Here is a 72,089-nt window from a genome sequence, read left to right as displayed (position 1 = left end):
TATCTGCCAGTTGGAAAAACAGAAAGATACAGCTGGTTGCAAAATGCCTGCTTTAAGGGTGCAAACTCAAGAGAGCAAGCTGCAGAAAGACATGCTGGGAAAAAGTTCCTAAAGACAGACTTGGACTAGAAAATTAGTAGATGTGAAGAAATTGCTGGGGAAGGTGATCTTGAAAATGTGTTTTTTATTGTGGTGTAGATATCACTGTTCTGACACATTATATGTCTGTGATGTTTATATTCCCAGACAAAAGCCAGTGGAAAATGATATTAAGGGAAGGAGCAAAATAACTTCAGTAGGAAAAATTACAGGGCATTGTCAACTCCACAGTGATCTCTGTGTGGTTTGGTAATTAATAACTTCAGAAGCAGAGATAAACACTCTACTGTTCCTGTTTATTTGATGGTCTTGATTAATTAAAGTACAAGTTTCCTTTAAAAACTCAAGACTGCCTTTAATTATATTACTAAGTGTGGCACTTTGTTCTTCAGTAGCATCACACAGTGCATGCAGCCAGTTTTGCTGATTGAAGAGGTTTAAAAAATAAGGCAGGCTGTGTGGACATTTAGTAGCTGACTACAGCAAAATTGGTTAATGACTAGTATCATCTAAATGAGGCAGCAAGCTGAAAGACTCATAATCTCTCCCCATGCACAAATTTTAATTAAATAATTATAATGTCCTTGTTGTAATTATTTATCAGTAACTATGCTCCTGAGTATTGTCTCTTTTGCTTTCATCTGTTCTGTCAGCTCAGCTGTACAATGAAAAAATCAGTTTCAAAGATCTGGTATGATTAATTCTTATTACCGAGGGCCCTATTCTGCTGCCATTATTCAATCTGATTAGTACTTTACTGCACAATTAGTCACATTGAATTCAGCGGTTCTGTGTGTGCATTAAGGTGCTGCTCAAAGGAGTGGCAGAATTGGACCCCAACTAACAACAGATTTGGGACTGATGGTCTAAAAGGATGGCTAAGATACAAATTCACATTTTCATCTTCTTGGTGAGAAGCCAGTCAAGAAAAGAGCTAGCCCCATGAAGGATCTGGGTGCTAGTACAAATGCTTGGTGTCCATCCTTTCACCTGGGGACATGGAAAGACAGCTCAGCTACCACAGTCTTTCACTCCCTGCTGAAGTGTGGGCCCCATACACTTTCCTTCTAGCAGCTGAGCCAGACTCACTCTTCTGTTTAAAATTATCGGTCTTTGCTTTAAGCAACAGCCTGGTTGATGGAGCACTGGTTGAGGCTGTGGAAGACCTGAATTCAGTACTCTCCTCACCCTTAGGGGGAGCATAAAGCATTTTTCCATGTTACAGAGCACTTCTGAATTATGAGAATAGTTCTTGAAGTGGCCTACTGTGCTATATATCGGCAGTGGAAACTGCCTGAAGTCACACAGGTATGAGCTCAGGTCAAGTCCCTTTGCAGGTCACTGTGGCTTCAGTCTAGCCTCTAGTTTCTTGGCATCTCAGTAGCTATCAGTAAGACTGCAGTTTTTAAATAAAACTTAAATGAGTTCATTAAGATGTTTTCTTTCAACAGGTCAACTGCCTTCACACGTAAGAGTGCATGAATACTCAAATTCCAAACACAGAGATGTCTCCTGTTGTGACACAATAGAGACCAAATAACCTGAATAAGATTAAAATGATCTTGAGTATCTCAAAAATTTATTCTTGAAACTGCCAACAACCTTGAAACACAGTTAAAACGTCAGCATAAGAAAGTTACATGTATAAATAAAAAAAAAAAAAACCACATCAAGAACTGCAGGGCAAAACGTGGTATCGTAACCAATAGTGTTTCTGCCAGCTCTCAATCAGATGGTTTGGCTATCATCAATACAGCCCTGCTAAATGCAGCTAGACAGCATCAGTAACTGCACTGCCTCAGCCAAGTTGGTTTGTTTATGCTTGCACGGCATTTTGTTACTAGCCTGCAAATCCAAAATGAGCAATGAAAGAGACAGAGTCAAAGAAAACGTAGGGACTACTTAGAGAAATCTGCTCTTATGTTGAGGATGAAATTTCCAGGCTGAAGAAGGGAAAGAGCAGGAGGACTGCCTCTTGGTTTCCATACCCAGCTGAGCTGGGACATAGACTTGATATAGAAGCACCCACTCCCAGGCAAAACCCCAATCAGCATATAGAGTCATACTTCTTATATGCCAATAAATATTTATATGGTTAGTATAAAGCAGTAGAACACCTAAAAGCCAGACCAAGAGAACAATAGGTATTACAAACAACAGTTTACTAAACATTAAGGAATAGAGCTACAGTGTGATTAATGTGAGGTCAAAGACAGATATACAGAGAATAACTCAGTAATATAAAAGACTAGCAGCTAGGACAGATCAAAGTCAGAATATAATACAGTTTTCTCTGCAGTAGATGTGATGCATTTTCTTCAAGACTGAGTTTTCTGCTTTAAAGCAAATTTCTAAATATGAAAATTCTGTTTAGTTTCTGGATATTTAATTCTTTAGGATAAATCAGAAATGTACAAATTTGGATTCCTGGGAAAAGTAAATTTGAATATTAAAAATACATGGAGGAAGAATGTATGAAAAATTTAAAGAAAAAAATAGAATATTGTTATATGCAACTATTTTAAAATAACAAAAGCCCTTGAAGAATATGTAGGGATGACATTTTCTTGAATGGGTAGAGCAGGTATCAGTACCAACATTTCTTCTATTTTGTGTGTGTTATGTGTCTGTGTTTAGAGACATGACAAATAGTGGAATACCTGAAACTATATAATTATATCGCTCAGTTAAGAGGTATTATAAACTATTATGAAACCTTATTCAATGGTGTGCGATTGTCACAAAGTAGGAATGGCTTGGGAAAGTGGATTTCTCAGAAATGCTGGGTAAGATTCAATTTCATACAGAAAATAAAAAAGACATCTTTATTCAGGATACCCTGTGATAGTTAGATGTAGATGAAAGGTTTTTTGTTCCCCTTATGCGACCTCTATTAAAAATGCAGAATTTCTCTCTAAAAACCTATTAGACATGAAGACATGACTGGGTCTGTACAGGTACCTCTCAGACTATCTCTTCTGGTAAAGGATTTAAAAGTTACCAGGGAATATACAATGACCAAATGTTGATTCCTAAACTGTACAAAAAAAAAAAGAATCAAGAAGGGGAAGACAGGAAGGTTAACCAAATAGAGGCATGCCTTGTGCACTTGGACAAAGTCAACTTTTACAGAATACCCTACAGATGGTACCTGGATCCAGCTGGGATCCAGCATGTGTTTCCTAATGTTGATGCATCTTGCTGGATGGTGTGGACAGAAAGAATCCCTTTCCTCTAAGTGGTGTTTGTGTTTGCAGTTCCCAAAATTCTTGCATGTAGTGACCTGACTAATAGACGTCATGTTGGGCAACATCCCTTAGTATCTGCTGGCTTGCCTGCTTAACACTTCTCTTAAGAAAGTTATACAAAAGTAAAACCAGATATCAATCTTGTTATAAGCAGTTAGACTTCTCATGAGGAAAAAATCTTTTTTGTATAGACTGAATTATAATTTTCAATGAAAAATTTTTTAAAAAGGCTAATAGTCAAAACGCATTAAAACCAACAGTAAGAAATTCTTTATCTGTATCAGGAAGAACACACTAAATAAGTGTCTAGGTCAACTGGACCACTAAAGTTGTAATTAAAAAGGATGAAGAGATTGTGGAGAAATTACATGAATTCTTTGTAATCAGTCTTCACTAATGAGGATGAGGCAGACATTCCTAACTCAAGGTTAATTTTTACAGATGAGGCATTGTCAGAGAGAGTGGCCTCTGAAGATGAGGCATTAGAGCAACTAGATAAAGTTAATGGTAGAAAATCCCTGGGGCTGGATAGTATTCATTTGAGAGTTTTAAAAGGGAAAAACAAAAAGTAGCTGAACTACTAACTAAAATATGTAATATACCTCTAATAGCAGAAGCCATTCTCAAGGATTGATTTTTATCTAAAGAAAGAAAGAACAAAGGATGACCTTGGGAATTATAGAAAAGGGAACAGTGCTTTAGTACCACTGAAATTGTCCAAAACTATTTCCATAACCAGCCATTAAAGGACCTTTTTAAAACTACCTAGGTATTATTGCTATAAATATATGATACATTTTTTAAATCGATCTTCACAGCTTCTCTGGGTGTAATTTTTATTTTTCCAACCTCACAGAAATCCAGGAAGGAAGCCACAGAGGTTTAGCTAGGAATACAAGTAAGTATAATTTACCTTGACTTCCAGAAAGGTTCTGATGTCCCTTGCTAAAGACTGTTGCCAAATACTAATGACAGCAGACTGAGAACAAAAAATTCTGTCATGTATCAAAAACCGGTTGGTGGATGGAATATGGTTTGTGAGTACTCAGTAGACAGCCTGAGTCACTCAAGATTTAACATACTGTGAATTCACAAATGGTCTGCAGGAAGGATGGTCAATTTTTCCAGGCAAATTCTTACTTTACAGAGGCCAGGAGAGCTGTATCACTTAAAAAAACAACCCCACCAGCAATACATGCAGCAGTCTTTGGGAGAGCCCACCACTTCCCAGGGGGACCCTTGAGCTGTGGGGCATGTGCATGGCTGGAGAACACAAGATGAATACTCACTCCTCAGCATGTCCAGTGGGACGTGCTGCACAGAAGAGCAGCACACCTGCTGCAGAGCTGCGGGCTCAGCTTTTAAAAATAAACTGTAACCTGCAGGAACAAAACTACTGAAGGAGGGCATAGGCTACCTTTTGGTGTGTAGAAATAGGTTTGCCCCCCAAAAGAAGGCAAAACTACCAAGGAAGCTCTTCAAGCCACATATCCAGGTTGTTCTTATGTTTTACCTCGCTACTGCAGTTAGCTAAAGGCCTTTCTTTCATGAAAGAAATAACTATTTTTTGAAGATATTTACTTTGCTAGCGACATTAAATTGCTGGAGAATGTAGCAGAAAGACTGTGAAAATCACAATGAATAATGGAGATAGGCTTATTCTGTGGCACATTAAATCATTAGGGATGATATGCAAAGCTTTATGAATTACTAGATGGAGAATATTTCACAAATAATTTTGCATCCCAAGCTCTCTCATACCCTATGACCACCTGTGAAAGAAATCAGTTGATGGCGAAAAGTGGTCTGCAGCTAAATCCAGCACTTTGTGTGAAATTTTTCATTAGCAGAACTACAAGTTTCGGCAGGTGCTAACTTGCTTACTGTGATCACAGTTAAGGTCTTGAACAGTGTTTAGCAAAACAGTAACTATAGCTCCCACTGATTATCAACAACAGTGGAGGCAGAGCAATATAGTTTTTGATATCGTAACAACCTCAATGCTGGCTTAAAGTTAACCTTTGTAGATTTTGCTAACCTTTAAAAAGAAGAATTGTAGCTTTGTTACATTTATGTACTATTCTTTTTGTTGCTGAGCTAGCAAAGTATAGATAACTCTGCTTTAAAGTTTTGCTGTAGTTATATAACTAATGAGATGTTGCTACTTTCCGAGAGGGGAGACAATAGTAAATTAAACTATTTCTTAATGTAACCACACCATATTAGGGCTTTTGGCAGTTTAGCTGTATTTGTTAAAGGTATGATTTCTTCATAATTGTAACCAAATAGACTGGTGAAAGCTTCTAGGGCATTGTAGACCAGGCCAGAGTGACTTTTTCATTTACATGTTAATGGAGTCTGCTCCAAGTAAAGTTAATTGAAGAACATGCATAAAGATTTGTTTGCTCTGTGGACAGATGCAATGGAAAAATCTGTTTAAAACCCTACACTAGGGTATGAATATTGATGTGAATGGGAAAGTAAATTATTATGGGAAAGTCATTTTTATCACATACGCAATATAGTTTGAATTCCATGGAGGGAAAAACATATATGCAGTTTCATACATTTCTTAATTTCAAATAAGAGACAGCAGTGATTAAGAAACTAATATACTCTTTGTTTCCCTATTGTGCTTCCTGCAGTGTTTCTATAGTTCTAGTTCTAAATTGCTGATTCTCAGCTGTCAAGGTGAACAACCTCAGGGGAGTGTGCAGCATATCCTTGAAGCCTCTATGAATATGTCAGCTGGCCTATGTCTTTCCTTTTCCCTTGCATTTTCTCCATGTCTTCTTTCGAAGCCATGTGAAAACAGAACGCTTCCTCTGAGGGACCACAAGAAAGCAAGGTTGGGGACAGATTTGCTGGAGCTTGAGGTGCAAGGGTGTTTTTCTGCCAACGCCCTAGCAACAGCCCACCAAGAGACAGACATGCCTTCGGCAGCATACACCTGCAAAGGGAGATGAGGGACTGCAGGCTGGGGCTGCAGGAATTTGAAACAGACAGGAAAAGTGTGGGCGTTCACCCATTTGTAGGCATGGAGCTAGGAGGATAAGTTGCCCAAATTATTTAATGGAAGAAAAGAGGTCCAGACAAAAAAAACCAAAAGAACCCAAAAAACAAACAAACAAAAAAACCAAACCAAACCAAACCAAAACAAAAACCAAACCACCCCACTCGTGAAAAGTGTTTAGGCTGATATATTTTGGGACAATTCCTTTCAGAGAGTCTACTTGTGACTCTGAACAGCTCAGGACTCAATTCACTTGTCTAAACATAAGATCTAGTGCCATGTCAGAGATCCTTTGACTCCAGCTGTCATTGCAAGAGGGCACAGATCTCTTTCATATGTCCTATGTTATATTTGGCACCCCCATGTAGATATCTGAGATGCTCTGGAACCTCTAAAATGGCACTAGACACCTATGTTTATGAAATAAACTGAGCTTTCAGGAAGGGGTTCAGCTTGAGATTAAGACACCTGGATGTAGACAGCTATATGCTACATGTAGCTGTTGACACATGACCTGAGTACCTAATAGACCATGGGATTCAAATCAGTTGCCAAAACACAGTGCAATTTGAGATACCCTTGGGGTTATCTGAGACATCCACATGGGGCTGGCAGATGTCACACAGTCCTGAGACTTTTAGGAGTGGAAGCTGGAGGCCAGATGAGACTCCTTATGCACTGGAAATGCCAACACCCAACTTTGTTTAGACAATTGAATAGTGACTGCTATTCAGTATTCAGTGAATAATGAAATAATGCAGTTTTCCTAATACATCATTTCAGCATTTTCACGGAGTCAAATGTGAATTTTCAAAGTCAAATTTTCACGGTCAGCAAATGACACTTTATATTGTTTTGATGTTTGATGTTCTCTCACTTCTTATAAATATAGTGTTGCTACTCACAGTATTGCCAAAGATATGTTCAGAAAGAAACCCAGATGTATTTGGCATGGTTACAGAAATTGAGGCAGAAGTGCAATGCCATAGGTTCTTGGGGCAAATTTCAGGCTCACTGATTCCATGAACCCCCAGACAACCAGAAAGTGATCAAAACGTGATTATGTTCCTTGTTCTTTAACTATTCCATCTGCAAGGGCAACAAGAAAGAGTGTAACCTAGAAGTGCCAAGGCAAACCACATGTCACGTGGGAATCACCATGGGCAGAATAGAGCCAGAGGAAAAAGTTTTGTGTCACTGTTGAGCCTATACAGTAGCAGGCTATGTCCCCTTCCTCCCTGATCCCAGCCATATCCTTCTGACACTTCCTGGGACTGTCTCTGGGATTCCATGGAAACCAGATTTAGGGAGCTAAATCAGCAGAAAACATTTGCAAAGAGATGACTAATGACAGCTAAGTAACCAAACATTTTTCTGTCAGTTTAGTGAGCTGAACAAGTTCACTCTGGAAGTGGGCAAGTGCCAAAGCCAGCACAAAGGGAGAAGACTGGAAGAATGGTAAAAATGAGACACTTTTTGCAGCAGTTTGCTTTTAGGTTGACTACAGTGTAATTTAAAACTCTATTCTCAGGAGGATGGATCGGCTGGTTTTAAAACAATTTTGGACCATTGCAACATCAACAATAAGCTTACAATACAGTTAAAGTTGTCTTTTCCGGTGGAAACATACTTTGAGTAATACAAAAATGATTAATGGCATTTGCTTTCCCCTTACAGTTTTCTAATGTATGGTGCTTTATGAAAGCTGTCGAAAATCCTGAGTCATAGGAGTACCAGAGCACGTAAGTGATTGAGAGATGAGATGGGGACTCTCAGAGCATGCCAAGCCCTAAGCCCAAGCTCTGCAGTGCACCCTTTGTAATGGAGCTCCCTCATTTAGCAAGAGCTGCCTTAGAGGTATGTGGAGTGTGATCGTCACAAGCTTGCTTTTATTCTGAACAGCTGAAAAGACAACAGAAAACTCTGTACAGAAGTAAGCAGTTAGGTCTTCACATGCATAACGAAGCTGTGTGCATGTGGAGAGGGTGACCAATTTATCACATTGCTTCTTCACGCTAATGTGTAGTTGAGCTTCACATTTGTTATATTTTGCCTTTGCACTACTGGCAAGTTTTTACCTTCTAAATTGCTATGGATTCTCTTTCGAATGTTTATTTCATTAGCACACAGATCTAGTAAGACTGAGTCAACAGGCTCAGAGCTGTTAATCTAGCCCTGTCAGATATGACGTTCTACAAACAGGGTGTCTAGTTTCTTTGGACAGGGGCTGGATTTGTTGGATACCAACAGTTTGGTTGCTTTATGCAATCTCCTAACAGCTGAAAGAAATTGGAAACCTTCTATTTAGGACAAAGATTGAAGTGGCAGAAAGGAAGAAAGAAACAACAGGATTGAAGCTCTTATTATATTTAAGATTTTGAATAGTAGCATTCTGATGTAAATTTAGGTCTGTAATACAAGTATACTGACTCTGGTTTTGCTATCCCCACAAACACTATGTCTGCACTGGGATTTTTTGGGGTATCCCCACTAATTCTGCTAATTTAGGCACATTGAATAGCTGTCTGTGAAGAGACACTACAGGGAACTCAGCTCCTAACTTAAGTCCTCTGCATCACACCTTGGTTAGATGCCTCAGATAGTCTTAAGCAGATGGTGTAAAAACCCTCTTTTGTATCTAAGTCAGTCAGTGGACCATTTTAAAACACACATACTAACAGACCGTACGAAAGTGAAATGGAGAAGTAGGGGTCATTGCAAACCATGCTGTCTCCAGCATTTGCATCTAAACAACAGGCACTCTGATGACATAGAGTTAGAAGAAATATCCTTCTTTCACTGGACTAGACAAAATTGATAGAAAGAAATTAGCAGTAAAGAGTTTCCAAATCAGGGTTTGGCCTCTTGGGGGTAACAAAGTAGACTCTGAAAGATACACAACAGCATTTCAGCAATTGGGTACCATGCTTTGCGAGGTTACTTAAGACATTACAAATAATGTATTGTTTAGTTGTACCCATATACACCATTAAAGCTATTCCAGTGTGGCATAGAGGGAGCAAGTTGAGGTCATAATATGCCAGCTGGAGAATATTAGGGAAAAATGTTCCTTCAATTTCTGCTTAATGTTCTGATGAAAATAAAGAAGCCACTCACTTGTACTGCGGATATGTTTACTTACACTACTTTATAACTACCCTTCTCTGACTTATACTGGCTCCTGTGGTATATCTTGCCATTTCCCATTCTTGAATTTCTCACAGACTTTTCAGGAAGGAGTGCTTTATTTCCATCATGTTTCTTTTGCAGGGGGAAAAAAAAAAAAAAGATGTAATTAACTGTAGCAAGATGCTACTGTAGTTGTTTGGGGGTTTTATTTTTATAATGAAACTATGTTAGAAAGAAAAATTATATAAATACATAAGTCGCATTTGGCAATGGTCTACATAAAAGTTTTATGGAGACAGAACCCTATAGGGTTCTTTTAGAGATAATTATTCCAATATGCAAATTAAAATTGTGCATTATTCATTTTTTTGTCAAATAATTTTCATTTGCTTTACTGCTTTTATAATAAAAATCTGCCAACAGGGTTTCCTCTTAACTCATCTAAGGAAGCCTGTGAAGAACACTCCATATTTAACTCTCTTTTAGATCACTGTGGCTTGAGAATACTTTTAATCTCTTTTCCATTTATAACTGTACTGCTTGACCTTTTTGCAGCAAGGTGTCTTGTATATAAAATGTCAAAGAGAGGATTATAGACATGGGACAAAGATATAGTTTAATTAAAAAAAGTCCTGTGAGACTGAAAAAGGTTACTGGCCCAGATCACAAATATTTAATGCCAGATTACTATTTATGATGTTAAAATAACAAAAAAGGGTTTATGGGTAACTTGTAATTGACCAACCTTTACAGGTGCATATGATAATATTAAGCTTCAAGTAATAACTTTCATATTAGCTTGGAAATTAGTTTTAAAAATTTAAGAAATAGCTCCTTAACGTTTTCTGTGTGTTATAGAACTATCTTTACAAAATGAAATAGGTTAATGGTTTAAAGTCTGTTTCTAATTCGAAATGGTGCTGTAGGAGACCATAAAAAAAAGTGTGCGGTTTTTCAATTTATTCACGTGTTCGTTAGTTTCTGTCTCTGACATTTAGGCATGGATAGGAGCATGGTTTTAATACTGAATGAATGGTTAAGAAAGACCAACCTAGATTTGTCACCGATTTCCCCCCCAGAAACAGTGAATACATTCCAAAACTGAATAGTCCTACCAGGCTTCTCCATTTTCATTCACATTGTGGGATAATGTGATGGGACAGTCATTTTTGCAGTTCAGAGACAAAGGGAAGGCCATGCACAAGTATACCCTGAAAAAAAACAATTTACCAGTTAATTCATGAATCAAAATGAGTTTATGATGGCACTGACTGGATTTTGACTCAAGACTGGGTGTTAACACAACAATGATTCAGCAGTGGAGAAACAAGGAGATTTGAAGCCCAATTTTAAGAGAAGTAGAGCACACACAGATCTCTCTGGCTTTCACTGACAAACTCACAGCAACATCAGAGGAAAACTGGCACACCGTTTACGCAACTATTTCAGTTAAGGTGTAGTAAATGCATTGTGCAGTGCTAGTTTGTACCTGTGATAGTTTGATATTTATTTGTTAATATAATACTAATTTTGTGTCTTTTGGTTAAAGTCATTATGTAAAAGTTTGTAAAGAAACAAAGAGAGATAAAGTATAATATAGAATTTTATCGAGTCTAAAAATTTTTAAAGGAAAGTGAGGAAAAGCGTGAGATGAAAAAAACCCTTCTCCTGCATAGCAATGGGAATCAGACTCTGCTATAGATATCCATAGCTGAGTTTTAATATGGGTAGATATATTTAGAATATTATAGAGAAAAATACTACCAGAATTCCCATGAGAAGCCCCATGTCACTATGGGGTGCTCTGGAATTCCCAGGTACTGAATGGAGAAAAAATCCTGCTACTAGAGGCAGCGCTTAGTTCTGTCCTACTATATCAGGCAGCACATTTCAATAAAGACAACAGTGTAGAAAGTGGGGGTAAAGACAAGACTGGTAATAAGGATGTGGATTTGGAGAGCAGATTGCCTAAAACATGATGAAAGTATTTACTCAAATAGTTAATACTCTTTTGATGAAGGAATCAAAAAATTTCTATCTTATAGTTCTAAAAAGCTGATAAATGAAACAGCAGGTATTCTAAATAAACCTACATGGCTACTGCGTAGTTGGAGAGCAGTGCATACAGTATTTCAGAAAAAAATTAAAAATTAAACTGAATACCTGAAAAAATTGTAGCCTGGTCTTAAGGTTACACAAGACTGCTAGAATAAATGGACAGATGTTAATAATTAAAGACATGTGAGTAAACAGAAAATGTAATATGATGCAATATGGATTTTTCAGGATCATCAACATAGAAAAGCCTGGTATCTTACTTTGATCAGATAATAGATTTTATAAACAAAGGAAACATGATGGATCTTCTCTAAGAAGAGGTCATAAATTAAGCACTGTGTCATGTAGAAGTTGTTAGATAAGATTTAGAAGGTGGGCATTAGCACCAAAGCAGTAAAGCAGACAGGGAAATGGCTGGGATGTTCCTGGGTGGTTGTTAACATGGAGTCACGAACGGTGAGTTTGGAAACCTTGTGTTTGAGTTCCTCCAGGTTATACTGGCTAGTTGTGATTAATCTTCAATATAGAAAATGGGACTAACATAAATAAAAAAATGAAATGACCCAATGTTTTCAAAGTAAATAATATAAGATATGAAGTCATTTGCTTGAGGGTCAGTGACAGAAGACCCTCCTTCATCCCACCTGGAGCAGACTGCAGGCTGCACTTCTGCTTCTCAGGGCTCCCAGGCTGTTGCATGTCCTGGAACAGAGACCTTCAACGTCTACCAGTATTAAAAGTGTACATGTAAAATAGCTGTTAATTAGCACGCAGACTTCAGCCGAGTTCCCAGATACTGTATTACCAAGTTACTGTCATTTCCTATGGGTCAATGAATATTGATTAAAAACAGCATTTGCTGCTGTGCAGTTTACACAGCTCCTGCCCTGCTTGTTGGCAGTGGGTTATTCCATTTTTACTGGCTTACCTCTCCCATGTGCCATATGAACCTGGAGCCTAATCGATCACTGCAATGCAGGGCACATACGGGCTGGGCATTGCAAGACTTGGTGCTGTGGTCCCTTTGTTCTTTTGAGGATCTAACCCCCAACACCTTTACATCGTATAAAGAAATAGACAAATCAGAGGTTTATTTTATTACTACATGTATCCAGATTTTCAATCAGTGTAGGCTGTTAGTGTTCAGTCAAAGGTTTTTCAGGTTAGGTGTGGACCTGAAAACAAATGCCATGTTGTTTTTACATTCAGAAATATTTGGTATGTTTGCAGTTTTTAATAAATATTTTGTGTAAGTAGAACTCACTAGTAAAACTATGAAGTTTGAGCTGTATTAAAACATGCAAAAACCTTCATTTTTAACAAGCATACTACAGTCATATAGCTTCGCCCTTCCCTCAACCCTCTGTACTCTTTCTTTCTCTTCTGAAAGAAAATGAAGTTTTCAAACGTGTTATGAAAAGAAAATACATTTAGCATCACCAATTACAGTGATCCCGTGGATTGTGTCAAATTCAGCCTATGCCACCAGATTTACACTTCAGATTTCTCACCTGTGGCATTGTCACGATGTTACCATTTCCCATCCTGTGAGACATATGGGCTGATCCTGTAAATCTGTCAGGGACAGACCTCACGTTGACTTCACTGTTTGCAGGTTCCAGCCTTTACTTTTTCTACTGATCTGAAAGGGAATAACAGAAAGGACCATTGTGATCTGACATCATTATCCTTCGGCACAGTGTGTGTTCAGATTTTGCCAATTTTTTTGAACTCCAATAGGACATACAGCAAGGGTTTCCCACAGTATATCTATAGCAAAAAAATATTCCCAAATATATATTTTTTCCTCTACAGTGGGGTTTCTCAGACACAGGGCCATGACTCCTGTCTAGGTGTGCAGAGAATGACAATGATCTTCTCCTTCTGTACCCTCCTTTCCGAGTCCTTTTCAGTTGGGTGTGCTGAATATGACTTTGAAAACATGGCTCTATAAATCACCTATAAACAAAATTTGGTGCGGTGATGCCCATTTGAATCAGTAGAGGGCCTGAAAAACTAATCTTATGAGATGTACGTTATTCATTCACTTCAAGAGGTGCCTTGAGCACTGTCCTCACATAGCAACAATGCTTAGTCAGGGTATATATACCCAGGGTACAGTTTCACATTACAGCTAAACTAAACTAAGGGCTTGCTTCCAGTAAAAGCAGGAGGTCTCAGTCCCTCTCTCGCCTACTCTGTTCCTTCCTCCCCTTGCCTCTGCTCCCAGCTGCTTGATCTTTTCCTCCTTTGCGTCACTCTGATACTCATCTGATCACACGGTAAGCTGCGTCAATCTACTAACCTTGCAAAAAGAAATAATTTGTTTGTTTGTTTTGCTAGATTTGTTTTCTGCAGTTTTAATTAATTAAATTGGCCCATCATGCCATCCACTGAGTGTTGGCTTGGGCTGGTGGGAGCCCACAGCTGGGCTCCAGCCCACAGTGTGTGTGGGGAGAGCAGGGCTGCAGCGGAGGGCAGAAGGACAGCCACCGAGGCAGCCAGGAGCCAGTACCTCTGTCACCACCACCCCCTAGGATGTAGCTGAAGGCAGAACTTTTGCAGCATTTGACATCGCTCTCAGCTTGGCTTTTGTTCTCCTCTCCCCTTGAGTTCCCCTTGAACTTGCTTGCTGATCTCTCCAGCTTTTCATTTCATGAGAGAGTTGATTGGATGACAACTGGATATGCAGCATGTACATTTGAAAAGATGCACGAGGGAGGGTCATAAACACTCTGCCCTTTGTATTTTTCTAAGGTAGTCGTAACTGTATCCTAGACCTCAGAAGACGTACCATGTAACACACTTGGAGACGCAGATGCCTTTAACTCCAGAGCGGGCAAGCACTCTGTGCAGTGCAAATTTTTGATCTGTGAATTTAAGAACTGAAACATTTTCAGGCAGGTTCACATTTCCTGAGCAAAACTCATTTAAATTCTCAGGGCTGATCTTAAACTGCAAGCAGACTCACTTAATTTGTTATGTGCCCACTAGCTATTGACAAAGATATTACTCACTGTTCTTGTCTTTCTTTTTTTCCAGAGAAATCTTCCTTATCTTCCTGTGTCTTTCACAAGTACTATTTTCCATAATCCATCAGATTTCATATTATCAGATTGTTTGAAGATGTATGTTCAGATTTCTTTGCTTGCTTAGCAGTGTGTAAACACTGGAGACCTCAGTTAGATTTATATGACAAAGGAAGTGACAGGATCTCTTTGACGAAGCTAAGCAAGAAGTCTGAAGTATTAGACTTCTGGAGGATGCAGGCTGAAATTAGTGGTTAGGACCTGTCCTTCACCAGTGGCACAGGGTGATTTATCCCTATACCCAATGTGTAAACTCAGGGGGGATCCTGAGGGCCTAAGTAACAGCCCTGTCCAAAATCTAAAGTTGATGTCTATCAAGAATTTTGCCCCAGATCTGAGAGTTGCCCTGACTCTTCTGCAGGATTATGTCACCTCATAGAAGATGTGATTCAAAATGGTGACTCACTAGGTCCTTCTCCTTAGTCCTGAGCGGAATTCACTATAAATTCTAGCTGATTATATGTACATATATAATATATATAAAAAAATACAGATAGGAAGTTATTAATAAATACAGAGAGGATTGTGGAGTTAATTGCAAGTTTAATTGTCTACTTGAAATTTGTAGGTATTTAAACAAAAGATTTGGGAGTAGAGATAGTTATGTTCTTCTTGCTGAAGACGGAAATACAAATTGCCACATCTCAGAGTAACTGGATTTACAGTTCTGGCAGTGGCATATCTTCTCTTACTTAGTGCTGTGGTTTAACCCCAGCCAGCAACTAAACACCACGCAGCCGCTCGCTCACTCCTCCCCCCCCACCGCAGTGGGATGGGGAGGAGAATTGAAAACAAGTAAAACTCCTGGGTTGAGATAAGAAAAGTTTAATAATTGAAATAAAAAAAAAAAAATTGTAATGAAAAGGAAGATAACAAAGAGAGAGTGAAATATAACACAAGAAAGATAAGTGATGCACAATGCAAGTGCTCACCACTCACTGACCAATGCCCAGTTAGTTCCCGAGCAGCGATCCACACCCCCTGCCCCGGCCAACTGCCCCTGGTCTATACACTGGACATGACATCATATGGTATGGAATATTCCTTTGGCCAGTTTGGGTCAGCTGTCCTGGCTGTGTCCACTCCCAACTTCTTGTGCTCCTTCAGCCTTCTTGCTGGCTGGGCATAAGAAGATGAAAAGTCCTTGTCTTAGTCTAAACACTGTTTAGCAACAACTGAAAACGTCAGTGTGTTATCAACATACTTCTCATACTAAATCCAAAACACAGCATTATACCAGCTACTAGAAAGAAAATTAACTCTATCCCAGCTGAAACCAGAACACTTAGGTGGGAGTTTTCTCTCGAGGCACTTTGTTACCGACCATGTGAGAAAAACTGCATCATCTGTACATCACTAGACTCGGTGCTCCTGGGTACTGTAGGTTTACTGACAGCACTACTGCAGGTAAGCAGTAAAATGTCCACCGTGTGGTATTATAGCATATTGCTATTGCCATACATATCTTTATTGCCATACAGCTGCTACTGCTCCTTCAGATGAAGCTATCCAACTGTTTGCCTGGCATCCTCTGCTACTGGGGTTGAAGTTTTCTAATACCATACAATTGCTTGCTAAAGAAACTGAAAACAGACCTTGAAATGTACTATTTTTCAAGTTAGGTTTTGAAACCCATATGATCAGCTGCTCTTCAGGGCCACTGCACACTCTTTTATGATGTAGCAATATGTTTTATAATATGAGGAAATATATTTTTAAATGTGAACAATTTATAGCATCACAAAACAAATTTATCATAACATTACTTGCTCTCAGAAGGTTTAATTTTCTTTGAAATAAGCTTGAAAAAAACCATTAGGAATCCTAGATGCTAGGTTGTGAAATTCCAGGAGCCATGGAAAATGTAGGAAAGGGTAAAAGAATGACTCTCCCTTTCTGGTATGGTCTGAGCCCACCAGATTGGTCTGCCTGTACAAAGGAGCTTAGAAAGGGTCAGATTTGGCCAGCTGGGAATCCCTGCTATACTGTCCATATGTTTTAACAGGTGGAAGGGTTGCTCAGTTCTTTGCTCTTCTGCTTGGAAGTGGGTGATATTTGGAGGAGCCCGGGGGTGCCCACTGGGCTGGACCAGTTCCAGCACTCTGAAGCTGCAACAGATAGGGTAAGACAGGCATTCACAAAGTCAATCTTTAACTCCTTTGCAGTGGGGAGAAATAGTTTCCTTCAGGGGGCATGGAGATCAGTTAAACTAGGCCCCTGCTCTCTATCTCTTTCCAGTAACTCTGCTGGGAACTCAGGGAAATAGCTTAATTGGCCCTCTCTGCTACACCGATATAAATAATAATAAAATTCATGTTCATTTGCTATACAGTTTGAGATGAAATTTCTACTAAAATGCATAAAAATCATATTCATCATTGTAGTTCTGTTTTCATGATTCATGCCCAATTCACTGAATAAAAGACATATGGGGGAAAGGGAGACAGAGGAGTGGAAATCAAGTTAATACTGAGGAAATGTGTCAAGTAAAGTCCTTGAAAACTCTCAAGGTCAACAACATGAAAAAGCACTCAGGAAACCTAACAAGGAAGCAAGTAAAAATGACCTAATATTTATGAGAAGCCAGATAGGAGAATATGGCTTTGCATTTGACCTACTGCTGTTTACATTTCCTGTAGTTTTAGTTTGCTGTACTTACTAATATGAAATTCTTGGAGCAAAGAAGCAACATAAATTTGCACCTCCATCTATGACAGGCAATAACTGCCATGCAAAACTGAAGGGAGAGTTCACACCCTAAGCATCTGAGGACAGTATTGCCAGGGGAACCTCTCAGGACTCATCACCATTCCTCAGACTGAGAGGAAATTACAAGCAAATATTCACTGGCAGGTGAATAGCAACAAAAAACTTAATAAATGTGAACTTCCTTAGCCCAGGTATGTTTAGGACTTCATGGTTATGTAAAGGACCTTTGCAAGAAATCATAACACACATTTAATATTTATAATATACCTATTGTATAACCAAGGAACTTTAAGCTGTAGAACAATGCTGTTACAGTTTCATTAGGGTTATGAAGTCAATAAGATCCATTTGTAACTCATTAAAAATGGAACACATTACCTTTCTTAGCACATTTTTCATCAGCTTCAAAAGAAATTAAAAAATCTGACAGAATTCTGAATTCCTAGTGATGCAAATTTGTACATCTGTTTTGAAGGAAATTTCAAAATTTTGAAAGCTTTCATGCAAAACCTGATCTATCACAACTCTATCAAAAAAAAAGAAGAAAATAATAAACCATGTGTCTTTAGTGACATTGATTTCCCCCCCCCCCTTGAAGAAAATATGGCAGCTGGCTGCCACAACTGTTACAGATCTGTCAGGATATGTAAACTGGGAACAACCAGAGAAAGAAAACAGCGACAAAAGGGATGCCTACAATTTCTGAGCATTTGAGCTGCTTCCGCATCTTCCTGGGCTTTGGGGCTCTTGCTGCACACTAAGGACTTGAGAAGCTCTGGGCTTCAGTTGTAAAGACAGTAAATGAGGCTCCTTGGATATGGAGGAATATCATTGCTGTCTATGCAGCCCTTGCAATCCTTGGTCTCCTTAGGCAAGAGGCTCACTAGCTTTTTCTAGTCCTCAGCAACCTCCAAAACAAACTTTTAGGAAACAAGGCAGATTTTAGATGGAAAAGCTGCCTGTATTTCAGAAGAGGTTTACACAAATATACAAGCTCCTATCTAACCATCTTTGTTTAAAAGCAATTTTCCAGGAAGAAGAAAATCCTGAAAGTACTAACCAGCTCTCTTCAGACTTATGACACTGCAGTTAGTTGGACTCCACTGAAACAGTGACTGAGCAGTCAGAGATAAAAATAAAATCCTGGTTCATACTTCATTCATGCTCACAGAGCAAGATTCAAGATATGCTGAGTAAGCAGTGTTTGAACGCTTAAAGTGGCTCTTTTATGTTATTTTTTATGAACTACTCCACTGATAATTAATATGACTATTAAATGAATGTCAGAAGCTGCAGTTGTTTAGGTCTTTGCCTTCATATCACAAAGGTGGACATTTGCAACAGTCTGTTCTCCAGATGAATTCTAGAGACCACTTAAAAACCCAGCTCATCTAAAGCAGTTCTTGCTTTTTATGTGGGAACGGCTGGGATGAACATGCAGTCTCTGCGCTATGCATCTTTGTTTCTACATAGCATTTGAAATCTAATATCTTATTGACCACTTCTGTCGGCTCTTTTCTTTTGGGGAAGAAATAACTGATCATTTCTCATGGAAAGTCCTTGCTATGGGAACTGTCACCTCCTCTGTAGCTCAGATTTGTAGCTTAGATAAAAGTCACATTTACTTACTCTAGGTTTTCCTTAGCCTGGGCAAACAGCCAAAGAAGAAAGAAAGATAGCACTAGGATGGTTTGGTTTGTGCCAGTTTTTGATAGTGGTTATTCTAGAGTCTCGATAACTGCAGAAGTCATCAACAGCACAATGGTCAGTGTGATAATAAAAAAACAAAATTGAAAGCCTATTTTTAGAGACTGCTTGGAGTTCACTTCGGGACAAAAAAGAGCTGGAAATCACTCTACAGCAACACATGTTATGTGATTGCACCAGTTGCGTAAAGGCTTTTAAGTGTAAATCTCTTTAAAGACTTTCCATATGGGGAAAATGTCAGTTGGGAGGACCTGGGTAAGTGTCATGGACCCTGTGGAATGTAGTCACGGACTTCATTTGGTGAGCTGGACAGCTTCCCAGCTATCAGCAATTCCACTGTGGCAGGAGTCAAGAAATGAAAGACAGAAGTTGCTATATTTGGTATAAGCCAAATGTAATCCGAGCCATTAGAGCAACAAGGGGGTCTTTACAGGGGTGATTTCTGTAGCTCCCAGACAAATAAGGGGCTTGAGATTCACCCAGAAGTTCTACCTCCGAGGTTCTCACCCTCCAGGTCAGGCAAGGTTTTTTAAATTGATCTAACAGATAGGCTTGAATATCGTCTCTTCCAACAGCAGATGGGCAGTCAAAGGCTGTTGGGCAACGAGTTTTCTGGCAGCAAAGAAGGATATACAAATTCTGGCTCAGAAATTCTTAGATAAAGTACAGGCTTCGGTAATTATCACTGAAGAGGTTGGAGGAACTAAAAGCAAGGACCATAATTCAGGCCAGCTTTAAAGAGATATCCAATCTCCAAAGAATTAATGATGTGTTTCATTTTTATTCCTTTTCACTGAAGTCATCTGCATAGTTTCATCCATTACACTGTGCCTGTACACTCTTTTACTAGCATTTTGATATAGTAAGCAGGTACAATTCTATCTGACCCTCAAATCTTCTTACCAACAGTCTCTAAGGACCTACATAGAATGAGGTATTAGGATATAATATATGGGACACTTTTCATATTAAACACAGAAATTCTCCACTTCCAAGATGGAAATATAACACAGCTTAGAAAACAATTTTATATGCAGAACATATTAAGTTTTGGCTATTACAGATCAACATATACCAGTGAAAGCAATGGAGCTACTCCAGTTAGCAGTAGTTAAGGAAAGTATTGCTTTTAAATTGAATATTTCTTTTTTAAGCATTACATGCATTTTACACCATGGTCCAGCAACCTGTGTATCTTCTGCCACTAACATGGCCCCATGTGCCATCTAGTGGAAAAGGTCAACCTTAAAAGATACTGTCAACCTGAGCTAGAAGGGTTTACAGTGGAAAATAAAAAGAACAAAAAAATACTAAGGAAATAGGGAATCTTTTTATCTGAAGAGCAGCACATTGCCAAGTGCAGATATATGATAAGTCAGTGGAGAAGGATCATATTTGACAACTTGGAATTAATAGGAAAATTATTTCCAGTATAAATAAACACCTTTGAATCTTTAACTGCATAGAGAGCAATACTGACTGAGGGACAGAAGAACTTGTTATTCTAAATCTAGTGGTTAGTCTTGATTCCAGAAAGGTCATATGGAGAAGGACGAGGATGCAAAGATAAAAGATAAAGGTAGGAAAAAAAAATATGAGTGGAACCCAGAATATGAATGATCTTGAAGGAAGTAGTAAAAGCAATTCTTAGAAACAATGTCAATTTTCCTATTGTCTGAAATGCAAATGTAGAAGAAAGCAGTGAAATATCAATGTAGCAAATTACAATAGCAATTATTTCATGCTTAAAAAATTTGGGTTCCATGTTTTTCTTTTTTCTTTCACTTTGTTGTCTCTCTCCAACTACTCTGCTCCAGAGATCTATTTTCTTTCTTTTTTCTCATTGTTGTAGAATACATCTCTTAAATCTTCCTTCTTTTCTTCAGAGTCTTTCCTCTCTTCTGGAGTTGCTTACAGCTGTTCTTCCTGATCCACTCTCCCTATCTTAGTCTCACTTTCTTCTAGTTTAGAATAAGACTGTGACTGTAGACCTAGTTTAACTGTTTTTTTCTCTGGACACTTAAGTCGTACCAGCAGTTCATACCATACTAGAAACACATGGGATGTTAGCAAGTACAGGCAAGTCAAGCAAGTCCTCTCAATGGAGCCAGGACATGGCAGCAGTGCCCTTAGCATCATATGCCGGGAGGAAAGTTTTACCTCCAGCTAAATCTTTTGTTCTGAGACCAGGCAGGCAAAAATTCATTGCTGCTTAAAGCAGAGAGAACTAAGATCCCCCGCAAATGACATTTTGGGCAAGATACCAGCGTGTCAAAGTTCAGCACATTCTCTATGACCTTGCATGCTTGAGTTTTAGATATAAGCTATTGGCACGGAGGAATATATTTGTGGAGGTAGTGGAATTAGCCCCATTAATAAAAACCATTTTTCCCATCCCATTTAACAATCTCAAGCCATTTGAATAACTTGGAGAAAAAAAAAGAGAAAAAAGGGTCAAAAAACCAAATGTGGGCCCTGACTCTCTTCCCACTTTGAACAGCCATGTGGATTCACTATAGGTGTTGCTGTTACAAATTCAGTAGCAAGGTCTCTCTCATTACTTTTAACATGCTACAAAAGTTGACCTGGAAAATGTAGGCAAAGGCAGGAAAAAGTGATTATTAGCAACATCTATCGCAGCAAACATATAGAGTATTTTGTGAGGTAAAGAATGTGTACTCCCCAGTCTAACAACATATCCCTGTCAAGTAAGTCTCAGCATTGCTGATAGCCTCAGAGGTGTGGGAACTTCTCAAAGAAAATATTCTCCAAAATCTTTCTCAGTGGAAAGTGTCAGTCAGCTGAAAGACGGGACTTGCTGACTCCCCTCGTCTTCTTTCTCTCCTAATGGATCTCTTCTCTGGCTAGATGAAGACATATCTATATGTCTTCATACACTAGCACCAAACAGACATTTGCAGAAAAATCTAGCATTATATTTCTTATCCTTCTGATCCAAGACAAGGCTTTAATCAACAAAGAATATCACAACATGAATGAATTTTTCTGGAAGAAAAAACGCTACTGGAAAGTGTAGAATTTAAGTTATTCTAACTGCATTGCTAAAGCATTTTTATATATTTTCTGGCCCTGCCACTCACTGCTTTAAAGGCCTAGTCCTCTTACGAGTGTACTTCAAATCTGTGAAGTGTGCATAGATACTGCAAACATAATCCTGAGCTGTGGAGGTTCAGTGAGTATCTGTGTGGTGGTATCCACTGGAAGAGCTGAGTGATGAGGAAGGGGGACTATGCAGTTAACTTCTCCAAGTGCATGTAGCACATTGGCTGGAGCTAATCAGGGAGCTAGACCTTCCTTCTTGCTCTCAACTAATTGTTCGTGAGTATGTTTTCTACTTGTGTATATATATATATATATATATCTCATACTTGTAGAGCTTTTCCAGGTTATTCCAAAAGTGTGTTCCCAAGAAAACATGCCCATAAAATATGGTGTATTCCTTTCCCCTTATAAAACATTGGTACATCATGCTAATTTCTAGTCCTAAAATCAGGGAAAACATAATACTACAACTGCCCGTGCTCATGAGAATGGGAAAGATGTTAGCCCACTCTGGGACCAAGAAAAAGCGTGAAATAAATCAGAAATATAACTAGATTAATTTAGGGCAGAGTAATTAAAAGATAAAATGCATGAATATTAGGTTATAAAATTATTGGCATGAATTTATTAAAACACACTTCAGCAGTCAGAGCAGAATAAAAGCTTATTTGCAACTGGTTGTAATGGGCTTGGAATCAGCTTTAGTATTAGAAGAAAGTTCAAATACAGTAGGAAGGAAATGTAATACAATAAAGCATTGACTCAGGGGGCTGATTGGGATAATGAAATGCATTTCAATGAATTCTGATGGGCAAAGTATTATTACAGCAGAGCTTATAAACAAGAGAGGAATAGATGAAATTTGCAACAATGGTACTATATTGTCACAGTGACTTTTATTACTAGAGAAATTATTTCAAAGTGTGAAAGGTACTGTACTTAGTGTTCTAATAACTAATCTAAAGTGACTATTTTACTGAGCTTTGTTGTTTATCAGCATCCAAAGTACAGACTCTGTGTCTACTCCTTGACAGAACTGCTAATGCTCTATTCATCTTGTCAGCTGTGAGTCTCCTCTGCATGCTAAGACCACAGAGCAGATATTCAGCACATCTATTAATATGAAATCCAGGGAGGCTGTGGAAGTTTGCTTTTTTGCCTGCTCTGTGGGGGCCTCCTGTGGCCTGAATTAGATGGCTCCTTCTCTTACGGCAAGGCAAAAATAACTCTTGACTTATGATTTCTGAAAACACCATGGCTAATGCAAAGATCACAGAACAGTGGTTTGCTACGTGTGTGTTTTGAAACATTACAAGTCACATTTTATGAACTTTTTATTTGTATATTATTCCCTTTATGCAAATAGATGCTTTTTTTTGTTGAAAAGTTCATCATTTTATAAACCCCAAAGTTGACTTGCCTCAAAATATTAATTAAAACCCCCAGATTTTAAAATTGTACAACTTTTTGACAGATTTCTTCTCCACTCAAACATGTAATCAAAACTTATTAGGAACTGAGGAACATGGAGCAACTGCATAATTTCTTTATTTTTCCAACTCTGCATTGATAATGTTACAACATTCCCTTAATCTTAGATACTTTTAGTTTGAAAGGAAAACTGTGAACTTTTTTAGGTTTGGAATATTGGTTAAGAATTTCTGTGACTGGTGCTGAAGAAAAGAGGGTAAGAGGGTAGGTGAGAAGATGATATGTAATATGTTCTTTGAATATATTTAAGGTAGCATTAAAATCATTTTGCATCTAATAAGGCTTAAGATGCCATCGATGGCTTGATTAATTGCAAACACTATCTCTTTTCCCACCATCATTTTTTTTTTCCTTAAACTGTATGTTCTGGATAGGATTATGCATATCTCTTTCAGGGTTATGCTTTGTTAGCACACAATATGTTTCAGGCATTACCACAGTATGTTTCCATACTACTATTTTGGTTGCAGCACATCTGATTTAAGATGTGTCTTTGCCAATTTCCCACTCACTGACAATTATTTCTGGTTCTTCTCCAAGAGGTTATCACACACACCCCTTACTTGTGCCAATTACACTGCTTGTGTGATCTGGGAATTTATATGTTTTTCAAAAAATACAGCCTTTATTATTTTTTGAGAAAGATGCATGCATAGATCTGATGGATGGTGCAGTCACACCGTTGAAGGGGCACAACCAAGGATCAGCGATCTCTTGCAGGAGATGAGGAATGAGCACCTCAAAGGTGAGGGGGAAACTCTTAAATCACGTCTGTTGCTGAAAGTGGACTCTCATTCATTAGTCCTAGTCTGTTTGCAGTTCATGAATGTGTGTCTTTCATAAGTTATTAAAAATCTTGCCCCACAACATGATTAGTAACACCTAATGACAGCTCATATTTTACCTGGGCAGACTGTGAAACATGCTGAGTTCATGCTCTCTGCAAGACATTTGCATCATATGTCTCATTCTTCTTTCTCACATCTGTTGAGGGCATATAACAGAAAGGGAACAGGAGCACTGGAGAAAGAGCACATGAGCTTCACAGCAGGGACCATTCCAACTGCCAACAAAATAAATCATATTACAGGAGGTAAACGCGAAGCCAATGAAAGTACCACTTGGGATGCTACTATGAGTAAAGAATTGTTTGCATGCATCCTGTTCACAGGCATTTCCATGTCTGGCAGCCACATCAAGGGAAAAACAAGCAGTATAATAACAGGTGTGACAGACCACAAAATGCTACATGCTATATCAAACTAGCCCAGAGTCTATAACTGAGGTTAGTCAATAATAGGCCATGCCTTCCCCATGTGGAGTGAAGAAGAGGAAGAAAAGGCCCATCTTGTTCCTGCCCAAGAAATATTATTCGTATTGTGTGTGAGAGCAAGGGTCATCCATTTCTCAGCTACAATCAGCCTTTGGAAAGTAGGAGACTCACACAGCAGGTAGCAGGTTTCAGCGATCACCATGCATCATGTGGGACTGGCTGTCAGTGGAACACAGGAAAGCAGAAGAAACAAGCATACAGGAAGGTCAGTTTGCTTCCTCACTCTCTTTAGTTTCTCCTTCCCACCCCCAAAGCCTTCCCTCCTGCCTGTTCAAGCCCTACATAGTGAATGTGCCAGAGCAAACCAGTGCAGTTCAAATGCATTCAATCAAACACAACTGGCCTAACAAATGGGGGACGTTCAGCAATCTAATACTCCTCTAAGGCAAAGCTTCACAACCAAAATAGGCTTTTGTCTTGTACAGCTACTTGATATATGCTCTAAGCAAGCAGAAGCTTTCTGTGTATTGGGAGGCAGTGTCTCCAGTGCTCACAAAAGTAGAATTGTCTGCATTCAGTCTTTCATCTGTGATAAACAGGCCTACATTATGTACTGTGCTCTGGGTTAATATATTTCTCTACACTAACTGGAGAGGAGCGATAGTTGTGAATGCAGGCTATCAATAACTCAGATAAAGCGGTTCTGCAGATGTACAGATGGAGAAGTCACAGCAAGAAGCTCCACTGACATTACCTTAGTGCCTACAGGCTCCAACCATGGGCCAAGGACCTGCTCTGCCAGAAGTCATCCCAGCTAGCGTCGGGTAATACCGTTGCCTAATACTGCTGTGGAATTGTCTCGATACACTCTCTAGTAATATCCTGCCTTTAGACAGGGGCCAAAGGTATTTCAAGGGGGCTGATGTGGGGATCTCTCCCCTTATTACCTCCTCCACAATGTAGGATGTCAGGACCTCTTCCTAGCAATCTCCCCATGGGGGATCTGCCCCTTCACACCTCCCTGCCTCGTTCTTCTCCCTGTGGGACTCCATGATGCCCCTTTACCTCACATCTGATCCAGCATTTACTAAAGAAAAATCTCAGCAGAAAGGGAACCTAATCTTTCTTCCCCACTGCTCTTTTCCTGTTATTGGATTTACCCTCCAGATATCACCACCACTTCACTCTGAGATGAGGAATAGGGAGCAGAAGATGCAGGAGCATGAGAGGGTTAGGTGAAGGGGGCCAGAGCAGCCCACAGAGCGCTGCGGCTATGGTAGTGCTATCGGCACCTTTAATTTCAGTATTGTCGGTATCACTGTCATTTAGAGCTGCAGCAATACCATCATAACAGTATATTGCCTGTCATCAATACGGACGGGGCAAAAAACAGCTTTGCAATACAAAACCTAAGTTTAGGTTATGAGTAACGCTCCACAGCCATAAGCATGCGGTCTGTTCCTCATAAATTAAGTTGTACTTTGTGTAAGATTCATGCTTGATTCTTCCTGAGAAAGCCCAGAGCTAGAGCCTTTCCAGGAACAAGGCAACACATTCTGTCAACAGAGGGAGATGTAAAAGTAGGGGGGGGGGGGGAATTGTAAATAGTCCAATGGCTAGAAGCATTAAGCACCACGTATTCCGCGGACGCTCGGGGAAACGCTTCTAAAACTTCGCCACTTGCCCCGCCACCGCTGAAACCCGGCACGCTTAGGCCGCAGCCGAACACCCGTCACCCTGAAAGAGCGTGGAGGCAGCACGGCTCGCCAGCCCCCCTGTCAGAGGAAGCCCGCCTTTTTCTCCTGCGCCTCCGCGCCGGGCCCTGCAGAGGGCGCCGGAAGACAGGCGCAGGGCCGGGCGCAGAGGCGGGCGCAGGGCCGGGCGCAGAGCAGGCCGGGCGCAGAGCTTCCCTCCGCCGCCGCCGCCGGCGGGATCCCCCCCCTCCGCCGGCGGTTTTCCCCCCTCCGCCGGCGGTTTTTTCCCCCCTCACCGGCTCCGCGTCCCCGCTGCCCGGCAGCTCCCCGCCGCCGTTCGGGGCTGGGGGTGCTCGCACCTGCCGCCGACATGGGTGGTGCGAGGGACCGACCAGCGATGATGCAACCTGTGGGGCGTGAGGCAGCAAGCGGCCGCCAGCGCCTCGGGCGAAATGCCGGCGAGGGCTGAGGTGCGGCCGCCCCGGTTGCTTTCTCCGCTTCAAAAAAAGCGTAAGAATGTGTTAAAGGGGTGGCGGAAGGCATCCTGCGCGCAGCTGGGCCGCCCTCTAGCTAAAAGGGCGGACGTAGAACTGTGGTGTCAGTCACTGCGGGTGCTTTTCTTGGAGGTTGGAAGCCTCGTGTTAAAGGAAACAAAGGAGTGATGCACTTGCAAAATGGTGTTATAGAACATCATGTCATTTTTTTTAATTTTTATTTTTTTACTTTAAGCTCCTGAAAACCTTCAAGACTAATTATTTTCTGCAAAGGCACAGGCAGAACAGTAACTCTATGCACTCAGCAAGGACCCCTTCATATACTTCCATGTCAAAACTATTAACAAAAAAACCCCAACACCAAAGAAAAAGGCTACCGTGGCAAGCACATCCCTCTCAAACCCTATGCTTTTCTTTCCTTTTTTTTTTTTTAACTGACACAGACTGTTCTTCTTTCCCAGCTGCTGGTCAAAGAAACCAGGCAGAAGGGGTTTCAATTTAACATCTCTGCCAACAGCTGGCACCCAACCAGCAGTCTGATTCAGCAAAGTGTTAAAGCGAAAGTTTCAGTGCTTTCCAGAAACAGGAGGGGCTTAGGCAAATGCTTGAAGTTAAATATGTCCGTAAGGGCTTTGCTGCATTTGAGACCACGGATGCACAGAAATGTCAGCCCTGGGCTTGCACCTCCATCTCAACAAGAGGGTTTTGGACCTGAGAGGACTATTACTGACGGAGCTTGGTACTTTACAGACCAGATCTGATAGGAACACTGCACGCTTGCATAAATGCACATCCTATAGGTTTCTTATCAGGGCTATGATAGTAATACCACAAGTGAAAGAAAAATTTTCTTCCTGTTTATTCAAAATGTTAATGGGACAGTTTTTAATATGAGAAAGAGAAACACCAGGAGAACCTGAGATTCCCTACTTCACCTCAGAGAGTCAAAATGTGTCTTTAATATGTTTTGGTGTTGTTCTTGAACATTATGGGGTTATGTAGGTTGGTTGTTATAGAGGCAGGGTGAAAAACTGGCAGCTTTCTGAAACTAATTTTCTATGAAAAATTGTTCTTAGATTCTGACAGGCTTTCAGCATTACCTCATTTTTCTGAAAGAAGAAGAAGAATCCTCTGTTTTAAAAGATGTGCCTCAGAATCAGGGGAGGAAAACTAGAGAATGAACCAGACGTTGATCTGATGAAGGTCAACAGATATGAACTACAGAGATACAAACATTCAGTGGAGTTGCACAAGCTAAGGATGGAGCTTGGCATCTTCAGGAAAGATTGGCAAGTACTGTTAGGTGTACCACAGTCACCACCCTAGCCCATCATTCTTCCTCTAAAATTGAAATAACCAAATGCTTTGTGTATGCCAGAGGGATTTGCTGGGGGAGGAAACATTTCTTTCTCTCTAGTAGCAAATGACACCCTTGAAAAACTGGGTAATTAATCAAGCCTGTATAGCTCTGATACTGTATCATAATAAGATTGATCGATCGCAGGGCGTACTCTGATGGAGACTGGTAGAAGAAATTAATTACTGACCTAGACTTATTAGGAAGTTCTGGTGTACTGTGTTTGGCAGTATATTGGGGAAGCCTGTCGCACATCACCTAGTGAAAAATGAAAAAAAATAGCCCCATAGGACAAAAAAAATATATATATAGACAAATAAATTGAATTATAGAGAGGATCAAGATCTAAAGTAAGACTTTTTTTTCCTGGCTCTAGAGAATGATGTAGGATATAGCAATTTGTTTAAATAAGGCACGACACTTTTTCAGACCTAGCTCTTAATAACTGAGAAGCTTAAATCATCAATATTTCCTAATCTTCCAGTAATTAATGGCATTCTAGAAAGCAGACCTTGAAGAACCATTTCCTGGAAAGATGTAGTGATTTTTTTAATTAAAAATTTGGTGGGATGAGAAGAGAGATTTAAAAACTGCTATGAAGAATGAAAGTGAGTAGCAACAAGGTGAAAAAAGGTTTTAGCACCATAATTGTCCTAAAATTAAGAGAGGTAAGATATAAAGAAAAAGAGAGACAATACTGCAGACATAAGATGAATTACAAGAGAGTCACCATGAAGAAAAAGGAGCTTTTCAGGTAACAAGCATCAAAAACATACACACGTTTAGCAATCAGCATCAACAGTGTGAATTTGTACTGTGGGAATATATCGTAAAAATAACACTAGCATAAGGTATTCTCCTACTGCCAGATCTGCTAAGCAACTAGGAACTTCATTCTGCACCAGCTGCAGCTTCCAAGTGGTCTACAAATGTGACATATGGTCTACAATACATAGATTGGTGCTTTAATACTATGGCTGCCCCCCACTGTACCTAAGTATGTAGGACATATGTTAGATTACATTACTTAATTGTGCATTACCTTGCATCTGTAGGCATTAATTTACAAACTTCTGATGCTTTTTTTTAATATAAAGGATAAAATTTTCTGAATTTTCTGTGAATCAAATCTTAGTTGCAGGCCTTATGTTGTTTTTAATGCATTGATCATGCGAATCCATATGCAGGTTTCTTTGCTTTGGCTGTTGCGTTATACTGGGATCTGTTCTGGGATGGGGTGGAAATGTTTCACTGGAATTAACAGAGGATTTCTAGGGGACTATACGTACACAAAATAAACTAAGGTCTAGACAAGAAAGAAAGAAACAACAGAACAGTGAAGAAGTCATGTCAAAACACACCGTCAATAGGCAATATTAAGTTTAGGGTGGCTCGTACATTAGGCTAATCTTTAGTAGGATACATTGATAGTTGCATAATAATTAAAGATTTGGTGAAAAGTTCTTAAAATCAGCAAAATTAGAAAGAAAGAATTGTTTTCTGACTAAAGAATTCCACAATTCTGTATGTTCCTCATAGTTTTGCTGTTTGGTGAACTCTTCATACTGAGATTTTTTAGGGTAGTAAGATAATTGCAGTCATGCCTGTATTTATTGATTGTATCTTTTAAATGTTAACAGATTATTCATCATTATGTAATTGTCCCTTCTTCTAAAACAAGTACCATAAAAACGTTTGACTGTGTTTTCACTGTACTTTTGTCCCAAAGATTTAAAATTTCATGGGACATTTACTGGACATTAATTTGTTCCACATACTGAAATGTTTGATTATTTAATTTTTGTAAAGGAATCCTTACTTTACGCCACAGAGTTAAAGTCTTCAAGTCTACATACTCCTTATTTTTTTGTGTCTCAGTGACTTCATAGTTTCCACTCTGATCATGTAGTCTCCTGGTAGGCAAAGGATTGGACTCAGCAGATGAAAATCTCTTGAAAAATAGCTTATCTTTTAAATTCCTTTATTATAGCCAAGTAATGGCTATATTAGTGTTCTTTAACATGTCTTTAAATGTGAGATTATCAGTATATTAATGTAAAAGTCCTCAGAATAGCTCCATCTAGGTTGGCTATTACTGCTGCAGAAAATCCAGTCTATGTTGGATGTGCCCTGGAAGAAAAGTCCATCTCTCCTCTCTCTCATCCATTTTTCTCTTCCATTTTTATGCTGAAACTCATCTGTTATTTGAAAAGAAAAAGGGGAATAGCAAATCTCAAAGCACTGAAACAAGAAAGTATATTTCCATTTACTCTGGTTATGTGATGTTTAGATTGCTATGAGGTATTTGGAGAGCCAGGTTATCTGTTCTAAAAAAAAATCCAGTCATTGTCCTTAAAATTTTAATTGCCATATGATTAGGTTTTGACAAAGTTTTATGTCCATTTTGCATTGTAACATGCTATCGTGCAACATGACAACATTGGAATAATCTAGCACATAAGAGCTAAAAGTGGTCAACAGTGTGTATGAATTTGGATCTAAACCTGCTACTGCTTGACATATTGATCTTAATTAATGGAGCCTGATAGGGTATTTTTATTTTCACAGCTAATTGCCTCTTGAATTGATAGGAAGAGATACCTTAACCCATAGATTTGCAGGAGTCTAGATGTACTCTGAAGGAAATTTCACTGCCTTCTTTTTTATAATCTATCCTAAACTGAAGTGGTTGTTTGGGAATGCGCATGGGGAGGGAGGGGGAACTGCTGTCAGAGACAGAGCACCAGCCTGTGCTTTAATCTGATCCAGTAAACATGTGCTTATAAAGCTATGAAATTATACTGGGTCATCTAGTAGCATGACATGAACAAAAGTAAAGAAAAGGAGGATTTTCATTTTTGACACACAAATTATTTTCGCCTACAATAAAGTAATTTGTCTGAGGCCATCTAGACAATCAGGGGCAGAAGGTAGGAGTTCTAGTTTGTTCTTCCATTATTAGACTTCTTTTTAGCCTTGTATAATTTCCCAAGATTCAACAGGACTCTTATTTTCTAGTTGGCCATTAAAGAAAATGGGGAGCAGCTAAGCAGTAATTTAGCAACATTTTATAATGCATGGAGCCATATGGAGACAACATGGTTCATACTTAAGAAAGCATGTACTTTCTGGTCATCAATATGAGAACTTCAGTTATGATTACTTGTGGGTCATGAGGTAGGACAGTAGGACAGTACACTGTCAAAACCCATTTTTATCTTTAATCTCTTAGTGTGATTTTTGTCTCTTTCTTAATGAAAGCTTTTGTATCAGTGCATTTATCTGCCTGTCTGTCTCAGGCCACAGTTGAGTAAGTTGAAATACAGCTCTTGGACTGGTGTTTCCAGTTGGAAGTTTTACAGGAACAATGACAGAAAGCTTAGTTCTTGTTAGGAAGTACAGTGGCTCAGCAGCACAGGTCATTTGAGGATGCTGATGCAGAAACATGGGATTAAATCAAATTGATATTTCCCCTTAATATCCTATCAGAATAATCTTCTTATCCCATATCATTAAACCACATAAGAACTTAAGATGACAGCTAAACACAATTAGAATTTCCTAGAGGATACAGCAGGGCATTGGAGTATGGCTCTAATTACATGTACAGGAATCATGTTCCTGTTCAAAAGGATTCTTTTCTCCAAGCGTCCTGCAGGGATTAAGCAATTCATACTAGAAAGCCATTGGTCTAACTCTCCCCTGTGCAACCGTGAGTCTTACTACACTTACGACAACGCAAAGTCACTACAGCTGAGGCCATGACATTGAAATATTATGGACATGACATAAAAAAATTAAAATTGGGAAAGAGGCATAATTTTCTAACACAATTAAAACTGACTTACTTTATATAAAATGAGTGACTACGGGAAGGGAGAGTAACTGCTTGGCTTTTCCAGCCTCCTCCTTTTTTAAGAAGTATGCACTACTCTTTACTGTATTTGCATTAGCCATTTTTGGAAAGAAAGGGACTGAAACTTTCTCCTATCCATTAAAATAAACATTATTATTATCCTGGATAGGGTACAAAGTTATGTTAAAAAGGAGATCCTTGAGGACATTGATAGGCTTAACAAGGTAATTTCCATGTTTAATTGTAAAGGTTGTTCAATCAGCAGTCAGAATATGCCTAGGCCACCACCAGCAATGTAGCAGGTATTTTAGTGTTTTGTTTCTTGTTTTTCAAACTGTGACTGTGTTTCTTTACATTAATGGGTTTAGACCAGACACAATAGTGTTGCATTGCTTTCTCGATTTGCCAGATAGTGCCAAATGTTGTATATGAACATCAGTCTAACTAAATGAAAATACATATTTCCTGTATGCATGTTGGTGATGATACCTATTTCACATCTTAGAAATTAGGAAAGTATTGATTCTTGTTATTATAATTTAGTTTTAATTCTGCTGATGACTACCTCAGTAAAAATGCTATTAATATTTTAAACTTTCCAAGCAATCTTCAAGAATGGTAAATGATTTCCAGAGAAAAGTGAAGGACACATAATTGAAGTAAAAAGCAGAAATTCCTCTATTGATTTTTTACTAGTTTAGGTTTATCACAATCTTAATCCCTTTGGTGTTCTGCTAACTTATTTCTAATCTCTCCTGCCACTTCACTCTTCTTCTCTCTCAGGGTCAGATCCAGTAGAAAACCCAGCATCTCTAAAGAGGGATTTAGATAGGATGAAGGTATCTGAGACCAAAACTTCAATCTAAAATCCCCCTTTACTCAGGTGCCACCTAATGATGGAGGCGCACCATCTCACTCAAGGTCTCACTGGAAAACTTTCCAGGAAAACTTTATTTTATGGAGTATTTGTGCGACTTACACATTTCAGAACCCACCAGCTAGTGAGGATTTATTCAGTTGCCTCAATCCAACTTCACCCAGAAGAGTACCAAAGCATCAGGCAGTATCTTAATTTGAGTGGTGGCAGAGGAGCAGAAAAGAGAGCAAGGAGGAATGTGACTTGGCATCGCAGAGCTCTGAGCTTTCTGCAGGGATCCTGGGTTCTGTTCAGGGATGACAGCTGCATTTTATGCAATGCCTGTTTAAAAGAATTTCTCAGTAAATCGTCTGCTGATTTGAATTTATTCTACTTTCATTTTTTTCCACATCCTGGGGAAGCGGGGGCTTAGCATTGGCTAAGCAGAAATTATGGCAGCCTTGGAACTCACGAAAGCAGTATTTATGGGCCAAAGTTTTCACAATAATTTCCAAAAAGAAAGGAAAAGGAAGTGTGCTTATTTAGATTTCATTGCTTCCAAGGCCTGATCTGCAGACCTGCTTGATCTGTAGCGGTGGGTATTTACTACTGTGGGTAATCCATACATGTGAAGACAGAAGATTTAGCTAGCCAGCAAAATAGGAGCTGTGTGGGTACCAGAGGGAAGCTGTGGGACACGTGAAATTGTGGGGAGCTGGTTGAATAGTCTAGCCACAGAAACGTCCCCATTGCTGAGATTTGGCAGGGACTCGGGGTCCCAATGGAGCTCTGCAGCCACTGATCCTGGGCCACCCCAGGGTCCACACCTAGTGTCTCTTACGACGAGAGAGCCTGCGTTTGAAGCCTGTTTTTACGGTGGAAAGCTCTGTCCGTAGTACGCAGAGCCTGTGCCATTAGGAGATTACTCATTTCCTCAAAGGCAGGAGCCACGTTTCCCTCCCAGTCTCCCTCAGCCCTGAGTGAGGGCAGCGAGGATGAGGTTTATTTATAATGAACCTCTCTCCCAGTGCAGCTCTGATGCTCATCCGTCAAACACTCGTGACAACTCGTTAGTGCTCTGTCCACCCAGAAGGTAAATTCATCCTCATCAGCAAGCGCTAAATGCCTGCCCGGGCCTAGTGGGTGTTGCCCAGACACGGTATCTGTTTCTGCTGCCTTTTCCTCTGGTTTATCAAGAGATGGCAGCAAAAAGCTATTTAACCTTTGATCTCAGTCCTCGGGGCCTCTATCGGTCAGGGAATCATGGCAGCCTCTACCCACCCACCCAACTCACCCTGCCAGGGCCACCTGCTATGCCGGGCAAACAGCCCGGTGCCTCGCCTGCCGCGTCCCTTCGGAGGGCGGTGGGAACGACAGCCAGGACCGGGCACCGTCGGGCACGTCCCACGCGCAGCGCTAACCGGCCTTTGGCTTTGGGGTCGTGGTGGTGGGAATTCCTGTTTTAGAAAGGGCCACAAAATATTCAGACTGTGCGTTGCTATCGTGATGCTACATCCAAGGTGAGGGACACAGGGAGGAACTTTCTGATTCACTGTGACAAGCTGACAATTCATTTGCTACAGTGACATTTGTGAGAGGGAAAGAATTGGTAACATAACATGTCAATAAAGACAGCTAGAAAAAATATTTTTAAATTAGACATGATTAGAAATATAGCACCTAGCTCTATTTCAAATATTCTTTAGTTTTCTTGCTAAAGAAAGGACTAATCGTAAAAATAATTGGACTTAAACTGTATTTTTAAAAAATTTGCGGTTGTCATTAGTGAATAGCAAAAGACCTCATTATTAAGTGTCGCAGGATGCTTTCAGAAACTGGTTTCAGATCAAGAAGCTAGAATCAGCTGCATTTAAAGTCAAGGCAAGCTCGGGGGGTTTCAGCGTCACTACTTACTCTTAAATGTCACTGAGGAGCTGTCAACAGGTATGAAAAAGCACCCAGCTGCTCAAGCCTCTTTCAGTTGGAGACAGAGAAAGAATGAAAGATATATGGAGGGAAACTTGGGGTTCTAGAGGATGCAAATAGCAATGTACCACATGAGATGGATCCACCTTCCTTTAATCTTCTTGTTCTGTTGCACTGTAATTGCATTTTAACCAAAAATGGGCCAAATTCCATTTTTATGTTCAGGAATGTGAATGGGGATTGTTTTTGCTGGCAAAATGGAGTCCCTCCATAGTGGTTAGTTTCAGTTTACCTGAGATTAGGATTTGGTCTCAGTAGAAATAGCAAGCAACAGCAAAATGAGATCTTTTGTTACTATGAAGTCTTAGGTGGAAGCCTTATGCTGTGATTAATAGTTCTATCAAATGTTCATGTTGGTCATTTTCTGTTGTGCTATAAAGAATTATTCTGGATCAATAAAACTTGATATAATATAATCAAAGTATTGTTTCTAAATGAGTGGATTTGTCATTTGTCAAAAGTAACAAATCATGAAATGTGATGCAGTTTCCTTGATTGCTTTTAATTTCTTATATTTGCTCTCACTTTTTAATTTCTTAAATCAGCTCTAATATCAATCAACAAGGTTAGATTGAGAAGATCTAATGAAAAATCAAATCAGATTAGTAACTGGAGAGCTGAATAAACATACAAAAAAAATTAAAGACTCCATAAGAGGATTGTTTCCTGAGGTATGTCTGACATTTAGTGAAAATTACATTATCCTTTTTATTTAATAAATGACGGAACTTTCTCTCTTCCTGCCTGGCTGCTAGCAATCTGACAGATGTCTGTAGAAGATGTATGTGTGAGGTTTGCTGCTTTGAGTCAATCTCTGTGTTTATCTCAGAGCATCCACCAATGACACATTTAACTAGTTGCAGCAGTCTTAAATGCTTTATGTCATGACATCACTAATGAAATCACCTCTGGAGGAAACATAAGCTTGGCATCCTAGAAAATTATCTTCAGATCTCAAATGACTGACCTCATAGCGATTTGGCCATCAAAAGGTTTCTCAGGCTTACAGTGACAACAAATATAAGCATTAAAATAAATCATTTTGTGAAAAAGACATCACAGGAAAATTAGCTTTCCTTCCCACCCTTTGTCAGTCTGGGTTTATTACAACACTCACCATGGAATGGCAACCAGCTGAACGATGCTAAATCACTGCATTAAAATTCTAGCCACCGTGCCACAATCCTACTATCTATGCGTGAAGACTATATAAAATCTCTCTATCATCATCCAGATGCCCCTCAGTTGAAATGTAGTGGACAACTATTTATAGGTCAACAACTTCACCTAGTAAAATTATGCATGTCGTTGAAGGATATTGGTACATAGCATTTGGCAGCTCATATATAATTTCATAACTTGCCAGGAAATTTTAAAAAAATTAGTAATTTGAGTTATATTGCAGGTATAATATTACAGAATGACAGAAAATAAATGTGTAAGATGATTCCTAGGTTGCAACCCTGGCAGTGCAGAGCCTCCCTGTCTTTGTCCGCTGGAGTTCCAGTGAGTTTTCCCAAAAGTCAGTTTTCTTTACTCCACACAGGACTTTCCCCACACTTAAATGTTATAGAATAAGAAACCTGTGTGTGAAATTTGGGTCAACTTAGTCATTGCAAGGTAGCATGATAACTTTTAAGATGACTTTTTTTTGTGTTATATTTTTCAGAATAACAGTTTGAAAGATCATAGCTACAGTTTAGGCTGCCATGGGTCAAATACTGAAAACCTGTATTGAAGTGAGTCTGCTGAGGACATTGCTATGAGTAGAGCACTTCATTCTTCTCTCAAACAGCTATCATCTTTCTCTACTGCTGTTGAGCTCTAACTGTAAAGTAGATTTAGTGACTGCACTTATATGTGCAAAGCTGCCATATCAAGCATCATTTGGAATTCAAAGCATTCAGCAACTGCCATTATGCTTGCAAATAGATCTGTCTTAAAAAAAATGTGATGTAATGGTGATTCATAGGAAAGTTAGGTGTTAGTTCTTGTGATAAAAAGTCAGGTACAGAAAATGTTTGGGTTTAGTAGGATGGGAAGGCCTAAAGTTTAATGAAAATACTGTTAATTTCATTTGTATATTTTTAGGTTTCTTTGTGTTCTATGTGACTTCAGAAATTGTGAAATATATTACGTGGGTGGAAGAACGTGCGAGAAAATTTCCACGTGCACATAATCATATATTTCATACTATACTATCAATAGTAAATCAAGAGCAAATACTTGAATAGCTAATCATATGGGAACATATACTATGTTTGCCTATGTGGTAAATACAGAATGTCACCAGTACAGACATGATTTTAAGATAAAAAGTCAATATATTCTTGCAAATTTTCAAAATAATCTCAAATTTCTCTGAATTCATCCAATGAATTTACTTACCTTACTTTATTTATCTAACAAACTATTTTTCTAGACTAGTAACTTCAAGTCACAGTGCTGTGTGGTACCATCATATGATTGCAGTGCTCCTGAGGTACTACTGCCTTGTGATTCTGTGGACAGTACTGCAGCTCCCAGTATCTTCCTCATCTGCCACCAATACAAACCAGGACTGATAAGAGGCTTTGACTTAGTTTCCATAAGCATAGAGCAATGCAGTGCCAGGCTTGCACCTGTCTCTGAAGTGAGGGCTTTTTCTGTGTCCCTGTGGATGTGTTGTGCAGTTCCTACTGGAGCTTTACCAAATTGGGAATTACAGCAGCAGCAGATTTTTTTATCGCACAGCTGGACTCAGAGGAGTCCTTTCTTTTCTGCAAATAGCAGCAGCTCCCATCAGATATGTCTTGTGCAGTTTCCTCCCTTGCTGAAGAGATTTGACTCCCAGTGCTCTGAAGCGTGCATCAGCTGCCAGCTTTTTGTGTGTTTTGTTGAGGGAGAAGATAATTTCCACTCTTCCAGCTGAGATCCTTCTGTCAGGCAGAAAAGTATTCAGGATTTATTAGGTCAGAAAAGGAAAATAAAAAAAATTCTCTTGCCTGGTGACTTAGGACATTTGAAACTCTTACATTCCATGTTCTAAGGACTGGACAAAATACTTAATGCTTGAAGATTGGGACCTTGGTTTGTTTTCATGCCCTGTGAACCAATGTTGAGAGGTAGAGCTGACAGCACTTTCCTGTGCCCTTAGATGCCTCTATAAACAGGTGGGTAAGAGTCATTCCTTGGAGATATGGATCTGAAAGCCCTCAAGCAGAGAAAGAAAATGAAAATAACATTTTCTGACAGAAGAACCTCAAAAGTGACAACAGATGGTAGGACGCTGCCTGTTCCCTGTGACATAATCTCTCATGTAACTATTTCTTATTTGTTGGTAGTCTTCCAGAAGTTGTCTATGGAGGCTGTAGTTGATCTCTATGGTAATATCTAAAGCCCAGTGTGCTCAGTGGCCCACCTTCTCAGTGTCATCTGCGGGATGCACGTGGCCATGGGAACCCACACAAAGGTCATCCAGTCCAGTTTGCTTGCATTACAGCTGCTTTTGTGACAGGCAATGTTTAGGCCCTTTTAGTAGGAGCCCTAATGCCACAAAGTCAAATTGGCTTAGCTTTGGCCCCAAAATGTTGCTTCTGGGATGATGAGTGTCTGGTTTGGAGAGTGAATGGTTGTGGTGGGTTAGCCTTGGCCAGCTGCCAGACATCCACCCAGCTGCTCTCTCACTCCTCCTCAGTAAGACAGGGGAGAAAATAAGATGAAAAACTTGTGGGTCAAGAAAAGGACAAGGAGATCACTCACCAATTACTGTCATGGGCAAAAAAGGCTCAACCTGTGGAAGATTAATTTAATTTATTGCCAATTAATAACAGAATAGGATAGTGAAAAAGAAAAAAAAAACCAACCTAAAAATACCTTCCCCCTATCCCCTTCTTCCCAGGCTCAACTTCACTCCCAACTTCTCCTTCTCCTCCCCACCCGAGCAGAGCAGAGAGAATGGGGAATGGGAATTGTGGTCAGTTCATAACACTTCATCTCTGCTGCTCCTTCTTCTTCACACTGTTCTCCTGCTCCAGTGTGGGGTCCCTCCCATGGGATACAGTCCTTCACAAACCGCTCCAGCATGGGTCCTTTCCACAGGCTACAGTTCTTCAAGAACTGCTCCAGCGTAGGTCCTCTCCACAGGGTGCTTCAGGAACAGACTGCTCCAGTGTGGGTCACCCATGGACTGCAGCTCCTGCCAGGCCCATGTTCTGGCATGGACTCTTCTCCACAGGCTGCAGCTTCCTTCAGGGCATGTCCACCTGCTCCAGCACGCAGTCCTCCATGGCCTGCAGTGTGGAGATCTGCTCCCCCGTGGACCTCCCTGGGCTGCAGGGGGACAGCCTGCCTCACCAGGGTCTTCCCCACGGGCTGCAGGGGAATCTCTGCTCCGGCGCCTGGAGCATCTCCTCCCCTCCTTCTGCACCGACCTGGGGGTCTGCGGGGCTGGTTCTCTCACATTTTTCTCATTCCTCTCTCCCAGCTACTGCACAGCATTTTTACCCTTTCTTAAATATGTTATCACAGAAGTCCTACCAACGTCGCCAATTGGCTCAGCTTTGGCCAGCAGCGGGTTGGTCTTGGAACTGACTGAAACTGTCTGTGTCTGACGTGGGGGAAGCTCCTGATCTCTTCTTGGAGAAGCCACTTCTGCAACTCCCCTGCTGCCAAAGCTTCGCCATGTGAACCCAATACATTGGCCCAAACACACTACAAGGCATGACTGGGTCCTTGCTTAGGAACAGCAAAGGATCAAGCTTGCTCTCACAACACGCCACTCTTCTTGCCTGAGCCCTCTCCTGAGAGCTGTGTCTTTTACAAAAGTCCAGGATCTTCTTCATGTGTATATACAGGCTCTCCTGTGTCTTTCTGCCTTTCTCTTTCCTGTACCATCGGTTTGCTTCTTTTTTCAGAAAGTCCCCAAGCCACAGATTGTTCAGTCTGAGGAAATATTCTGGAAAAGCATCACCATCATGTGGCTGCTGTCTTCCAATGCATTTCTCTAAGCATCTCAGTTGCTGTAGGGGGTTTTGGAATAGACGTACTTTGAAACCACCCAGCTTTCTATTGTTCCTCAGTTAGAAAGGGCCTTTTGCTACAAAAAAATCTGTAGGTCTGTTTTATCTGATCTATTTTTCCCTTTATGACTTCAGCTCACAGAGATACACACATGATGTAATTTTAGGCTAGTTCGGATGCCACTAGCAGTATAGATGTAATATTAGTGTCTCTCAAAGAACTGGGTGAATTTGCGAGTGGCTGACCCACGGTGAGCTGTTTTCCACTGTGCTTACACTGTTAGCTCTCTTGTTATCTGTCATCAGTTTGCACATGTCTGTGTGAGCTGCTAAGTTAACTAACTTTACTATGTTTTTCAGATCCTGAATTTTCTGAAACATCTGTTCTCTTCAACCTTCAGCTCCTTGCAGGGTGAATATAGGCTTTATCTTGGAGGTAAGATGCTCACCCTACAGTCAGATCTTTTCAGCTGTTAATAGTTTTTAATATCAGCCTGTGATAGCACTGCCTTGCCTTCTCAGTGCAAGATGAATGAGGCAGAAAACAGGAAAAGAGTTATATGACTTAAGGGAACAGCACTTGAGCTCAAACTGGCACTCACAAACCACATAGTGACAGATTCTGAATTATCATAACATCTCTTTAAAATTAAACATAATCTGATTTCTCTCTTATTGGAAGGTATATATTTAGGAACAATATTTCAAGAGAACAACTCAGATTATTCCAGCTTTATATTGAAGAAGCTATCCTAGCAGAAGTCATTGGAAAAAATAGGCTGTGCTAAAGATTGTATTTATTTAATGATCTATGCAAAATTTATTAGAAAATACATATTTTAAACCTTGAAGCTGCCACCAATTTTTTTTTTTTATTTTTCCCATCCATGTGTATATTGTGAAAAACTTACTTTAAGAACGCAAAGAAAAGTACACATTAATTGAAAACAGAAAATTACTTCTTTACAAGTGTAAGTGCTGCAGGTCCTTCAAAATAAAAGGTTCTATGTGAGATTTTGGGAACGAAACTTTTGTTTCTTTAAACTGATCAATGTTAAAACTACACTAGAGGCAAAAGGTGTTTTTCAATATTGGTTTTTCTTAGTGAATAAAGAATGAATTAGGTACCACAGAGACCTTATAAAATACTTCATGCTCATCCTTTATGTCATCAAAAACTTGTCAGTCTGGAAAAGAAAGCTGAGATTGTATCGGAAGTGAAACACAAACACCCCTACTGTGTATGAAAAAAAGTGAAATAATGAGATAAAATTGACAAAATACATAATAGCTCTTAGTTTCTGTTTCTATTTACATCTATGTATCACTGAAGCCCCATTTTGAGGATTTAAATGAGAATTTGAATGATGAATATTCTTGAAGAAGTTATGGAATAAGTATAACCCTGAGTGAAATATTTTAAGGAAGATTAACTTTTTGTTGATCTGGCAGAGTTGACTTAGTTCTCAGAGGGAGTCATTTATAAAATTGCTGTTGTACTGCACGGTTGAGTGAAAGAATGATGGAATATGAAAGATGACCTTCTCCTTTTTCTTTACCCCTTTTCTTTTATTCTGCACCACTTTTTGCTCAAGATGCTTTCTCATTTCTCTGAGAGAGTGTCTAGGTGACCCTGGCAGGGGCTGGCTGCCCCAGGTCACTCCTGAAAGGGCTTGTGAGCACTGCAAGGGAGGCAAAACCTCCTTCAACTGGGCAAAACAAAAAACCCAACCACTTTGGATAGAAGCAGCTCTCCTTGTGTTGAAGTAGGACAAAGCTGTCAGGTCACTTGACCGAGTGATTTTTCTTCCTGGCCTACTTCAGAATATGCTGAAACCAGTCATTTGCAGGGAATCAGATTCATTACCTGGGCCCTGGGATGCAAACTTCACAACCTGTGTGCAAAACAAGGAGGATCCTCACCGGCTCTGACTTTTTAAAGACAGCGGTCTCTTATTCCTCCCCTTCCTCACCCCCAGCAAATTTTGCCTTTGAGTCAACAGGGTGTGAATATAGAATGAGAAACAAAGTCCGCTAGCCTGCTAGGAACACTAACTAGTCAAAATGTAGGGGGAAAAGGGTAGGGATAACTTGGGAAAAGTAGGATAATTTAACAGTGGAGGGATTCAGTTGTCTGTGTTGCAAGGCCTAGGTTGGTGCAGCAGAGCTCTGTAACCTTGGCTTGGTTTTACTGAGAAAATTGTCTTGAAGGTATGAGCTAAAACTGTGCAAGATAAGAAAAGAAACACATAGAAGTAAAATTTTTGATACTTCAGTAGTTAGCAGGAGATGATTCAATGGGAAAAACACTGCCTTAAAGTCTATAAAATCCCAGGAATAAAGCAGAAAATTAGGCCAAAACTCAGCATCCCTGATGATCAGCCCATTCGAAGGAGCAATGGAGACCAGCCCTATCTGACATGACTGATGACTGCCAGGCCAGCGAAGATGCATTGAATATCTCATTAAGGTTGGTGAGAATATTAATACCTAGTTCAGTAACTCATTAATCCTAGATATATATCATGTGTATTAGCCAATAAATAATTGCACTGTGCTCTTAAATCGGTTGTATTCTGCTTGAAAAGTCTCCTTGCACAAAGTGAAAAGTGGAAGCACCCAGGGAGGGAGGGTTATGCCATTTTTCCCTGAGTTTGGTGCTGCTCCCCCAGCCGAAGCCCATCCCTGCTCCTGGCACCCCCAGTTGCAGCCTACTCCCATCTCCAGAGAAGACTCCCTGCCACCCACGCACCACGGCCATCCAGAAGGAGGCAGTGGGGCCGCAGAGGACTCCACTTTCATCCCTGTGCTACCATACTAGGCTAATTCATTCTTGGGTCCCTGGCTTAACACGCTGCGCAAAAATGATCTTCTGCATAAGCATCTACTTTCATTAGCTAATTGTATGAGCTTATGTTTATTTGTAAACAAATGGCTCCTCCACAGCTTGTGGGGCTTCAGCTCAACATTACCTTCTAGTTTGCTGTGTCTCATGTACTGTTAATCCTCTAAACTACAGCAAGATCAATTACAGGGTAATTTACGTGACCCAAGTGGGGTGGGTTTGATCAGTTCCCTGAAGATGGAGGTCGTGCGTCACTACCGAGGTATAATAGGGATTGTGAAACTCCCTTTCCTTACATGGCTGAGAGATGCTCTGCCTCTTGCTGCATTTGTCTCTCCTGTCATTGCCTGCAGAGTTTTTTTCACTTAGTATTTCTCCAAAGACTTGCTCCAGGTGGGGAAATGCTGTTCTCCATTGAAATCTTCAGGCTCTGCAGATAAAAGATGCTTAAAAAGTTGTGAGAAAGGGACATGTCTGAAAGTCATGGTTGGTAGGAAAAGAGCTGGATCTGAATGGAAGAAGCGTGAAGAGGGTTCTAACCTCTAAAACAAAAAGTTACATTCATTTCTAAATATGTTTACTTGGTGCAGCTAGGCACAAACTGCACACAGTAACCATCTGTGGCCAACTAATTGTCCCTCTGCAATAACTATCCAGCAGTACTTATTTTTAAATATAGAGTATTTTTCTAAATATTTATGCTTTAAGTTTCACTAATTTCTATTAATTAAATGGAGCATTGTAAGAATTAATATCTGTCTTTCCATGCATCCAAGAAATTATAGTGTATGGTAGATTTTTGATATATAAAGGCATCTCTGTCACTGATCTTATAGATAAGTCCAAGGAATAAGCCATAATATGGGAGAAAATCTAGCTCAAGAAAAGAAAACAATGAAATGGGCAAAGCTGTAATAGTTAATTCCTCACATTTCAGTTCAGTCTGCAGACAACTGATTTTAGTGCTTTTCTGCAGATGCTTCAGAAAAAAAGGTGAAGCTTTCTTAGATGTGATGACCCATGTTTTGCTCTTAATTACACCACGGCTAAACTTCAGTACCTCCATCAGTTTCAATTACATGTTGTTTACTCTAGGTCTTAAGAACAAAAGGAGCAATTTATCACAATTCACATTTTCTCAAACTTCTGCTTGCCCCTCACTACTCTCCAAAAACTAGACAAATTGTTGTATGAAAGAGGGTAAACATTTTTAAAAATGGAAAACCAGTCAGGTTTTTGAGAGTGTACAAATTAGTTTCATAGATAACAAGGCTTTTTCCTTAAAGTGTATATATTCTCCTTCTGTAAAGTAACTTCAAGTCCAAGTGAGGGAACCCAGTTTCCCACAAAACACAAGGAGCAAGTTAGGTGCCTGACAAGGAGTTTCGTAAAGCAATGCTGAGCATAGAGCCTGTTCCAGCAGCTGACAGGGAGAGTCAGGTAAATGATAGAGGAATAAAGTACCTAATCAATTCCTTCAGGGAAAACCAAAACCCAGTGGCCTATGTGCATAGCCAGCTGGACCAGAAGAAAATTGTTTTGAGGAGCACAGTTGGATTTGGAGCAACATCTTGAGTGCATGTTTCCTACATGCTTGTTTTTGCAGTAATGTGCGTAATAGTTGCTGTCACGGGCAGCAGATTCTAAGGCTTTGTCCTTCCACTGTATTCACATTTTGAATACTTGGAAAACAACTCATGTAGTGAGCCTGTGGGTAAGTCTGGTGGGAAATATGTTGCCTGTGAATCCCACCAGAGCATGTGTGAGCTAGAGCTCTGAACAACTCAACAGCATCAGGATTTTTTGCATTCTTCACAGGAAATAATTATCTCTGCAGCCCTTTAGATGCTGGAGCTCCATGTGCCCAGGTCTTCTGTTAGAGCCAACTCATATTAAGCTGTTGTTCTGTAGGAAGAAGCACTCAACACTGTTTCTCTCTCAAAGAAAAATTAGCTTGGAGAGTAAACATCTTAATTTTACTTGGAAATAAATTGCATGGAATTGTTACCTTAATTACCTCTGTCATTATTTCCAAAATTAAGAACTAAATAAAATGTTTTCTCTGTAATAGAATTACATTTCCTTGGGGATTAATCTTTTCCATTTTCAAAGAAAACCCTCTTGATATAAGTACTTTATATAAAAAGTACAGTATGTAAATGCTTTTCTCAATGATTTTGTTTTTCTCCAGAAGAGTTGCCAGAAGGATTGTGAACCCTTAGGCATAGTGAAATCCTCTGTTCTTCTCCCTCATAGAAAATGACTTTGTGCAATTTGTTTTACCTCCATATTTCTGGATCTTTGAAGGACCGGGCGCATTGACAGTAATACTCTTAGGTTAGAGTTGTGCTTATTAGGATTATCTGATCAGATCTTAGCAATATTGGCAAGGAAAAGTTTAGAAAAATCTCAGTGGACAGTGGAAAAGATACAAATATCTATTCTTGCAGCAGAAGAGATTCCCTGGGGAATATGTGATGAGCTGTCAGCCATGAGCTCACTAGAGCCAGGAATAATAAGACTATTGGAAAAAAATCTTTTATTGGAAAGAGAAACTGCTAGAGTTACTAGATATTGCTAATGTAGGAGAGGGTTACAGCTCGGCTACAGAAACCTGCGTGCCCCTACATCACACACACAAGTAAAACTCCTAGTAAGGGCAGTGCAAATGAGTTGCTGCACTGTCAGTCTGAAGGGAGAGTTGTGAAGACAGGGAGAGGCAGACCTGAGAGACACTGCGGAGGAGCCGCCCGGAGAGCTCCGTCCTGGAGCGTGAGGGGTCTCCGGCTGAGCTACACCTTCCTACAACTAAGGAGTCTCTTCTGCACACAGGCTTGCCTCCAAATCACTTAGTAAAACACTGCCTGTTTCAGGAGTGACCTCGGCATAGCACATCCCCCTTTTGTTTTTTGTTTGAAACTGGTAACAGTGGAAGGCTTAAATTTATCTTACGGTCAGCAACTTCCTACAAAGAGCTGATAGATGTATTGTTTTACACATTTACCATGCACATTTAACAAATCACTTGTTTTTTTCTACCAGAATAGGAGTAGGGTTCTGACACGTTGCAGGGAACTACAAAAAAGGAATATTATATTTAAAGAAATCATGAATTGAAACCTGCAAAAGAAGACAGTGTATTAGTTCTGGTTATTAGGTGTAGAAATCATTAACAGTCATGTACCAGGATGAAAAGTTTTTTACAATATATTCTTTTTTTTTTTCCAAAATTAGCTGCTTTTTTTCTTTCCAAGTTATTAGCTTTGCCATTGTATTTTCAGGTCAAACAAAAACTGGTTGCCGTGATAGCATAAATCTTTGACCTATGATGAAGATTTTGTAACCTTCTCTATCATAACATTAAAGAATGTTCTTTATGCAACTATTACACAAATGTTTTATGGTTAAAACAAAATTAACAAGTACCTATTAAAAATATGAACTGAATTAAAATCTTAACTTGAGGTACTGTTACAAAGTCATGCAAAGTCCAAGGAAGTAATTTCTTTGACTCTCATTTGTGGGGATTCAGTGCTTTGTTCAGAACAACCTATATATATTTAACTCCTTGAGACTTACCACGCCTATGATTAAATATAGAAAGTTTTCTAAATGCATGACTCAAATGTTTAGTATATAACACTTCTAGTTGTCCTCTGCCCATCAGAAACACAGTACCAAAGTCAAGCATGCCATTCTGTATTTGTGCATCACTTTTATCTCCAAACCCATAACCATGTAATAATATTTCTCTGCTATTCCAAAAGCCAAGCTAGCCCTCGGACACCGCAAGGAAAGCCCTCTCTAGTACATCTCTGCAACACCACAGAGAAAGGGGAGAAAACCCACAGACATTGTTACTTTGTTTGAGCCTGACCAGGATTCACTTTTTGGCACTTTATTTGGTCTGCAGGTAGGTCATACAGTCTGCGCCTTTTCAGCTCCAGAAAAGTAGACTCAAGCTATAGCTTTTCATTGCTCGCATCGTTATGGAGAGATGTGTGACAGTAGTCAGCATATGGCTTGGGATTCAGCAAAAGAAGGAAGCGATAAGGTTGATTTTCAAAAGGCAATCTGTCTGAGACCTCAGAGACAGACACATTGGTTTCCCCAAAGTCTGACCTCTGTGAAACGTTAAAATAAAAATGTTGTAAAGTGCAGGAGCGTAAATGCTCTTCTGATCTTAGGCTGTATAGTCAAGATCCAGGCCACCTGCTGGGGGCCTTACATCTATCACTGTCATTGCGTTATATATTAAAAAAAAAAAAAAATTCAAAGAGCCCTGAATTTTTCAGGTATCACTGTAAAGATGGATATTAAAAATCTGTTTTATTTTCCATAGTTGAAAAGCTAGTTGGTAGTAAGTAACAGCCAACTGGTAAGGCATTGTATACTAATGAGATATAGGGAGTGTCCAGTATTTGAGATAGTGAGCTACACTTTAATTGTTGATTGGCAAAAATCAGTTCTGGCCAAATTTGTACCCTGTCTCTTCAATGCCTTGCATTGCTTCAGGACATCACTGAGTCACTGTCATTTCAAAATTTTTAGTGTCAAAACCACCAATATTTGAGTCTAGTTGCTCGCACATGCTTTGACCTGCTTGATATTAATTCAGGAGAAAGACAAAGCACTCATGCATGGTAACATCGCATTTAAATGATACCGTAAATTAGGGTATCACTGAGAAGAATTTTTTATAGCGGTTCTCAAGGTGGTGCGGGGTTCAAAAGGCCAATGCATACAGCACATTGGCTTGCATGCTTTAATTGTAATAGTTTTATGGTAATATCCAAGTAATTATGCCTTAATACTTAGCTACCTGTAGCTTAATCCAGTAAAGGACTTTGAAGACAACACATTAGAAGCTTCAGTGTCTGCTGTTTAAACTGCAATACCTGGAGCAGAAACCTGAGTTAGGTTCCCCCCCTTGGGGCCGTAGATAGGAAGGAGCCTTGTTACCCAATCCAAAAGACCACATACGTCTAGGATCTCCCTAGCAGGAGACACAAAGCGCCAGGGGAACAACTGCCACTGTCCTTTTTCTGGCATCTGATGACCTCTGTTCACATATGGGCCTTGAGCGTCCTTTTTCTGAAATAGGGGTCACTGTTCATAGGTTGAAAGGAATTTCTGGTTCTAGTTCTTTTGGAGTAGGAGGCATTACCATCTTGCTTAGAAGAGCCTAGAGGTCTTTTAAAAAGAATGTAACCAAATGTTTGTTTTATAAGCAGCCTGATCTCATCGGTGTGTAACAAGCATATTCCAATAATACTTATAAGAGTTCTGGTCTCGGGGACTGAAGAAGGGGGCTTGGGGCAAGGAAAGTAGAATGAAGTTTAATAACAGTGATTGGATTTATAGGTCACAGTTTGGGACTTGGGTGCTTTGATTCCATCTGACTTCTTGCCTGAAGGACCAAGTTCCTTACTAAATCTTTAGCCTGTGATCTGTAAAATGAACTTTTCAACATCTTCTACTCAAGTAGTCTTTCTAGTTCAGAAGTAAATTTGTGATTAGCATGAATTCTGATTCCGTTTAATCAAATATTAATTATTTTAAAAATACCTTAGTTAAATTTGAGACTCCTTTGAAGAATTATTTTTGAGATGCTACTCTATCTTTTACCCCAGTTTCCTTTATTTTTGCTTCCCAGATAGAGTTTCAAATTACTTAAAATAAATGCAGGTCAGAAATTTGCTCAGCTGTCATTACATTGCAGCATTGATTGCTGGTGATAATCTCACTGCTTTTAGAGTGACTTCTAATTCATGCAGTATCTAAGACTGTTTTGATTAGACGCTTTAGGGCAATACAGGATAAAGGAGTAAACTAAATATAGAATGACAGTTTAAAAAACCCAGTCCTGTTAAACACAGGTCCACCAAAATGAGCATCAGTTTTTCATACTGCAATTACTCTTTGCTGTGCATTGGAGTCTCCATTCAGTAAACCCATGTTGAAGAATTGTGAAAGGTTTGACAGATGAGTTGCTGAGGTAATTACTTAGTTCTTTTCCATCTCACTAGCTTTTTGTCTGATAAATGAAGGCTTAAATTCTGTTTTCAACAATTCTAACCTCAGTAGCACAATCAATTACAGTAAAATGCATATATATTTTTTCCAGAGTCTGGCCGGTTTAAGAGTCCTTCCTTCCAGTTGTTTATTGTTTAGGTCAAGAGAGAGCGTATGTATGATAAATTTATGCAGTCACAGATGAAAAGGAAATGTAACTTTAAGTGACAGGTACATTTTTAGCTGATGCTGTTAACATCTACCAAACAATGCCTTAATTCTCTTTTTAAGCAACAGCTAAGTGTTAAATGAAAGTTAAGAGGGCAGATTATTGCTTTGTATAAATATCTCACAAAAAAATGAAGAGGCAGAAGAATGTCTTCAGTGAGAGAAAGCTAATGGACAGTGTTGCTTCAAGAACATGTGTTTTCAGAAATTAAAAAAAAATAAACATTCAAGATGTTAAAATAGTGAGATGACTGAAGTTTTTCAATGGAGATAGATGGTCAAAAGACCTAGAATGAAAACAGATATATTTGTGAAAGGTTCTACATGATGTTGTTGCTTGCACCGGTAGAAGACAATTGTGCTTGGTTACCTTGACTTTCGTCTTATATTCTTTCTGTAGAAACATGTTCCTATAAATAAAGGATCTGAGGCCAAATGGGTGATTTTGGGGGCTATATACTATAGCTGAGTGTGAATGTTCAGACAATTCATGCAGGTGGTCTGACTTTTACATTCAGAATTGCATCTCAGTTTTACTTCTTACTGATTTATACTTGAGCATTAACAAGCCAAGGGAAAACAATTTCAGCGCTGAAGTCCAACACACACATTGTTTTAAATTTAAGGTTTTTCACTGGCAAGCAAAATTGTTGGTCTAGTAAGACGGTATAATCAATTAAGTAATAATCAATAAATAAAAAGTTTCTTGATATTTTATTCAGAACTAATCACACTACTCTAGACTGCTAGCTATTAATGGTATTAATCAAAATTTGAGTCTCCTGTAAATTAAACCAATGGATAGGACTGTGGTTCATACTTCATATATATCTGCAAGTAAGTAACCGATAGATGTCTACACAGGTAAAGCAGAAATATTGACCAAGTGTAATACAAGAAAAAGGCAACAGGCTAAGAAGAGAACATCAGAGGATGTCACCTTTTTCAAAATGTTGTGCATTCTTACTTTCCTCAGTTTATGGTATTTTATTGGAGACTTGAAGGCATTACTTCTGAAAGGGAGCTTAGCGACTTGTGTCCTGTAAACAACTTTGAAAATGTAATTTCTGTCATTGTTAAGAAATGCTTTCTGGAGAAAGCAAGAGGATTCAAGGAGAAACTGTGGGTCAGTGGCACCTTCAAAGGGATGGACCAGGGAGAAACCTTTCTGACAAAATGACCAGTGGATTTCTTTCAAGCAGACATCTGTCTCAGGATACCTGTTGCAACTTGTAAAAGTTTCTATAGCTTTTTATTATTATTTGTTAATTTTTAAATGTGTAGCAGAGTCGTCATGAATCTGCACTTGCGCAGTAGCTGTCCGTGGGGATTTCTCTGGCTATCCCCAGGTTTGCTGAGATGGGCATGGGGGAACCGGGGCTGAGCACAAAAGAGGGAACGCTGGAGAAAGTTACAAGGTCCTTCACAAGTAATGAACATTTTTGCTTTCCAGCATATAATAACTAAATATTCATGTATGGTTAAAATTATTTTGATAACGAATGACCTACACTTTTAATATTTTGCACAATATTGTCCTCTGAAGCTCTGTTGTATTATATGCCTGTGTGTCTGTGTGTGGACACAGACTTGCCCAGCAGAATTTTCTCTTAAGGTCCCAGCCTGCTAAAAAACCCTAGTGCTGCCACTGATTTCAAGAGACTGATTTCAGTCTTCCATCAGTGCTGGAACTGCTGGACATATGCCTTACATTGATGCGGGCATGATACACAACTTGAGTGGATACTTTTATTCGTCTCATCTCTCAGCCAGCTGATGCTTTGCTTTTACCCACTTCTATGTCCCACCACATGGAGAGCTCTTACGTTAATCAGGGATATACATTCAGCTCTGCTGGTAATATTTAGATAAAAAAAAACTACCTGAAGGAACCCAGTGTTGAAGGGATTGGTTGGGTTTGCCTAACTGGCTTTTTTTCTGGTATTCTTTCAAAAAGCATACCTGTGAGACTCGAACATAAACATGATAAGAAGTTCTCAAAATGCCAGTGAGTTTACTCTTGACCGTCTATAACCCATGAATATTTATTCCTGATTTTTTTTAAGTTCTTACTGAAAAATTATTTTCTTCTGCAACAAGGAAAATGCCCCATGTTCACATGTCATCTTTTTGTCGACAATTTAATTATTTCACAATCTTCAGTACAGTTGTTGGGGTTTTTTTACAGGAGATTTTCTAGCGTTAAAATTGTGCAATATTTGTGTTCTAGATTAACATATATACTTAGTAAGTAATTTTAAATATTAAAATGAACCATTACAACTCACTTAAGGACTCCCACTGAGTATGTACGATTATTATTTTTTTTAATGATCAATTTTTTCTTCTTTCCAATTCCTTATTAATTAAAGGAAAGGCTTTAAAGAAAAGTGACAGCCAAAATAAGCATAGTCACTCAGAATTAATATAATAATACAGTTTCTTGAATGGTACACATTTGAACTATTAATACTTTGGTTTAAAAAATCGATTTAGCTTAGTCCTTGAGATTACTGAACAATTCTCTCTTGCAGAAGTGGCTTGTATTAGAGTCTGGAAAAAACAAAAGAGGAGTGTAGGTGTGTTCCATCACATACTGTGGGCCACAGTGGGTCAAATTCATTGCCTACTTTTAAATGCCTTTTATTGAAGGATGAAGAGAGTTTGATTTATATGTATTAAAATATTATTCTTTTCTTCATACCAGTAAGCGCTGTCAAAAGTGGCTTTTGATTTTCCATACAGGCTGCCAGACACTGGAGAGTTTTTTCTCAGAAGGGTTAGATTTTGTAGTTGTTGTTGAAGGATGAATTGGAAAAGGGCATCTGTTCCTGTCCTTTTCTGCCTGTTCCTGCACTCATCTGGCAGAGGGCAGAATTCAGGCTGCTGTCAGACAGGGAACACGGAAGGGCAGCACCTATCCATGTTCAATGAGCGGCTCGAACACCAACACCAAACTCACTGGGAATCTATTTTCCAAGTAGGCTTTGGGTAGTTTCCTACCTTTGGGGAAGTGGAGAAGGGATTCCTGAACCAAGCTAATGCACCCACATAGTCATTACATTGCCAATATTACTGGCATCCAACACAGTGATGTCATCCAGTACTTCTGAAGGAGCTAACTTCGATTGCTTGTAAGAGAATCTGAAACTAAAATAAATTAAGAGAGAGGTAGTCACTTCTAAAGACCTCCAGACAGTGGTCTTCATCTAAATCAGGTGTCTATCCATCCTAAGTCTAGGAGTCTCGAACGTGTAGAAAAATTCAGTATTAATGGATGGTATGGCAGGTTAGTACTGGGGAGGTGGGCTGGTAGAAGGCAGTGAGAATCTCCACAGGAGAGGAGTGAGACCTGACATGGAAACAATTCTTGCTGTATACATAGCAATAAACATAAAGATGGTCCATGGGACACACTGCGACTAACCGTACTGTAAATAGTCAGAATACAGAAAACCTTCAGAAGACTGCATATGCATTGATAATGCTTTAGACTAGCATAAATGTTTAAGTTTGCTGTCTCTAGCTGCTGAAAATAGATTTAAATATAACTAGATTTAGGGAAAACAAATACGTCGATACTTGCCAAATTCTAGCTTTAGTCACCACATTAAGCCAATTTGAAATTAATTCTGCAATTTTTTTGTTTGATGAAGGGTATTGCTTTCTTTCAAATCTCCACATATGAATGATGCTAGCCAGAAAATAATTTTAAAGGGTCAGAAAGTCGATTGGCTGGATTTACAGTGCTTTAAAACTTGACACTAGATCTTTCTCATCAAGAGTCATTCTTTAACTCCTTCGGTCACTCATCAGTCTTCCTGCTGGGAGCAATGCCTGCCATGGCTATGGGGGACAGCACCAGACCTGAGCATGCTGAGCTCTGATGCTATCACTGGCAGCCTTGAGTAGCCAATCTGCAAACCTTGTGAATTATTAGAGCTAGACTATAGCCTGACTTGGGCCATCTCTAGCTACTGATCAGTGCAAAAATTCCTCCAGGTTTTATACTAATGAAATTGGATATGGAACCATTTGTCATCAGACAGCACTAGGTTAGCCTCCAAATGAATGAAATGCATGCACGTAGAGTTAGCACAAATCCTCCTCCCCCCATATCTGTTCCCACAGTTTCATGATGATCGGAATTATATCCATTGCTGTACGACAGCCAAAATGACGCTGCTGGGTGACAATCCATTGCTCTGCGGTAAGCCAGTGTGCTCCGCTGCTTCCCAGGATTTCCCGTGGAGTTTAGCTTCCATCTTCTGAGCACGTCTTCATGTGCTGAATATATTGTTGTCCTGTAGACTGTAGTAATACCAAGACAAGCCTCTAAGGATGTAATTACACTGCATATCTTATGCTAGATGTTTAAGGTACCTAAACCAAAAACTTACCCTCACAGAGTCTTCATCTGTTCGGTGCAGAGGGAAAGGCTTTTATGGATATCAGTTCAGGGCAGAATCCCAATTTAAGAGGAACGTGTCTCTTTCTCTGACTGTAACCTCAGCATTGTCCTTAGGGCTGGGTGGTGGTAATAATGTTTTTTTCTTTCCTGTGTCGTGTAGAAAACTGAAGGCTTTGTTGGCAGTTTAGAGGTAATAAATAAAAATTGCATAAGTAAGTGGTCATTAATGGTACATGTTGTAATAGCACACAGGTCTCTGCATTTCTATAGAACTGCAAGGGGTCTAAGTATGCCTCAATAACAATAGTATATGTGCCAATTTAATGTTTTCCGAGTATCTTATATCATTTTTTTGCCAGGGTAGCTTTCATAATTGCAATAGTTACAGTCTTCAAGATTCTAACATCACAATTTTTGACACTAATATGTTATGATCTTCTTTTCCTGGCTAACTAACACAGTGCAGTCAGTATTCATTCTGCATGAACTAATGCTATGTTACAGTCTCATACAGTACAAAAATTCCCATCAGATACTGATGAATGCTGATTGTCAAACATTTCATTAAATTCAATACATATCTCATGTAACTTGAATATAAATGCCATACCTAAATCTAAACTTTTCAGAACTGTTTTATAACTCTTAGCAATGCTCTTAATATGAGGTATCAGAATACTTGACATATAAAAGAATTAACAAATACATACTTTTCCTCCATATATTGTTTTGGTGAAAGGTTTTCTTTTTCTTCAGTTAGTTGCTTTGGAAATTAAAGCTCCATTAAGGCCCAATCTAGTACATTAGTAAGTTCCCTGAAGTTCGATTATGAATCAGTTTCTGTCTTTACAGGGAGGACATTCTTTATGTCAGGCAAAGTACACATTTCAGTGTCAAGCTTGACATTCTTCTTTTAGCCCTTTGACATGTTAAATAACATAGAAGTCAGACTGCAGTGTGTAAAGTGTCTTTTGAATTTCCATAGCAGAACTGGCTTATATCTTATAGTCAAAACAATCCTGTCAAATCCATGTGTCTTTCTAAAGCTTGGCTATGATTGTCACAAACAAAAATTCAAAACTCATACAGAATCATAAAGCGATACCTGGTGAGATCAGTGCTAATGTTTGCCTTTCATTTCATTTGTAACCTTAAATGTGAAACAAAAAGTCAACACACATATGTAAAACTAGACACATTTATTACACAGTCAGTTAGAAAATAGGTATTTCTGGAGGGATTCACTCCCTGATCCACCTTGTTTATTAAAAGGAAGAAAAGATTCCTGTCTCACTATAATTAAAATAATGGCCATGCCATGCATATTTGTGGTCATACATGGAGTAGTTGGTGTCAGGATTTGAGAGCAGAGAAGGTAAAGTAAAAAGTGAGACGTCTTCTCACATGCTCTCTCACAGCTTTAATATAAGCTGAGTATTTGAAATTTTAGACATTAATTGATTGGTCCTTTCCTAAGGGCTTTTATGCCCTTTCTATTACCTAATTGTCTCTGTCTAATTTATTTGAGGCTAATGCACTACCGTAAAGAAAAATATAACTCTTCTAAACTCTTCCAGCTTCTCAGAATGATGATTTTGAGGAACATTACTGATCATTGTGTCTATCCTTTTGCAGGTAGATGTTGTTCTCTGCAGGAAGAACTTCAGTACTGTTGTAGAACCTGTCTGTAGACAAAGAATGAAAATTAAAAAAGTAACAATTTGCTAGTGTTCCCAATGAAACTGAGGGATACCCACAAGGAAGTTGCTGTCATTACACTAGTTTTACCATCAGTTAAGACAATATATTCTCTGTTGCTTCCTTAAAAAGGTGGTTATTTTTCACTATTTACCATTGTATTTCTTAACTTTCAAAACTGCCACTTTGTGACACAAGAAATTGCACTTCTCGTTACAATTTCAGCATCAGTACACATTGAGGATTGGCATACATGGTTAAATGTATGTCATGCTTTTTCAGATAGATATGTGAGGTCTTAATTCATGTTAAGCATTATGTTAGACTAGGCTATTATATAGCACACCTTTTCTTGTACCTGGAAGGAATATATATACAAAAGGAAGTTCTTTAGAGTGAAGTGAAGTCTGCTGCTCTTACTGGAAAAGAACTATGTTGTCATGAAGTTCACTTGAAAAGTGACTCCTAACCTTACAACGTATCCCACAACTATATTACTATATAGTCAGATAAATATTATATTACAGTAGAGGGGGGTTGAGAGTGTATATTTGAAAGTACAAAGCATTCCACATTTCAGTGAAAGACATTTTGCAAACTCGGGAAGCCTTGACATTACTCATATACCTGGATATGTTAATGTAAGAAATGCATTAACATTGAAGCATGGAAGACATTCTTAGTTCTATCTGCCACTGGGATATTATAACTAAAGTCCTAACTTTTGAATTCTCAGAATAGAGAGATCAAAAGATTTTTTTAAAGAAGTATATTTATTCTTCTTAAATCATTTGAATTCAGTAGCATCAAGTATTTTGTGTAATCTAGTTTTATGATGAACATACATACACATGAAACAACAGTGACTGGAAAATATGAATGAAAGAAGTTACCATTTTAAGGGAGTTTTAGTTAGAGTAACAAATAATTTCGGTGGGTTTGCTAATGCTTCTTTAATTAGGAGTATAGGAAGCATGAACAAAAAATACAAACATACATATGTGCACACATGCACATGCACACAGAGTTTCATTCTGAAAACTTCCACTGTTGTGGGACCAGGTTTTCTTCTCCTTTGTAGAATTGTTTTCTTTTATTCTATTTTCAGATTTCAGTTGTTTAAAAGGATTGGCTTTTATTTTAAGTTGAATATTCACTTTGTTATCTGAAACCTGTATTTGTTAGTCATGAGGCTACTTTTTGAAAAAAACATATTTTCAGGAGAAACATGGAAAGAATTTTACTCAAAAATATCCCATTATTAATCTCTTTATTTTATGGATTATAAAAGTATCTGAGCTTTCTATTTGTCATATTTTAAGTCCAGAAGGGAAAAGAGAAAGATTTAATATATAAAATTGTGAGATGTTTTAATACAGTGGAGGTAGCCACGAAATGCCTAAAGGAATCTAAATATGGGAGAACTTCAGTTTTCAATTACAGATATAGAGCTTGCTGATTCTTTGCTATCATTTTGCGTTGATGTCTGGAGAGTGTGAAAGATGTCCCAAAGGTTTCTTCTTAAATGGGACAAGTGAAAATGCCACCCCAGATTGTCTCACTCTCTGTGTAAGCAGAAAGTTACTTTGCTTTCATTGCTGCTTGCATTTGAGATCAGGACTGAGTATCAGAACAGAGAGAGAGAACTAACTGAGAGTAGGGAAAGGTACCTTGCAGATGTGGAATAATTCTGGAAAGGTTTCAGACTGCTGCATTTCAGGGTTTTAGCTTTGAAATCCTTACACAAGTATGTAACTACATCTGTACTTTGTTCCACTGGCTTATGTCAGGTTTCACAGGAGTGTTTTACCTCTAACTAGAGCCATAGCATTCAGCTGTAAGATTCTGACACTTGCAAACTTGACTTCTGTGTAACTGTTTTGGTGAAAAACATTAAGCCTGCTCAGAACCTTTTGCAGTCTGTAAGACTTAATGACAGACTTCTGATCCTTGAGTGTGCCTGACATTTCATCTGAGAACAAATTTCAGACAAAGACCTATATTTTCAGTGTCCAGAACTCTTTTTACTCGGTGAAACTTGATTTTGAAAGCTGTGAGAAGAAATATTGCTGGTCCATTTCAGGCTAGTAAAAAGTTAAAATTTAGGGCTCTGAAAGTTATTTCAGTGTTCATAAATTTGGGAAAAAAAAAAGGCGGGGAGGGAGAAAAAGAATCATTCAGGTACCTCTGATATAATTCTATGGATTTATGAGTGGGAAAAAAATATCTCTTTTAATGTTGAGCTTCGGGGTAATCAGACAAACAAAGAGTTTCTCTATTCACAACACAAACATTTTCAATGAGCACTCAAGCTGAGAGCCCACCATCTAGATTATTTCCCTGTGAGTCATATGTTAGTGCTCAGTCAGACTGTACCGAGGTTTCCTGGTCTTTTATAGTAGATCATCACAGCATAATTCTGTGCCCAATAACTAAATACAGGTAACTAAAGAGGAGAGTGAGATGCTCAAAGCAGTTTGGCACGGGTACTTTTCTGGAGCTGAAGAGCAGCAGTACGTCCACGTGGCATTGCGTTGGGCTGCGGACAGAGCCCTTCGTTTCTGTACGCCCCTTTCTGTGTATGTCCCTTCCCAAACAGCACCTGCACGGAGCTGTTTTTCCAAGAGCACTGAAGAACTCTGTATTGTGTAAAAAAATATGCCAACCTACCAGTTTCAGAGAGGTTCGATCCAGCCTCAAACATTATCTCCTAAATTGTACATTTTAACCAAAGCATCAAGAATACAGGGAAAAATTAATGATGCATTTCTCCTGATGTAGTTTACAACAACTTTAAAATTTCACCAGCATGAGACTTACTGAGACTAATAAATTAGTCTGAGTAGCAATTTGCTGAGGCTAAACATTCAATGTTCAAATGGCTGATAGCAACGCATTTGCCACCTGAATTCAGTATCTCATTACCCCAAGAATCTTATATTTGGGTCACAGGTGGCCATACTAGCAACATTTGGATCCTCATGGATTTTTACTTTTTGAAGGTGAGAGATGAAAATGCACTCAAGCCTAAAAAGACATTCAGCAAAAATGTAAAGCAAAAAGTCCAGATGTAACAGGTTGGCATTACTTTATACTTAACTTTGAGAATCCCTTTAGCTCTAAAGAACAGAAATGTTGATTAAGAGATTTCAGAAAATTACTGAAAGGCTGTAAGATCTGATTCCCCTACAGTGCCCATGAACATTTGCAGGATAATAAATCCTTGAACACAGTGAAAGTGATGCATTAGAGAGTGTCAAAATTATCATTTGTCCCAGACAAGCTGGTAGTGAGTATGCATATGTTATTAGTATGTGGTCTGATATAATCTGTGAAAAATGACTTTGTGAGCACAGAGTCACTCCAGTAAAACATCTTAAAATGCTTTTTTCTGTGCTGTGGATGACAAGGGCAAATTTTGGATCATTAAAAAAATTCGAGAAAGAGAACAGTTGAGAAAAAGGGAGTAATACTGTGTTCATACTAGAAATAGTCCAAAGAGAAGATTCTTTTTTATTCTTAAGAAAGTTTTTCTATGCCCAACAGTGTTGTATGAAAATATTGAGCATCTAGCCAAGTTAAGCCCCAATTTAATGCTAGTCATAGTAACAAATAATATAATATAATAATTACAATATACAGAGCTAGATGAGAAAGCACAGGCTTGTTTGACTGTAGGTTAAATCTCTTGGGGCCTTTTAATTTTACAAAAATATAAATATAAAATTAGCACAACCCTTTTGTTACAGTTTTTTCCCTTTTCTTAGACAGACATAGAGAAAAGACATTTCTTATGCAAACTCCAAGCAATGTCTCAGTTTAGCAGGGCATTCAGCTGGAACACAATAAGGTGTGTTTCCAAGACCATCTATTTTACAAGTCCACTAAGGGAAAAGGAAGAGGGAAAATTGTGAATGACAGACTTAGGCAAAGTTGTTATCATGAATCATTTATTTTCCGAAAAGCGTGCTTTAGAGAGTACCAAAATGATTGGAATATGAACAGCTTTGATAGGTCCAGAAAAGAAAGATCAAAAACTTTTGAAAATACAAAAATAGAACCATTTAAATAAATTTTGTTTTGAATTTAGCCAAATACATTTAAAAGGATTGCACAGCAAAAAGACATGAAAACTTTGCTTTGGATTGAATTAAGCATTTAATTAAAATCTTTTTTTTTTTCCCCCTTTTATTTTCATTCCAGTGGGATGAAGCTAACATTTTCTGTTTCAGATTGACCAGAAATTCATTTTCCAAATTATTTTTTTAGTTTATATATACATATAAAATATACTTCCCCCCCCCCCCCATTCTTTTCATGAGGGGAATCACTTTGCCTGAGCTGATAACACCCAGCTCTCTAGTTCTACCGTGTCCACTCTTGAAGCAGCAGGTTTAGAGCTGTTGATCCATGAGGGAGGGTTACAGCGGAGATGAGTCGCGGTGAAAATCAGGATTGAGCCCAGTCTCATAAGCTCTGCTGGGCTCGTTGGCACAGATCTCTCTGTTAACATCAAAATATCAGAGGAGAGGGAGGGAGGAAGCCGGCTGGGGCGACTCCAGAGAACCAGCACACGTCGGGAGCGTGGCAAGGCGAGGTGCAGCAGGGTTTCGGCATCGAGGGAGAAGCAAGGAGGCTGCGGGGACGAGGGAGCCGCATCCAGCACTGGCGAAAGCCAGCGAGGAAGCGGTGCTCAGTCAGAGGAGCAAGGCAAGGCAGGTAGCGGTGAGGCTGGCTCCAAAAAGATTAGGAGCTGCTGATCTGCAAGAAGCAGCTGGAGGTGAGATAACAGCTGCTCCGTGGCAGAGGGCAGATATCCATCAAAACTAACAAGTTACAGAACTAATTAAATTCCCAGCTGCTTTTAGGCAAACGAATAACAACATTAATTAGGGTGGCTTTTTCCCATCTTCACTGGTCAGAGGGCACTGGCCTTTTGTTTTGCATTCAGAGTGCACTATTTGAAACCACCTCTGCTATCTCAGGAGGAAATCACTGAAAATAAACACTTTCAGAAAAGGAGTCTGGAAACGTCTGATGTTATGAGTATGACATATCATTACTTACGTTAGGAGAGGGTTCAGAATTTCCTGTGCCCAAAGGATCCGGGTCTCAGCAATCCCACACAAATCTCTCTGTGCCCTGGCATTTATTTTTTTTTTTCCCCAAAAAATCACAACCAAAAAAGCAAGTTAAATTGAAAGTAATGGGAGGGTTATTTTCTATCTAATTTTGAGTTACTGTGTACCACATAGGCAGACAATGACAGGAACAAGGTCGTGACCTCACACAGCAAAGCATCATAACTCTTAGGTTATAGAGTCCTACTGCTCTTTTGTTGCTTGAATTTGGCTCGAGGATACTTGCATTTTTAGCTGCACAATAGCACAGCGTCCAGGGGAGAGCACCCACCATGTGCGTCAGCCAACAGCCTAGTTGTTCGAGCAGTAATCTGTGAACAGGTTTGGAAGGTGCTCCCCTTTAACTTCATCTGCAGGCTGAGATGGAAACAAAACGCAGCTCTTCAGCTTGTAGCTCTGGCGAGAGTTATCACAAGAAGAGCACGGGCCTTGATCCTCAGCTGGGCTTTTGGTGAAAGAGACCGTGACACTGGTTCCTAGCAGAAACCTTCATGTTGTGCAAGGAGGTACCTGATGAGTTTCGACAGGTACTTTACTGGTTGGACAGTGCGAGAGGAAAAGCTTTTTTGATTGCTCTCATGGATGTAGAGACTTAAATTCCTCCCAGTTTTTTTGGGTTTACACAATTTCTGTCATCATCTGAATGCTCCCTCTAACCAGTGCATTGGAGTAGGGTTTGATCAAGATTTATAAACACTTTTCTAACTTTAAAGTACTGTACATTTTGGTTTTGTTCCTTGCTGAGCTGTGGGCTCTCAAGAATTCATTTCCAAACTTTGGTATTAATTTTCTAGTGTATGTTCTTTTGGACTAAAGCTAGCAAGTATTGCCTATGAACTACTCAGGGGATACACTCTGTGTCCCTGTATACCAAACTACATTTAAATATTTAATGCTGCACAATGGCATAACTGTTAATGTCTTTCCCTCAAGGGCTCATGCCATCAAAATTAACAAATACAATTAATTTATTCAGGATACTTTATTTTCCTATGCCAGAAATGTCCAGCATTTTTTTGCATGAAACATTTTTACATTTCAGACTAGTGATCTATAGCTGGTTTCTGTTTGAGATTCATAGTTCATAACAAATGATTTATTCTTCATAGATAATACTAATAGTACATCCATTGAGTTTATACAGAATATAATGTGAGTAATAGGCATAAACCATGCTGAAGGTTATCTGATATTCACTTTGGAGCTGATGAGTCCATATTAACCATTAATTCCCTCTGTGTCTTAATTAATTTCTTGAGCTCCATCACACCTTCACTTTACAAGTCACGTATGGACTGTCAGCCCTTGAATAGCTCTTCTGTTCATGATCAGTCACAGCCTGGTGATATAGCAGAACCAGAGGTTTAGAACAGAGGCAGCATACTTCAGGGATTGCCTGACTCTTGAATTTAATTTTTTTTTTCCTGGATATAAAATAGTTTTAATTTAGTGCATGAAGGGCATGCCACAAAGCCCATCTTTTGTGGTGGGCCTAAAGTATAGGACTTTGAGAACTGCATAACATATTTTTCATTTATTGTGTTCTTCCTCGCTTAGCTATTTTGTTAAAGAAGAGCTAAGCAATCTTTGTTTGTATGTATTGCAGTTTGAAAAGATGGCAGGATATCTAGGCAGTAGAATGCAATTCACAGATACTAGAAGCATGAAGAAACTAAAGATATGAAACCAATTCATCTTAGAGCAGCTTTAATTCTATAATACTAATCAGGTAGATTCAATTTAGGTGAAAGTGTAATACCAAGCTCAGTTTCTGTTAAAAATAAAATGCAATTTAATTAATTATTCCGTTCTACCAGTTTATCTTCATGATGCATAGACATTAAAGATGCCATGAAATTATAGCATGCTTATGTCAGTGTGAAGCTATTTACGTCTGCCCTGTGCTTTGGTTGCAGTGTAGGATACACAAATATAGCATGCTCAAGATTTGATGAGTAACACCTTTATTATGCCCATTGACTAGCACTAAATTAGAATATAACAGCCCTGGCAGTACGCATGACAGCTGCATGAACATAAAATGAATTCCTTTCAACAGTGTATTACAATTAATGGCATGTGAATTCATAATGATCAAACACTTTTTATGCCCAAGATATTTATCAACAGTTCAGAATACAAAAGGTACCAGCTCATCTAGGTACCCTTGGAATGAGTGGCAATTTTGGATAGCTCTAAGCATTTGTGTAGCATCCGTTCTGGTGGCAGCTGAGCACATCATAGATATTAAGAACGGTTATCCAAAAAGCACCTCTCTGAAGAACAGAACGTTTTCCCTTTCAACTGAGATATGTCTTTTAGGTCCTGATTTATGAGGGAGGCTCCACATTGCTAAGCACTGAACAAGTGTCGTGTTATCCTGTCTGAAAGGCCATATACAACACACAGCATCTAGGATTACCTCTGAGGAGCTAAGTCCAAGAGTGCTCTCTACTTCCTCTCACAAGCCAGCTTCCTCTGACATCTTAGTTTTGATGGAGAAATAAAACCCAGACACATGTCCAAACAGGAGTCTAACAGGTAAGTATAAGTGAATTAGCATGAGTGGTGGAAATAACATAAGCAGGAAGATAACCCAGGTCTGGTGCAGCCTACTGAACCATATTCCCCAACTGATTGCACAATCTAGGAGTAACTCTCATTCCCCATTGGCATTTTTGACATTTATTTTCTGACAGCTTTATTTTATCAACCAGAATTATGAAGTACATACAAATGGGAGCATACTCTCTTTTGGACACATAAACTTTGTTTCATCTGGATTGCAAGGTGGTTTATAAAGTTTACTAATTGCACAGTCCACACATGCGTTGACTAAGGCAAATCGCTGGCTTCTGATGTGTTTGGTGTTAGGCAAACAGAGTAAGAAGTAGCTTTACTTCCAAAGAATGTGCAGGCTAACCCTCTCTTTAAACTGAAATTATCTGTGCAGAGAAGTTGGCAGAGGCTTGGAACAAACTTTTCTGTGTCTTAGAGAGTGTGCTGGAGAGCCCCTTCTGTGAGCAGTGTTCAAAGCCATGAGAATGAAGGACTCTGTGAAAAACAGGTTAACTTCTCTATAGCAAATTGTTCTTGCTTTTGTCTTCTGCTAAAAGAGGGATGTCACATAGAGGATTTAGCAAGAAGAATGATGAAACTTAATGATAACCCAATCACAAGGCAATAATGGCTGAACTCTCTTCTGCAGTGCCTTTCTGTTTACTTAATGCCTGTCTCCAGCCAGATATTTAATAAAAATATCAATTTTTATATACAACACTATATTTAAAACCTATTTTAGTGTAATCAATGTTTTCCAGTTTGTAATATTATATCACTTTACTTCAGCAATAATAATAAGAAAGACGAATTAGAACTCACGCACAGGTAAACTTTTAAAAAAAAAGCAAAGAAAGATGAATGCTCCTGATGTTTTCTCATCTTGCATAAAATTGTTGCCCCTGAATAATATGGAATGATCCCAATCTAATCAACTGAATCTTGTTTAAAAATTCAGCACCTATTTTTATTTGTATCTGATTAGCTGTGACTTATCAGTGTTTTGACTTGCATCTAACTAGTTCCATTTCATCCTTCAATGGATTTACATATCGTGTTATGTAAGGCCTTGACAAGAATTTGTTCATATTAAATACACTAAATTCTTGTTTATGCACCCTCAGAGATGTTATACTTTCAAAGCCTCAAAGATGTATTCAGAAATCTGCTTCAAGATCATCTTTTTCACAAACAGCCAAATGAATGAAATCTTACTATGACTACATCAAAATCTTTCAGGCTATCATCACTCAGTATGCCACTAAGGAGAATATCATGGCTCTAAAGACCATAAATAAACTTTTATTTCTTCTCAAGGAGGAGTTATTGCCTTGTTTAGAATTGAAAGAAGTGGCAGAAAATCAGCCAGTAATCTCTCACTAAGGAGCACTCATTTTAATGTCATCAGGCATAGAAAACAAAGAGTTTGGGTTTGGTTATGAAATATATACACTTGCACAGGACTTCATGTTACTATACAAGCAATCCCATTTAAGGTATAAAAATGGTAAAATAAATAAAGCTTTAGGCCCCCTGAAAGTATTGCAGTTGCAGCTGTAATTGGTTTGATGGCTCTAAAATAGATTGATTTCTTTCTGAATCTCTGATATCCGTAATCCAATGAATCACACTGCTTAACAAGACTATATCATTTATTGCTATGCACAGCTAAATTTCTTGACAAGTGTGAGATTAATAAAGTTAGCGCCCTGCATCCTCATTACTATACTCTGGAGCTTATGCTCTAAGCTTTCATTCATGTATTATTATTCAACTTTCTATGTAATGCTGGGGTCTGCATAAGCCTGTGAATGCTGTAGAAACCGAATTTCAATCAAGCGTGCAGAATCAGCAAATAATAAGCTGAATTCTGGCAAGGTGGGAGAACAGGGTGGACTGGAAGATGACAGGTTCATATTCTCCTGCCTCAGCTCAGCAGTACATGACGGAGTACTTCACACTTTAAATGCTGTTTCTCTGGAAACTGAAAATCGTGGAAAACAGGTGGATGTTAATCTCGCTTCTGGTTAAGATGACCACTGTTATTGGTAGGGGTTCCTCCAAAAACAAATGAGGAGGACTTTTATTTTTATGAAATTACTAAAGGACAACTGACAAAGAAATACCTAGAGCAGGTGAGTTATGTGAAGGGATGATGATGATTTCAACATCCTTTTAGTTTGAAAATTTGAACTCAAGATTCTCCAAGAGTAGCAGAGGAGGGAAACCCATGGCACCTCAGACTGTATGTTATATTATATATGAAAATAAACAGTATATTATTATATAATGGCATATGGTACTATATATATATTATAAGGAAATATATATATTATAAACTGCAGACTCTAACAATTCGTAATTAGGATCTAAAGATATTATTAAGGTCTAATCTATAGGCACTTCATTATACTCCAAGGTGGATGAAGGCAAAGTGCTGATATTGAGGACTATTGCTTTCTCACTGAAACTGCTGTAAGCTACTGGTGTCAAGCAACTATGGCAAGCAAGTTAAAATTGTTAATTAGATACTAATAAATATTAGGTTTCCAAACCTTCCTCCCAGGTGTGAGGATGTTAACCTGGAAACCTCTTTACGGGCTAAGGAATTTGTGACTAATTTGCTGCAAGTGTTCTTTCAGAAATCAATGCAGAGGATCTACTGTGTTTTACAAGCTGGGTACAGTGCTTCAAAAGACCCTTTAAGAGAACTCTGTCCAGTCAGAAAATGTAACTCATGTTCCCTGACCACTGATAAAAAATAGCCTCAGTGCTGCAGCACTGGGATTTGGAAGAATGACCTGTCGAGCTGTGCTTCCAGGAGAGGAGCAAAAATCAATACTACAAGAGAAAGAGAGGGCAAGAGCATGTGAAGGCCATATCAGGGAAATGCTTCACGGTGGATATTGTCTGGAGGATAAACCTATGTCAAAGATGAGATAAAAAGTGCAAAGACAGAATACAATCATCTCTCTGTTTTCAATTTGCATTAATAGGTTGCACTTCCTATAAATATATTGGTACAAATATATTAGATGCCACCCAGCAAAAGAAGTCTTCATTCAAGAAGTCTTCATCCAGACATCAATCTTACCGGTTGAGAGACTGTCTATGAACAGACCTAAATCCAACAGGACAAAGACGATTATACATCACCTGGGTGAACAGGAGGCTAATCAGTCAAAACAGGGTGAGGACAGAGCTACTTCCAGCTCTTAGGAAGTGGGTTTTTTTCCTTCCTGCCAGTAATTTTGCAGTATTGTGTAATTCTTTGCTCTAACTTCAATCTCATCACTGCAATATTGTCACTTTGCTCACATCTGGTATTAGTTTTGGCTCCATGCACGTGCCAAAAAAAATTCTTTTGAAGTTTGTGACTAAAAGAATCATTTTTCCCCAAAAGAATCGGAATCAGATATCCTCTATAATGTGGAATACAAAAATAGATCTCCCCAGCATCTCTGCCACAAGAAAGAGCATGTCTTTGCAGATATATCTAAGTTGCTGCTTCATCTACTCAGGTCTTCATTATAGATAAATGTTCATATTTATTGAGGTAAGTAATATTGATACGAGAGACTTAAATGCTTGAAATATATGCACATTTCACAAGAAATAGACTGGAAAATTAAGAAATAAAATTCTAGTATTGGGAAATATTCCTTTGCTTACTTTGACTGGATCACCACTGGGAGGTTCAGTTAAAAAGCAGTTCTTTCTGTTTTTTATTTCCAACATGAGTCTTTCAAAATTTAAAAAAAAAAAAAAAGAGAGAGAAAGAAATTTCTAGGTAAAATAATCTTAATTTCACAAGATATTATTCTTTATTCTTTTCTGGACTAAATTGCCGCTGCTTCATTGATTTTAACTGTCTAGATGAAAAATTGGTCCTATACAATGGCTAATATCAAAGTTTGCCTTTTTTCACGCAGTGAGAAATGACCTTCAACAGTGTAGGCAGGAAATGGCATACCCACCCACACATCCAGTCACACATGCACTCGCTCAGCTATTAAAACATGACCTAGCTTCAGCCTAGTTCCAGCACCGCAACAGGGAACCCAGTTTTTCTTCTGGCAGAGGACTGACTGGCTCTGTGTAAAGCCTCTCTAAAGGAAATATTTTTGCAGTATGGGATATTCAAGGGTAATGTCAGAATGCAAGCGTGTAGCAGACTATGTAAAAAACACAAAACCAAGCAAAGAAAAAGAGAGTCCAGGATGACACTGAAAAAAAATACAGATATTGGAATTAATTATCATTCTGAAGTTAACAGATTTATGGTTAGTGCAATCACAAAGGATATGTTTTAACTGGCCAACTATCTGAATTACTGATGCAACTGGGTTGTTAGAAATTCATTAAAACATTATTATTTGTACCTCAACTAATTGAAATGACAGATGGTGATGGGTTCAAAATTATCACTACAAGAGAAACGTATTTTTAATGTGTACTATGAAAGGGAACTTCATGTGTCAGTGATCCCCATTTCATTAAACATTATTAATTATCAGTGTGCTCGTGCTTGACGTAAGAACTACATGTATCAATCACACACAGACATGTATTCAAAGGTAAGTGTAGATTACTATGCTACTGCTACTCCAAATTTTGTACAGTCATTATACTATAGTCTCTTCCTCTATGACTCCAATGAGAAATGGAGAGGCCATAAATAAAGAACATGTCTTGGTCGGCCCACATATTCTTCTTATGGGAATATTTTCTTTCTATATCTGGGCTATGCTAAGCTAAACTGGATTTTGTTGGTATGAAATATCACCTTTAGTTAGATTTCTATAAACAGTTCTCAGCTAGCAGCACCTGCAGAACCTCTTCAGATTTAAGGAGGTATAAAAATATTTAGATTGGAGGGAATTTCTCTTAGACAACAAAATGGTTCAAAGAGTGTAGCACTGAAATTATTCAGCCATTCTGTTTTGCATGTTATTTAAGTCTTTCATTCTCCATGTGGGGACAACAGAAATGCATACAGGCCATAGGGGCAAGCTGACACTGTCCCTTAAAACCACAAAACTGCTCTGAAGGGAAGAACATGAAGGGTATGAAAAGGGCCAAGTCCCAGAGGAAGTCCCAAGGAACACTGGCGAGTTGAATTCTGCTATCTTGTTAATAATCATAAGACATATTACAGTGTGTTAAACATGATATGAAGGCAGACAAGTCCCAGAGGCTGCCTCTTCCCTTTGTTCACCCGTCTAAAACCAACTATAGTCTGTCCTTCGCTTTGATTCAAATCCATCTCTGAACTATGCCATACATTAAAAGCATAGCTGAAAAGCACATTCTGCTTTAGAGGTTGTGGCTGAAAAAAATACCAGATTCTTAGTTTTATCAGTTTTAATGAAAAAGGCTCCAATTTGGAAGAGTAAAATGCTTACCCTCTTTGCTTGGCAGACAGCTCAGAAAAAGCCTCCACTTACCTGGCCACTAATGATCCTCACAGAGACTTCATTGTCCAACCCAGCAGGCTAATCAAAGATGCTTTTTTCAGCCAGTTCTGATAACAGAAGGGAATATATTCATCATCATTCTGAGACTTACATAAATGTTCATTATTCCAGAAGAGAGAAGACTAAAAAGCCAGAAGATCCTGTAATCAGTGGAAGTTTCTATCATTGGACCAAATGTAAAATATTATACAAAGCAGTATGAGGGCTGCTCTAACTTTAGCCCACTGCCTGACCCCTTGTGCCCTTCTGAAAATTTCCTGATCCATCATCTTTTCTTCCGACTGTTCTCTTCTCCATCAGCCTCAAGAATGGGGATATTACAGGAGAGGCTTCGTTGACTCTGTCAAGCCGAGGATTCCTTTACATACCTACATATACATGTAGGTAGATATGCTACTGCATATTGTGATTTAAATGATCATGTGCTTGGAGGTGAGTGATTTAGGTTAAACAATGAGTGTCTTAGCATGAGTTTTCAATGTGTTTAGAGTATTCTGAGAAGCTGCTTAAGAATAGTCTAGTTATCTATGGGGCTTTAGAAAAAAAAAGTAAATCCTTATTTATAATTAAGAAGGACATTTGGTCCTTTTCTGCAAGTCCATATTGATATTCAATAATGCAGATTATGTTAGAACAAAAAGTATTGATTTGACTAGTTGAGGTTTTTTCAATTTCTTACTGACTACCAACTATTATTCTGTTTTTCATTTTTTAATTTTTTTAGGTCTGTACTTCCAGATGTTTGGACAGATGCTGTTGGCAAGGAACACGCAGTCACATACCTGGAACTCTATATTGTTAATTTATACTGATACAGAGAAGATTAATGCAATGTCCTGTGTAGAGGTAGATTGTCTATAGTACCAATTTGGATGTGAAAAGTTGTTCACTAATGCTTGCTCATTAATGTTAGCTAGGTTGTCAATTAAATCTTAGATCTTCACAGAATGTGTTCCTTTGGTCCTGGCAGGTATTGTAATTAAAATCTAACTAATGCGACATGTGTGATGTGCTGTGAGGACTCAACAGGAGGGCCCCAGGATGTTCTCCAGGTCTGTGCTATTGATTCAGTGAGATGCTCTGCCTTGGGCACTCTGAATGGCGTGATTTTTAGGGGCCAAGGAGTCAAGATGTGGCCAGTATCTCCTTTGGCTTGTGACTGTTCAGCCCTTTTCCTTCTGTGGCTTTATATCTTTCTTGTGCTCTTTGTACAACACCTTGCAGTCTGGACTTCCAGGCATCACAGTGTTGCCATTAACAAGACACAGTGCGCAGTGATCATGGTTTTGAGGGAATAAATTATCATTTAAAAAAAAAGAGTGTGGGAGTTGAGAAAGGCCCTACGTCTATTCAGGCAGAAGGAAAAAAATAAAGTTCAGGGACCTACACCTTCTTGTTGGCTGCTCTTCCTGAATACACATATGCTTCAAAACAGTCTTGAAACATGGAGTCTTATGACCCATTTTTTCTAGCACAGTATTCTCAGTACCTGTTATCACTACCAGTTTTAATGTCTAATCCTACTTTGATTCCTTCTAAACATGTGGATCCGAATAATGCCTCCTGGCACTGAGATCTTTCGGCTATTGCTGCATATTTTTTGATCAAATGCATATCCTTCTGTATCCAGCTGAAACAAACTTGAAAAAAAAATTGGTAAATATCAGTACCAGTTTATTAAACCTGTCAGACTTGTAACTTGCTGCTGTCAGCCAAAAATAGGATTCAGTACTGATCTGGGGCCATCGTTTGCCCTTTTGCTCTCTCTCATAATGATGATTATTAATCATTTATCTTATGACACCAGCAACATGCTAGCTGCTTCACAGTTAAAAACTAAAGAAAAGATCTCTACTTACAAAACCTATCATCAAAACAGGCAGAGTGGGAGGAGGTACAGCATAATCAGGACTGAGCAAGGAGATTTTGCTCAGCTTTTTCTGCCCCATGACTTTTTGCATGTGGATTGTGTTATTAGGTTAAACCTGGGGGGAGGGGGTGGTGCAAATTTTACTTCCTAATATAAAAGCCACATGACAAAATTAAGATTGATCACTATTGTCAAGTAGATGAGCTCAAGTTATCTGATACTGGGTAAGGGCAGACACTCACAGTCACAGTGATGTCCTGGCACTCCCAAGAGGTTCTTCTAACTAGAGCAATGCATGTGGGGCCATTTATGCATTAATCTTTCTAATGCCAGAATTGCACCCTTCTTGCTTTGAATATCTGAGAACCCCTGGTAGCTAAGGCAGTCTTTCAGAAGAAAGGAGGAGGAAATCAAACTCAGCTTTCCTAGGTCCAACCACAAGGTTATCATAAATGGTGGATGCCACCCCCTTCAACAAAAGAGGCAGCCTGCTTAGGCTTTTTGAAAGAATAATGCTATGAATGTGCTACTGAAAAATAACATATTTTTGTCTTCTAAATCCCAAATGCAGTTTCCTTCAGCACTGATTTTCTCCAGAGAACTTTGGCTCTGGAGAGAAATGAGTTTTCAAGCACACTGCTACAAATACCATGCAATGCTTTAAGGGCTCCCTGCTGTTTACATCCTTTTCTGAGGTGCCTGATTCCCTTTCTGTAAAGAAAGCCAAGTGCCTCAGCACACAAGTGAGTATTTCACTCTGAGGGTCTAAAAATTATACTGCCAGATTTACCTATTAGAGGCATAACTCGCTGTTCTCAGAGGAAGCATATACCTACGCTCGAAGCAAGCACCATTAGAAGAGAACACAATAGTAACCAAATGAAAATCCATCCATCTCCCACACTGGAATTGTTCCAGCATTGCCCTTTATGCTGCTTAGATTATCTAGCAGTCGTTTACTAGGTAATGTTAATTAATATTCAGTCAGTAGCTGGTAGATCTTCAGCTGTGCCCCTTGTGCATCCCTAGTAATGCAACCTTGTCTGATGGGAGTGCTCTGAAACAGCGGTGGCATGAGCATTTGGAGACATCTGCTTGGCCACCACAATCTTACTGTATCTCACAGATAACAAAAGAAAGTTATTTTAAAGGAAAAGTGCATTTGGAGTAAGTTGAGGTGTTCCCGTTCACACAAGTGTGTGTGGCCACGTTGTGTGACAGGGGGTCTTGGAGTGGGGTAAGTACGACTGACGAGACACAGCTTCCCAGAGCCAGTACGCCATCTTTTCCCAGTCAGGCTTTTTTGTTTTCTTTCCCTATATTTGAGCTGTAGAGTATTTCATTTTAAAGCTTTCTCATTCAACAGCCAGGATTTATCCTGCCGCAGGACACTTTGGGAACTGTTTAGCCCTCCAATGTGCAAGCCCTGTTGCTACAGCAATGTAGCTTGGCTTTTAACTTCAATGCTCTATTAATATTCCTGATGCAGGAACTGCTGGGCTTTTTTTCTATTTCTAAAAGATAAGGACAAATCACATGACACAGCCACCTGCAGAAATTAGCCTTGCCTGAAATGGCAGGCTGCAAAACCAGCAAGGAATGGAAGTCTTGCATTAAAAAGGTGTCTCAACAGCATTATTTTTTCATCTATTCAAGTTCCTAAAAGACTGGGGAGAAGTAATTCCTGCAAGAAAACAAGCAAACAAGAAAGAAAAGAATCAGA

General features: G+C 39.0%; 1 long non-coding RNA gene across 1 annotated transcript; it reads left to right on the top strand.

Annotated features, from left to right (window-relative positions):
• Positions 1-13,725: 13,725 nt before the first annotated feature.
• On the top strand, positions 13,726-69,781 carry LOC142045480 (uncharacterized). Its single transcript, XR_012654615.1, has 3 exons — positions 13,726-13,829; positions 40,483-40,558; positions 69,221-69,781. It is a non-coding gene; the product is annotated as an uncharacterized LOC142045480 (long non-coding RNA).
• Positions 69,782-72,089: the final 2,308 nt, after the last annotated feature.

This window comes from Buteo buteo, chromosome 28 (assembly GCF_964188355.1).
Source record: "Buteo buteo chromosome 28, bButBut1.hap1.1, whole genome shotgun sequence".
Lineage (NCBI taxonomy): Eukaryota > Metazoa > Chordata > Aves > Accipitriformes > Accipitridae > Buteo > Buteo buteo.
The sequence above is the reverse complement of the archived record's forward strand: the minus strand, read 5'-3'. Positions and strand labels throughout refer to the sequence as shown.